This window comes from Oncorhynchus kisutch, linkage group LG20 (genome assembly GCF_002021735.2).
Source record: "Oncorhynchus kisutch isolate 150728-3 linkage group LG20, Okis_V2, whole genome shotgun sequence".
Classification (NCBI taxonomy): Eukaryota; Metazoa; Chordata; class Actinopteri; order Salmoniformes; family Salmonidae; genus Oncorhynchus; species Oncorhynchus kisutch.
Genome location: NC_034193.2, coordinates 45,171,912 through 45,244,000, shown reverse-complemented (window position 1 = coordinate 45,244,000; position 72,089 = coordinate 45,171,912). Strand labels below are relative to the sequence as shown.

General features: G+C 40.8%; 2 protein-coding genes and 3 long non-coding RNA genes across 10 annotated transcripts; 4 read left to right on the top strand and 1 right to left on the bottom strand.

Annotated features, from left to right (window-relative positions):
• The first annotated feature begins 3,641 nt into the window (after positions 1–3,641).
• On the top strand, positions 3,642–13,770 carry zgc:174863 (CD276 antigen homolog). Of its 6 annotated transcripts, none has more exons than XM_020454240.2 (8): positions 3,666–3,795; positions 5,645–5,727; positions 5,919–6,248; positions 7,133–7,453; positions 8,475–8,600; positions 9,762–9,815; positions 11,188–11,235; positions 11,433–13,770. In XM_020454240.2, exons 2-8 carry the CDS (start codon positions 5,655–5,657, stop codon positions 11,447–11,449), a joined length of 969 nt encoding a protein of 322 aa, XP_020309829.1. In that variant the 5' UTR covers positions 3,666–3,795; positions 5,645–5,654; the 3' UTR covers positions 11,450–13,770. The 6 variants fall into 6 exon arrangements, with proteins under 6 accessions (XP_020309831.1, XP_020309829.1, XP_031654683.1 ...); XM_031798822.1 differs by lacking the exon at positions 3,666–3,795 and adding an exon at positions 4,400–4,492; XM_020454241.2 differs by lacking the exon at positions 3,666–3,795 and adding an exon at positions 5,249–5,373.
• Positions 13,771–14,307: 537 nt separating this feature from the next.
• Positions 14,308–25,338, top strand: LOC109865797 (uncharacterized). The gene is made up of 5 exons (XR_002251622.2): positions 14,308–14,363; positions 19,631–19,743; positions 22,610–22,693; positions 23,348–23,493; positions 23,964–25,338. It is a non-coding gene; the product is annotated as an uncharacterized LOC109865797 (long non-coding RNA).
• A 14,777-nt stretch (positions 25,339–40,115) lies between these two features.
• On the top strand, positions 40,116–42,757 carry LOC116355520 (uncharacterized). The gene is made up of 3 exons (XR_004204552.1): positions 40,116–40,818; positions 41,344–41,507; positions 41,834–42,757. It is a non-coding gene; the product is annotated as an uncharacterized LOC116355520 (long non-coding RNA).
• Positions 42,758–47,180: 4,423 nt separating this feature from the next.
• Positions 47,181–49,725, top strand: LOC116355501 (uncharacterized). The gene is made up of 3 exons (XR_004204530.1): positions 47,181–47,498; positions 48,149–48,193; positions 48,299–49,725. It is a non-coding gene; the product is annotated as an uncharacterized LOC116355501 (long non-coding RNA).
• A 3,446-nt stretch (positions 49,726–53,171) lies between these two features.
• LOC116355505 (V-set and immunoglobulin domain-containing protein 1-like) lies at positions 53,172–55,114 on the bottom strand. The gene is made up of 2 exons (XM_031799764.1): positions 55,023–55,114; positions 53,172–54,660 (listed from the first exon to the last, which is right to left on the bottom strand). The coding sequence occupies exons 1-2, from the start codon at positions 55,084–55,086 to the stop codon at positions 54,299–54,301; spliced, it is 426 nt and encodes a 141-aa protein (XP_031655624.1). The 5' UTR covers positions 55,087–55,114; the 3' UTR covers positions 53,172–54,298.
• Positions 55,115–72,089: the final 16,975 nt, after the last annotated feature.

Below are 72,089 nucleotides of genomic sequence, written 5' to 3'. Positions count from 1 at the left end.
CTGCATTGTTGGTTAAGGGCTTGTAAGTAAGCATTTAAAGGTACGGTTGTATTCGGCACATGTGACAAATACAATTTGATTTGATTTGACTTCACTTGCTGCACTTTCAGATTCAAGAGCAGTTGCCATTTTCTCCTCTCCACTTCCAAAGCTTTAAATGTTTTTAACATTTAAAAAAAGATATAATTTCATTTTTAATTTAATTGAATTCATAATGCAAAAATCAACTTACATTGCTACATCAAACATGTCTAACAAACCAAACACAGGTATTAAGAATACTCAAACATACAAAAATATGCAATTTAAGTGCAAATATATTCACTCTGAAAAGATCTTATTATATTGATTCATGAAGATGTTATTCTTGTTGTTATTCACTAGGGTTAGTGTTTTAATAAGATATTCAGAAAAATGTGTAATTTTGGTATAGAATTTTGAATTTTTTGTTTGTGTATAAAGTATTTGGCAACAAGAATAAAAACATTAACAATCATTTCAGTGGTTTTGTTATCATTGCAATAGTAACATATATCTTTCATGTCAAAAAGATAGGCAGTGTTCATAATGGTAAATAACAAATTTATATTCAAAGAACAAGTGAGACAGATTCTCACCTTCTTTGTCACAGAAAACGCAGATATCATCAATAGCCACAAATTTGGATATCATAGAATTACATGGATATATCTTATGTAACATTTTGAAGTGCACTTCCTTAACTTTGTTTGGTATACAGTATTTGTCAGGCCTTAACCATGCATTTTTCCAGACAATGTCAGGAATAAGCATGTTCCAGAAAAACGTTCCTCTCGGTGTAAGTTGGGAGTTGTGAATGAAGAATTTGTCTTATATATTTATTACAACAAGATTTCTCAAGTAAGCCCACGCCTTCCAATCTGAGTTCTGGATAAACTTTGTGATTATTCACAAAATGAAGATGAGTTTTCATTAGTGTAGTTAGACCACTGGGAACGGCTTTGATCACAGAAATAAACTCTCTGAAAGGTATTGGAAACTATTTCAATGTTATAAATTGTTCATATGTGAGAATATTACCCTTGTTGTCGAAAATATCAAAAACAAAGTCAATATTCCTCTCATGCCAGCTGGGGTAGAACAATGACTTATTCCTTCCAGTTATGTCTGAATTATTCCACAAAAGAGTTTTATGTGGGGGAAAATTGTGCAGGAAACATATTTTCCAGGCCATTAAAGCTTGTTGGTGAAACCTAGCCAATTTAGCAGGTAATCTTTCAGGAATATAATTACATTTCAGTAAAAATTGAAGACCTCCCAATTTATTAAACAGATTATTTGGAATGAAATACCATATTGAATCAGTATTGATCAAACATTTTCTCAACCAGTTTATCTTGAAAGTGTTATTTATGTCAACAAAATCAAACACTTCTAGACCGCCTTCAGCTCTTTTGTTAGAAAGGAAATGTTTTTTTAGTTTGTGAGACTTATTTTTCCAGATGAAGTCAAGAAAGGTCACATTGATCTCTTTACAAGTAGCTGGATTTACACATAAAGATAATGAGGGGTACACAAAACGACAGTCCCTCTGCCCTGGACAGAAGTACTCTCCCAAGTATAGAAAGATCTCTTTGTAGCCAATTATTAAATATATTTTTAGTTCTCTTAATTTTAGGAGAGAAATTCAAATGTTGTCTGACTAAGTGTTTTTTTGACAGATGTATTCCTCAATATTTAACACAGTCCTTTACAGGAATGTTTTCTATTTCTTTATCATCAGAGTCAAATAAACATAAGATTTCACATTTAGAAACATTCAGTATTAATCCTGATGCAATCGAAAATGCAGTTATAGCATTAAGGGCATGTGCGACCTGGTGTTTGTCTCCTAAGAAAAGAGTAGTATCATCAGCCAGTTGACAGAGCTTCTTTGATGCGGAGCTTCTTCTCGTCCAGAAACGTGTTCCCCTAGGCCATTTTCCATATGATGTCCCTGTAATGGTGCATAGTTAAGCGCAAGATGATATTGCGTGGGGGTCCATCAGATCTTCGTTTCCCAAGTCGATGTACCACATCAATCACGTCTCTTAGCCTGTCTTTGATGCACGGAGCCACTTTTCCCAGGATATTAATGACTACTTCTCTAATAACCTCTACCTCTTTTACACCTTGGATTTTCAGATTCCTCCTGCGAGAGTTCCTTTGATGTTCAGGTACATTCTCACACAGCTCATTATTTTTGGATTGCATTTTCTTCAGCTCATTCTCTAGGAACGTTATCTTTTCCTTGTTCTCGCTCACAGTTTTGTGTAGTTGATTGACAGTTTATGACAGATTATCGATCTTCTTTGATGTTTCTTCTGTAGCCCGCTCTATGATGGACACGTTGGAGAGCGTGGCGTCTTGTTTGTTTTGTTGTGCCATTCAGCCCCATAGAGCCCAACAGTGGAGGTGTCCATAAAACCTAGCGGTCAAGAAGGGAAATGGTTCCAATCGTTTTCCACAAATCATTTTTCCCACAGTGGATTTTTAGAAACACTTAAAATAAGGGCTGTGTTTCGTGTAGTTTTACCCAGGCGTGACATTTTGATAACCATGTAAGTCTCTCTCAGACATGTGACAAGCTGTGACAGTGATATTCAATGTTGAAGAAATGTTCATTTCATCACAGAAACAGATACATGAATTACAACACATGACTGAGTGACTAAGGCAACCACTTTCATTTTTTTAAATTGTTGAATAAAATGTAGTTTAAATTACTTATCCACATACCAGTAAATCATCAACCTATAGTCCTTTACAAATAATTGTACTTTTTTTTTACAAGCATGATTTGCGTAAAAAAACGTATTTGTGTAGGCCCACTTGATCTGGACCCAAGGCTGCTCAATACCCTTCCTGGTCTCCTTCCCAATGAGGAGGATGGGTTTTATAACCAAGTTCATGCAGCTCCTGCACTTGAAACACCAATGTTAACACACTACATTTCTGACCTTTACAGAAAATTCAGAAGTCAACCAGTGTTTGGATGAATTGGCTCTAGAACAGTATTCTCCAACTGTAGGGCTACACAATCACCCATCGGTCCAATGATGATAAAGTTAATTTAATGCTGTCCATCCGCCATTTGTTCAATTAAATAATTGAAAGCCCCCCCCGTCCATGAGTTCTGCTAGTCCATGAGGTCCCCTAGTCCCGACGTGACGATGCTATCCCCTTGCCTGATAGACCTAGCATTTCGCTACACTCGCATTAACATCTGCTAACCATGTGTATGTGACAAATACATTTGATTTGACCTCCTCTCTGCTTTCTTCGTGTCAAAGTAGAAGTCCTGCATGTGCGGAGGCATATATGCACAAACAAACGATAACTTGTGGGGGACATTTATTTTCACATGAGAAAAGCAAAGGAACTGGGTCTAGGCAGGTAGCCAAGTGGTTAAGCGCGTTGGGCCAGTCACCGAAAGGTTGCTGGTTCTAAATCCAGGTGAAACATCTCTTGAGCAAGGCACTTAACCCTAAGTGGTCCTGTACATTTGACAAATTATTAAAATGTCTAAAACAGACCTTTGTTAGAATGTTTAATCATTTGTTATTTAGGATATTTTATATAAATTCACTAAGGTATAAGGACCAACCCTCTCCTGAACCGTCACTTTGCAGCTGTTGAGAGGCTTGCGTTCTTCAGTGACCATAAAACAACCAATGCGTCAAATCGAAACCGAAAGTTTACACAGCCTGTCAGTGTAATCTTTAAATCAGATTCACTCTAACCTTCCACACTGTAACAACCTGAAGCATTTGTGCGGTAAGATTTTAACGTTTTCCGTGTCTCTAGCCTAGCTTCTCTTTATATTATTTAAAGTAGATTAATTGTTGACCATATTGCTTTACAAGTGTGCGTTTACCGATTCTGCCGGCCAATTGGCTCCATGATTTGCATACTGCTATTATTGATTTTTGAGCTCAAATTGAATGCAGATGAGTTACAAAATAATTATCTAAAGAGGGTGAAATCTCACTGCAGAAACAATAAATAAAGGGGAGAGCGTGTGAATCTGGTCCATGCTCATGTTTGCTGTGTGTTTAAAAAAAAAACGTAATATTCCATATTCGGCCAGGTAACATTTATTCTGAACGCGCATTTCACGATCTGAAAAAATGATAGATTTCATTTGAGTTTTACGTTGAAGATTAGCATTTTCTTTCATGGTTCTATGTACATTTTTAAACATTTTGAGAGAAGAACCGTTTGGGAACCCAATGAGCCTTCTCTTTTAAGTGAACAGAGCCAAATGAGCCGGCACCCCGAAAAGACTCAGAATGCCCATTAGAGTACAGACGTCAATTCAACGTCAATGTTGGTTCAACATAATTTCATTTAAAGGACGTGGAAACAACGTTGTTTCAACCAGTGTGTGCCCACTGCCAGTGGGTGTCTATTTGCATCGCAAAACTATGTATATTTGCCCAGTGAAAGGTCTGAGTGCTACATTTCCAAGCAGGTAATGTTTAATTTTGTTTATCAAACATGTTGGAGCTTTCTCTACATGTATACTATATGGAAGGGTTTGTTTGGTTTTGGCTTCAAACCACAATCAAGTTAAGTGCTAAGTTCATGGGCTAAATTTTACTGGCAGAACTTCCTTCTCATTTACTTCCCCCTAAAGTGAAGTGTAATGGGATTCTACGACAACTAGTGTGCTAAATAACAAATTGAAGAGGTGGGTATTGCACATTTGTCCCTGGATTATTGCATACATTTTTGCATCTGTAGGCCTATTTCATGCATCTTTCAATTAAAGGTCCCTCCAGAAGCCCTCACTAGGGATCCCAAAAAAACACCATTATTCTCCCATTGCAGCTGTTTAGTCCTTTAGGCATTGTGTAGCTGCATTGGCTCTAGAAACGCTGAGGATTTTATGGGGGAGAATAACTCCAACAGCTTTAGTGGCCACTTGAATGAATTTAACAGTACTGTCATCTCCCACACATTGTTTCCTTAATAATAGAATGTGTTTCCTTCAGTGAGTGTTATGCTCTTTTGTCTATTTGTATAATGTTCACATTTTGTTGCATTTCTCTGTCAAAGAAATAGTTGAAACAGACATGTTGACAGTCCAGATGGGAGGTGACCAGTAGATAGCTAAATAGGGGACAGTGGACGGTGTTGCCTATGTTAGGCCTTCATTCACAATGTACTTAGTTAAGACCTATTCAGCACTTTACTTTTAGTCAAATTGGATTTGTTTCTGTTAGCCACTGTTTTATTTTCATTTTCAGAGAACAGTCCAGAGGCACTTTGTGAGTGACAGGCAGTCTATAGACTTACCTCTGATGGATTCTGGGTTCTAACTCCTGAACTTGGGATATGGTTAATTATCAGGTATCCTATTGAAATATTGAGGCTTAGGTTTAGAGGGTCTACAGCAGAAGTTAATGGTTATCTGTAGGAGGAAGGTATATGGGGGGTGCAATGAAGCTGGGAATGTACTGAGTGTAGAGAAAACAATCATATGTGGCAGACATTAATAAGGGGGGAGAGTCGTGGATTAGTGATGAAGGGGGTCGAGTTCAGTTACTCTGATAATTAAAACCTAACACCTCATACTGCTGTGACAAGTGTTGTCATTGTACATTTCTCTCTTCCCACTCAGGAATTCAAAGATGACCTTAGCTACCACCTTCCTGTTTTTTGCGATTCATTTAGCCTGTATCAGAGCTGGAAATTCCTCTGAGAGTAAGTTGTGCCATGAATGCCATAATAATGGTTATAGAATGTTATATACAAAAATGTATTTATTATTTTCAGCTGATTGTTAACAAAAAGTTTGATAAGATTGGTCACATTATGATAAAACTGACTACTATACCAGTAATTCTGTCTTGTATTATTGTCAATTTGTCTCTGTCATGATATTTTACTCACAGAATTTATCAAGCTGGAGTGTGAAGAAGAATACCATGGGGTTTATGGTCAGCAGTCATTGCTGCAGTGTAATGTCAAAGCTGTTGAGAACGTGACCATCTTGACCGTGACCTGGAAGAGGGTGGAAGCTGATCCTCTTTTGTTGGAATTCCATAAAGATACATCTAACCTAACCCCTGGATTTAAATTTGCTGAGCCATCCTGGAACAAGGATAATATGAATGTGTCCTTGTTGTTGACAAAGACCAAGATGGCCGACAAGGGGGTGTATGAATGCATGGTGACCACAGACCGTGGTGATGATACAGCTACAACCAGCCTCAGTGTCACAGGTGAGTCCTGTACTGTCTACAGTTCAACCAAGTGTGATTATAAAAAGATAAGCACCTTTCAACACAGGTTCATGAAAGGAGAAAACTGAACAGATATTCAGCCTCTCTTGGAGGTCAATATAAGAATAGAATACAACAGCTTTTTAAATGTGTCTCAGCTCATGGCCTTCATCAGGGTGTTATGATGCCGATATGCCGAAATGTGTTGAAATTAAGTTCTATTCAACTTCCGTTGTTGTCACACACACACACACACACACACACATACACACACACACACACACACACACACACACACACACACACACACACACACACACACACACACACACACACACACACACACACATACAGTTATGATACAAAGTTGATGTTTGGAAAGGATGTTTATTCTGGAATATGTTCAGGGGGAGTTCAGATCTATTTTTTGTGTGTGTGTTTGTGTGTGTGTGTGTGTTTGTGTGTGTGTGTTTGTGTGTGTGTGTGTGTGTGTATGTGTGTGTGTGTGTGATTGGACAGTACAGCAGGAGCCAGAGTTACTTTCTGTTTCAGAATGACAGTGCTCAAATGGCACAGAGTAGTACCAGTGGGAATGTCCACAACTAGCCTCCATAATGTCATTCTACCCACGACATGCAATCAGTGTTTACACAATAGGCCTAGTGTACACAGACTACATTAGAACGTGTGTTAGAGATAGAAGAAATGTCTTTTCAGTTCATTAAAAATCACTCCTCCAGTAATCTCATTCCAAGTTATAACCCTCGGATGGACGTTGAAAAGGTGCAAAGTCTCTCTTAACGATGTTTACCCATTGACATTGTATAACTACTGGTGTAGCAAATATCACCCACATGTATGATAGATTTCTCTCTCTCTTCCAGCTAAGTACATAACTCCAACCATGAGCTCCATCCCTGAGACCAACATCAAAGAGAACACAGATGTGACCATTTTCTGCAACTCTACAGGCGGGCAACAGACAGGGTTGATCTGGTGGTTTGACCAGGATGGCTATAATTGGACGCACAGGGCTGAACTGGTGGCCAAAGAGACTGACGATGGACTGTTCAGCCTCTCCAGTAAATTCACAGTGCAGAAGGCTACATCCAGTTACACAAACTACACGTGCAAAGTGCTCAATAGCAATGGTGCCGAGGAGGGGGTGGCATCATTTGTGATCCAGTTAGCTCCGCAAGTCTCAGGTACGTGCTGCCATGGCTGCTACCTATGGGCATGAATATGTTGGTGATGTCACCCTTTGTAAAAGCAGAGTCATGTCCAAAACATGCCAGTCTCTCATATTCCCTCGTCCTGACCCTGATAATTGTAAACAATTCAGCCTCAATCTAGTCTACATTTATTAGTATAGGCCTTTTTTTACGACGTCTTTATCATGTGGGAGCACAATAAAAGTCAGCCTTATAATGAGAGAACAACATGTCACTGAGGAGTGGAGTAGGTCAGGCCGTAAAATGCTCCTCAATCTGACTGAACATCTTCCTTGAAACTGGAAAAAAGAAAAGGAATGTCTTGGTTTGGGGAAGAAACATTCCATGCATGTTTCAACAGGAATCCAGAAGCTCTTCGATGTTTGCTTAACCAAGTCTACTTGTCATCTGATGAGCCTATAGGAAATTACTAGGTTAATAATGAAATAATGATAGTGGAGTTGTAACTACCTGCGCCAGTTGTAAATTAGAGCTCATAGTCTCCAATCTGTCTAAGGCTCCCTCTTGTCACGATTCAGTGCAGTCATCATAATACCTTCTTACCAGAACATTCTGTCTCTGCAGTTGTGTTTCTCATCTCTGGCAGCCATTTTGAATATTCTTTCTGCTCTGCGGTCCTCCAGCTGTTGTTTTTTAGCCTGGCTGGGGATTTTTCAAGACAAAGGATCCATCTAATGCCAAAACGAATTGTTCTTAGCAATGAGAAGTAAAGTAGCCCATTCCTGCTGTCAATGACCAAATCCGGTGTTTCTATGTCAAAAGGTTTTGTTGAATTTCAGTCTTCAAGATTTGTTTTAGACTAACAATCTCTCTGTGTGACCTTGATTTAGCCCACTGCAGTAAAAGGTTATTAAGACACATAGCTCAAGTCTGTGTGTGTGAAACACCCTGACACTGACTTTGACCCAAGCACAACTAACCTTTTTCTCTTGACTTCATATGAATTGCCTATTTATTTTGTAACTCCCAATTTATGTCCATTTTGTATGTCCAGAAATAAACGGTGACCATTTGGATTCTGATTCTACCACCCACTGGCTAGCCCCGGTTGTAGTCATAGGATCTCTGGTCATTGGACTCCTTGCTGCGCTGCTGATATTTAAGAGGCGCTCCGCCCAACGTAAGTACATGAATTGTCATACTCATACAGTAGAAACTGTTGTCTGTGTATAACTCCATTAACAAATATCATTACATGGAGCTTTGATCATGTATCTGATCATGTATATGTTTTTCATGCTAGCTTAGTGCTAGATTAACCTGTTTATTTATTTAACCTTTATTTAACCAGGTAGGCTAGTTGAGAACAAGTTCTCATTTACAACTGCGACCTGGCCAAGATAAAGCATAGCAATTAGACACATACAACAACACAGAGTTACACATGGAATAAACAAAACATAGTCAACAATACAGTGGCCCTGTACAGTGGTCCTGCCTCTGCCAAGCCTACATGCTCTGGCAGCCATCCATTTTTTTCTTTGCATTGGGTATTACACAATCTGTAATGTTATCTGGTAACTCAGCCAATCATATAGAGTAGTCAAATCAGTGGCATGTTGTGGCATGCTATTAACCATGAATAGCAGTATAGTTAATACTTAATCCAATCCATATTACTATTATAATATACACTGAGTATACCTGACATTAGGAACACCTTCCTATTATTGAGTTGCAAACCCCTTTTGCCCTCAGAACATCCTCAATTTGATGAACTCTACAAGGTGTCGATAGCGTTCCACAAGGATGCTGGCCCATGTAGACTCCAATGCTTCCCAAGGTTGTGTCAAGTTGGCTGGTTGTCCTTCGGGTGGTGGACCATTCTTGATACACACAGGAAACTGATGAGCGTAGAAAAACCCAGTAGTGTTGCATTTCTACAATTGCGCCTGGGACCTACTACCATACCCCGTTCAAAGGCACTTAAATATTTTGTCTTGCCCATTCACCCTCTGAATGGCAGACATACACAATCCATGTCTCAATTGTATCAAGGCTTAAACCCTTCTTAAAACGTGTGTCCTCCCCTTCATCTACACTGGTTGAAGTGGATTTAACAGGTGACATCAATAAGGGATCATAGCTTTCACCTGGATTCACCTGGTCAGTCTATGTCATGGAAAGAGCAGGTGTCCTTGATGTTTTGTATACTCAGTGTTTAATATTATAATAATACTATTATCTATTAATGGATTAAGCATTAACTACACTAGTAGGCTATTTATTGTTCATCAACATTACTTTTGGTTTAAAGATGATCTTTTTTGATTTCATTTAGGTTTTGTGTCATTTTTGAGAGGAGCTCGAAGGCAGTCCACCTTTCCGTTAATGAGTATGTCCTTCGATATTCAGTATTTATTGAAATATTGAATATTTTATATTTATTTGTCACTTTAGAATTATGGTTTCCCATCTTTCCTAGACAGTTCACAGAATTCCCTGTAAAAGCAATATATATACTTTCTAATGACCAGCATCATATTTGGAATGATGTTTTATATTTTTGTTTTATACTTTTATAACTGTTATAAATTAGAACTTTGTATAATACTTTTATAGCTGTTATAAATTATAACAACACTCCATAATGCATTCACATAGCCTGAGTGCCAGTCTGTTTGGGCTATCATGCCAAATCCTTGTCACTCATTGTCATGCCTAACATTTTTGTCTTGACAATGAGCTATGGAGTTGGCAAGAGTAGTATAAACAGATATTTGACCAGGCTAGCATTCACATGATTTTGGTTTGTGAAACTCGCCACTCAGCCTTGGACAGTAAAACTGGGGAACTGTGGCCACTCACCCGGAACACATGTCTGTCTGTCTGTTCTCACCCTTCCAAATCTCCTTACTAACCACATCCTCCATCAGTTCCTCTTTAGTGTTGCTTCAGAGGGAGATACTTTGTTTACACTGTGTCTGATGTCTGATATGGTGTACATATAGTATCTGTCCTATAAGTACAGGGCAGGAATGGGCCTGGTTTCTTGTCCCAGTCCGTCCCGGTATCTGTCCCTGTGTAATATCTGATATGCTGTACATACAGTATCTGTCCTATAAGTACAGGGCAGGAATGGGCCTGGTTTCTTGTCCCAGTCCGTCCCGGTATCTGTCCCTGTGTAATATCTGATATGCTGTACATACAGTATCTGTCCTATAAGTACAGGGCAGGAATGGGCCTGGTTTCTTGTCCCAGTCCGTCCCGGTATCTGTCCCTGTGTAATATCTGATATGCTGAACACACAGTATCGGTCTTAGCTTTCCTATTAAACATGACTATTATGGTGATTGAATGTAAGTCAAAGGGAAGTGTTTCATCCGTCACAAGTGGAGTATAAAATGGAGTCCGGGATGATTACTAATTGTTTACCAAACCAGTTGGCGACAATTTTGCATTGTTTCAATGGGGAAATCTTAACAATTGACTCTCGCTGTACTCATTTTGTTAGTTTAGCTGCATGGCTGTGGTGAAGGGAGATTATGTATTTGGGTCATACTATTATGTAATGATGGGTGAAATATGGGCCTATCTGCACTGTGAGGGAAGGTTTGCTATCTTGACTAACTTTTCTCTTTCCGCCCAACTCTTAATTTCATTGAACTTTGAAGGAGGCAATGTTCCTCTGGAGATTTAAATGTTAGATGACATTCCTCCACAACATGTCACAGATCATATTCTGACTTAGCCTTTTTCTTTTTTAGGTGACCACCAACCAGACACCAGGCATGATGTTGATGTTGAGGCAGAAGGTACTGTGTCCATGTGTTCAATCTACAAATAATATATCTATATTTATATTGTATGTACAATGAATATATCTGTCTAAAATATATTGTATTTTCTATTCTGCATCAAGGTTTCTTAGGGGACATGATTTTTTAAATGATTGAAAAGTCTCTCCATTATTTTTTTTTCTCTCTCTCTCTCTCTCTCTCTCTCTCTATAGGTCTAAACAGTTTCTAGTAAATGATTTGTTAACGGGCAGTCTCTGGAAGGGACTGTTTCCTTGACGATCAATAAGGGGCTTGTCACCATCACAATCTTTTGATGGACTGTTTCCTGTTAAGTGTCTGATGACAGTCACTTTGGCACTCAGGTCATTCTGATTGAGGCATCTGCTCCTTCATAATCTACTGATGACGGCAGCCTTTAAGGTTTGTTGTTGATTACAAATGATATGTAACTGCCCTATATATCAATGTTTCTATACAGGGTTGCCATGGTGTCATAATGCTCTAGATTCTACCACTGCAGAACATTGGTATACTGTAATACCAGGTAATCTAATCAATGTACACACTGTACTACAAGGTGCATGGTTTAACATTCCACGTTTCCTATACTGTAGATTTTACCATAGTGGTTGTTATTACTATACTGTAACACCAGACCATCTAATCACTATAACTTAACACACGGTTCTATACTAAGGTTGTGCGAACATTCAATTTGAACACAGCACTTTTCTGAAAACATGTAGTAAAACTGGTTTCCCTTCTGAAAGAGGGTTTCGCAAAACTGTACAACAACCACTCGTATAACCAAAAGCCAGCCTGTTGCTCCTACCACAGAGGATTTGTTTGTGGCCTTCCTCTTACTCCTTTCTTCTTGTCTTGCGCCACCTGCTGGTGGAAGATTCAGGTCTATATTTATATAGATACTAGCCTTTAAACACTGTGGTTGATGACTTTAACAGTCTATGTTTAAAAGCCTAACATGACTTCCGAACACTGAGGCTGTACCCACTTTTAAGTTAGTTTTAACAGTGGTCAAGTTGGCTACTGTGGCTATTTGATCATAATGTTGTCCTACCAGAATGGTCTACATCAAAAACAATGGAACAAATGCCTCCTATAACATTTGAACACGGAAATAGCTGTTCTATCATTCAGCCTACAGTAGCAGCCAATGTGTGGTGTTCAATGTAGGGCTGCATTCAATGAGACTTTTGAAGAAAACATGGCAGGCTTGACATGAACTTGTTTCTCCACTTGTCCTTCAGACAAGGAGGTGACTGACAATGTTGCTGTGTTGTTTGTTTATGCGTGTAGAAAGCACTTTTCCAAAAAAGATGAAGTAAACTGGTTTCGCCTCTGAAAAGACGGTTCTGGTAGATACTCTACTTTGATTCTGCTCCAATGTGTATGTGAAGAAATGCTAGGCTAAATATAAATAGTACATCACTTTTGACTAGAAGAAATTAGGGAGCCATTTTGAATTCACCCTTTGACTTGACTTTGTGTCACCTCTGGAACGTATAGTAACATTAACCTAACCTTGTTACCAACAGCCAGCCTGTTGCTTCAACAGTTTTACCGCAGCAGTTTCTTTTGATTTGTCCTTCCTTTTTTCACCTGGTGGTTGATTATGAAAAATGTGGAAAAACATTTAGAAAAGGTTTTGTGGGTCAGCAATTATCTTCTATTTACATAATGATTGTTTCAGTTCCCATGATGTTTTACTGCTATCATGTTGCTGTTGATGGCATTGCAAATTCGACTTGAGAAATCTGTTGTTGTATTGTGGGAACTTGAGGTGAACGCCGTCCACAACAAGAATACACCTCCCACAATTCCTTCCAACTCCTCGACAGTGTCCGTCCCTTCTTACTTAAGTGCACACTTGGCAGTTGTCACTGTAGATACAGATATGATGAACCTATTTCTATGCCAGTCAGCATGGAACTAGTCAGGGCTCTTCCACAGAAGGCCGGACTTTGATCTTTTTGTTGTTGTTGATTTTGGCTCCGATCTACTATGGTGGCTTGAGATGTTTGTGCGTCAAGTTATGATTATTTCCCAATTCAAACAAAAAACAAGACATGTTATTTCGTAGTGTAAGAGGTCAAGATGAGAGAGGAATCCTGTCTATATATGAAGTGATTATCAAGTGATTTGTTAATATGTTTTTTTTTTTAAAGACAACTTCCTGTTTTCAGCACATAGATATGCCTGCTTGAGGCCTGCTCTGCATCTATCCCCATATAACAGACTTTGTTATTGCTACATTTGGTATGTTTTTATATGTGACTTTGTTTGTTATGAATAAATCATTGAGATGAAAGCTTTTTTACTTTGTCCAGATATAACATGTAAATAATCTATTGTATAGTATGTCCGGGTATATTTTGAACTGTGAAATTCCTGTTCAGATCCTGCACCTTGATACTGTTCATTAAATATAGGACAGTGAGAAATTTGTTACACTGAACGTTTTGTAAATACTTTCACTTGTTGTTTTTTAAATATTACCATCTTTAAACAAATAAAAAAATCATTATTGATGGGGTGGCTAATCTGCATTCTTTTATGTTCTAAGATCTAAACTGTTTTAATACGTTTTAAGGAACCAAAAGCAGTAAACACATTGTGAGGAAAATGTATATAATTACTGCACAAAGGAAAAAAAAAAAATTATTCAGAATGATGTTTTATATACAGTACCTTGCAAAAGTTTCCCCCCTTTGGCATTTTTCCTATTTTGTTACATTACAACCTGTAATTTAAATGGATTTTATTTGGATTTCATGTCATTTACATACACAAAATAGTCCGAATTGGTGAAGTGAAATTTAAAAAATAACTTGTTATTTGGGGGGGGGGGGGGGGGGGGGGGATAACTAGTTTTTTTGGGGGGGGAAAGTGGTGCGTGCATATGTATTCCTCCCTTTGCTATGAAGCCCCGAAATATGATCTGGTGCAACCAATTACCTTCAGAAGTCACATAATTTATTAAATTAAGTCCACCTGTGTGCAATCTAAGCATCACATGATCTGTCACATGATCTCAGTATATATACACCTGTTCTGAAAGGCCCCAGAGTCTGCAACACCACTAAGCAAGCGGCATCATGAAGACCAAGGAGCTCTCCAAACAGGTCAGGGGCAAAGTTGTGTGGAAGTACAGATCAGGGTTGGGTTATAGAAAAATATCAAACTTTGAACATCCCACAGAGCACCATTAAATCAAATCAAATCAAATTTTATTTGTCACATACACATGGTTAGCAGATGTTAATGCGAGTGTAGCGAAATGCTTGTGCTTCTAGTTCCGACAATGCAGTAATAACGAACAAGTAATCTAACTAACAATTCCCAAAAAACTACTGTCTTATACACAGTGTAAGGGGATAAGGAATATGTACATAAGGATATATGAATGAGTGATGGTACAGAGCAGCATAGGCAAGATACAGTAGATGATATCGAGTACAGTATAACATATGAGATGAGTATGTAAACAAAGTGGCATAGTTAAAGTGGCTAGTGATACATGTATTACATAAGGATGCAGTCGATGATAGAGTACAGTATATACATATGCATATGAGATGACTAATGTAGGGTAAGTAACATTATATAAGGTAGCATTGTTTAAAGTGGCTAGTGATATATTTACATCATTTCCCATCAATTCCCATTATTAAAGTGGCTGGAGTTGAGTCAGTGTCATTGACAGTGTGTTGGCAGCAGCCACTCAATGTTAGTGGTGGCTGTTTAACAGTCTGATGGCCTTGAGATAGAAGCTGTTTTTCAGTCTCTCGGTCCCAGCTTTGATGCACCTGTACTGACCTCGCCTTCTGGATGACAGCGGGGTGAACAGGCAGTGGCTCGGGTGGTTGATGTCCTTGATGATCTTTATGGCCTTCCTGTAGCATCGGGTGGTGTAGGTGTCCTGGAGGGCAGGTAGTTTGCCCCCGGTGATGCGTTGTGTAGACCTCACTACCCTCTGGAGAGCCTTACGGTTGAGGGCGGAGCAGTTGCCGTACCAGGCGGTGATACAGCCCGACAGGATGCTCTCGATTGTGCATCTGTAGAAGTTTGTGAGTGCTTTTGGTGACAAGCCGAATTTCTTCAGCCTCCTGAGGTTGAAGAGGCGCTGCTGCGCCTTCTTCACGATGCTGTCTGTGTGAGTGGACCAATTCAGTTTGTCTGTGATGTGTATGCCGAGGAACTTAAAACTTGCTACCCTCTCCACTACTGTTCCATCGATGTGGATAGGGGGGTGTTCCCTCTGCTGTTTCCTGAAGTCCACAATCATCTCCTTAGTTTTGTTGAGTGTGAGGTTATTTTCCTGACACCACACTCCGAGGGCCCTCACCTCCTCCCTGTAGGCCGTCTCGTCGTTGTTGGTAATCAAGCCTACCACTGTTGTGTCGTCCGCAAACTTGATGATTGAGTTGGAGGCGTGCGTGGCCACGCAGTCGTGGGTAAACAGGGAGTACAGGAGAGGGCTCAGAACGCACCCTTGTGGGGCCCCAGTGTTGAGGATCAGAGGGGTGGAGATGTTGTTGCCTACCCTCACCACCTGGGGGCGGCCCGTCAGGAAGTCCAGTACCCAGTTGCACAGGGCGGGGTGGAGACCCAGGGTCTCGAGCTTGATGACGAGCTTGGAGGGTACTATGGTGTTGAATGCCGAGCTGTAGTCGATGAACAGCATTCTCACATAGGTATTCCTCTTGTCCAGATGGGTTAGGGCAGTGTGCAGTGTGGTTGAGATTGCATCGTCTGTGGACCTATTTGGGCGGTAAGCAAATTGGAGTGGGTCTAGGGTGTCAAGTAGGGTGGAGGTGATATGGTCCTTGACTAGTCTCTCAAAGCACTTCATGATGACTGATGTGAGTGCTACGGGGCGGTAGTCGTTTAGCTCAGTTACCTTAGCTTTCTTGGGAACAGGAACAATGGTGGCCCTCTTGAAGCATGTGGGAACAGCAGACTGGTATAGGGATTGATTGAATATGTCCGTGAACACACCGGCCAGCTGGTCTGCGCATGCTCTGAGGGCGCGGCTGGGGATGCCGTCTGGGCCTGCAGCCTTGCGAGGGTTAACACGTTTAAATGTCTTACTCACCTCGGCTGCAGTGAAGGAGAGACCGCATGTTTTCGTTGCAGGCCGTGTCAGTGGCACAGTATTGTCCTCAAAGCGGGCAAAAAAGTTATTTAGTCTGCCTGGGAGCAAGACATCCTGGTCCGTGACTGGGCTGGATTTCTTCCTGTAGTCCGTGATTGACTGTAGACCCTGCCACATGCCTCTTGTGTCTGAGCCCTTGAATTGAGATTCTACTTTGTCTCTGTACTGGCGCTTAGCTTGTTTGATAGCCTTGCGGAGGGAATAGCTGCACTGTTTGTATTCGGTCATGTTACCAGACACCTTGCCCTGATTAAAAGCAGTGGTTCGCGCTTTCAGTTTCACACGAATGCTGCCATCAATCCACGGTTTCTGGTTAGGGAATGTTTTAATCGTTGCTATGGGAACGACATCTTCAACGCACGTTCTAATGAACTCGCACACCGAATCAGCGTATTCGTCAATGTTGTTATCTGACGCAATACGAAACATGTCCCAGTCCACGTGATGGAAGCAGTCTTGGAGTGTGGAGTCAGCTTGGTCTGACCAGCGTTGGACAGACCTCAGCGTGGGAGCCTCTTGTTTTAGTTTCTGTCTGTAGGCAGGGATCAACAAAATGGAGTCGTGGTCAGCTTTTCCGAAAGGGGGGCGGGGCAGGGCCTTATATGCGTCGCGGAAGTTAGAGTAACAATGATCCAAGGTCTTTCCACCCCTGGTTGTGCAATCGATATGCTGATAAAATTTAGGGAGTCTTGTTTTCAGATTAGCCTTGTTAAAATCCCCAGCTACAATGAATGCAGCCTCCGGATAAATTGTTTCCAGTTTGCAGAGAGTTAAATAAAGTTTGTTCAGAGCCATCGATGTGTCTGCTTGGGGGGGGATATATACGGCTGTGATTATAATCGAAGAGAATTCTCTTGGCAGATAATGCGGTCTACATTTGATTGTGAGGAATTCTAAATCAGGGGAACAGAAGGATTTGAGTTCCTGTATGTTTCTTTCATCACACCATGTCACGTTGGCCATAAGGCATACGCCCCCACCCCTCTTCTTACCAGAAAGATGTTTGTTTCTGTCGGCGCGATGCGTGGAGAAACCCGTTGGCTGCACCACTTCGGATAGCGTCTCTCCGGTGAGCCACGTTTCCGTGAAGCAAAGAACATTACAGTCTCTGATGTCCCTCTGGAATGCTACCCTTGCTCGGATTTCATCAACCTTGTTGTCAAGAGACTGGACATTGGCAAGAAGAATGCTAGGGAGTGGTGCACGGTGTGCCCGTCTCCGGAGTCTGACCAGAAGACCGCCTCGTTTCCCTCTCTTTCGGAGTCGTTTTTTTGGGTCGCTGCATAGGATCCGCTCCGTTGTACTGTTTGTAAGGCAGAACACAGGATCCGCGTCGCGAAAAACATATTCTTGGTCGTACTGGTGGTGAGTTGACGCTGATCTTATATTCAGTAGTTCTTCTCGACTGTATGTAATGAAACCTAAGATGACCTGGGGTACTAATGTAAGAAATAACATGTAAAAAAACAAAAAACTGCATAGTTTCCTAGGAACGCGAAGCGAGGCGGCCATCTCTGTCGGCGCCGGAAGTAGTTTGAAAGACTATGGTACCACAACAAACCTGCCAAGAGAGGGCCGCCCACCAAAACCCACAGACCAGGCAAGTAGGGCATTCATCAGAGAGGCAACAAAGATACCAAAGATAACCCTGAAGGAGCTGCAAAGCTCCACAGCGGAGATTGGCGTATCTCTCCATAGGACCACTAAGCCATACACTCTACAGAGCTGGGCTTTAAAGAAGAGTGGCCAGAAAAAAAGCCATTGCTTAAAGAAAAAAGATAAGCAAACGTTTGGTATTTGTCGAAAGGCATGTGGGAGACTCCCCAAACATATGGAAGGAGGTACTCTGGTCAGATGAGACTGAAATTGAGGAAATGGAAATGCTATGTCTGGCACAAACCCAACACCTCTCATCACCCCGAGAACACCATACCCACAGTGAAGCATGGTGGTGGCAGCATCATGCTGTGGGGATGTTTTTTATTGGCAGCGACTGTGAAACTGGTCAGAATTGAAGGATGGAGCTAAATTACATGGAAATTCTTGATGGAAACCTGTATCAGTCTTCCAGAGATTTGAGACTGGGACGAAGTTTCACCTTCCAGCAGGACAATGACCCTCAGCATACTGCTAAAGCAACACTCGAGTGGTTTAAGGGGAAACATTTAAATGTCCTGGAATGGCCTTGCCAAAGCCCAGACCTCAATCCAATTGAGAATCCTTGGTATGACTTAAAGATTGCTGTACACCAGCAGGAACCCATCCAACTTGAAGGAGCTGGAGCAGTTTTGCCTTGACGAATGGTCAAAAATCCCAGTGGCCAGATGTGCCAAGCTAATAGAGACATACCCCAAGAGACTTGCAGCTGTAATTGCTGCAAAAGGTGGCTCTACAAAGTATTGACTTTGGGAGAGGTGAACAGTTACGCTCAAGTTTTCAGTTTAAAAAAAATGTATTTCTTGTTTGTTTCATAATAAAAAATGATTTAGCATCTTCAAAGTGGTAGGCATGTTGTGTAAATCACATGATACAAACCCCCCCCCCAAAAAATATATTTCAATTTCAGGTTATAAGGCAACAAAATAGGAAAAATGAATATTTTCGCAAGGCACTGTAAGTAGTTACAGTACCTGAAGACTGTATTTTTTTTAGCCCAGCGACTACATTAGTACACAGTAGCAAAACAATTTGCAACGGGACACGTATCGTATGTTCAGGTGGTCCCTTTCCCTCTCAGCTTTCATTTTGTCCCTTGTGAATACAACCCTGGATTGATTGAACTGAAGTTAGACATGTGACACTGAACAGAAGCAACATGTCCACTAGAGGAATTTCTCTCCTCACATTAAAATGATGACGCAAAGCGTGAGAAGAGATATGAGCTGAGTTTGATTAACATTGAGAAAAATCGACATCTGACAGATAAATAACATGAACACAACATAATGTAACTTTGATGTGCTTTAACATGCCTGTAGTTATGTGAATGCAACCAAGTTAACTTACAGATGGATCTGTTGTGTTTTTATAACAATGCAATCCATCTGAACTCTCCACTCACCATGTTTTATGTCCAACACACTAACACAATAAACCATTGGAATTGTAATAACATATATAGAGAATTTGATTCAATTAAGAATTCTATATTAGACTGCAGTAATACATGAAGGTGTGGTTGACTGTGAGGGACTGTGATGTCAGATGTATCCTATTTCCTGTCTTTCTAAGTAGATGTCAGACAGAGACAGACAGCAGTATACAGGCAGCTGTGGTGATGGTGATGTCACTGCTGAAGTGTTTGCTGCTGTTCTTCTTCTCATTCAATGAATTGACCACAGCAGCAGGTAAGGCAAGCTGTTTATTCCCAGCCAATCAAGGTTGATTCTGTGTTCAATCATGTTCAATCATTAAAGTGAAGGTTCTGAGTCCTGCAAATGTTTCATTTTGTATATCCAACATTTCTCCACATGTCAAGTTTACTATATGGATGTTTTTTTCTCTCAAACCACAACCATGTTAGCGGGGTCCTACGTCCTTTTGTCCCTTGATCATTGCCTGCATTTTTGCATCTATAGGCCTATTTCATGCATCTTTCTGTAAAATGTCCTTCCAGTCACAATTGAGGAAGAAATCCCTTATTCTCTCATTGCAGCTGTTTATTCCTTTGGGCATTGTTCAGCTGCATTGGCTCCAGAAGCAATGAGGATATTGTGGGGGAGAATAACTCCAACAGCTTAGGTGGCCACTTGAATGAATTGAACAGTACTGTCATCTCCCACACATTGTTTCCTTAATAATAAAATGTATTTCCTTCAGTGTGAAAATTGACGTTTCCCTCCCTTACTAGCTCTGACTTTGCTGATTGCTACTTCACTGAGGAAAAATGTATTCACAATGACTGTGATATGTGGTTGATCCATCTATCTAGACTACATTACCAAACGTTTGTGGACACCTGCTCGTCAAACATCTCATTCCAAAATCATGGGCATTAATATGGAGTTGGTACCCACTTTGCTGCTATAACAGCATCCACTCTTCTGGGAAGGACTTGCTTCCATTCAGCCAGAAGAGCATTAGTGAGGTCAGGCACTGATGTTGGGCTCTGTGCAGGCCAGTCAAGTTCTTCCACACCGATCTCAACAAACCATGTCTGTATGGACCTCGCTTTGTGCACGGGGGCATTGTCATGCTGAAAGTACAGAATCGTCTAGAAGGTCATTGTATGCTGTAGCATTAAGATTTCCCTTCACTGGAACTAAGAGGCCTAGTCCGAACCATGATAAACAGCCACAGATCGTTATTCCTCCTCCACCAAACTTTATAGAGTGCTCTATGCATTCAGGCCGGAAGCATTCTCCTGGCATCTGACAAACCCAGATTAGTCCGTCAGACTGCCAGATGGTGAAGCATGATTCATCACTCCAGAGAATGCGTTTCCACTGCTCCAGAGTCCAATGGTGGCAAGCTTCACACCACTCCGGCTGACACTTGGCATTGCGCATAGTGATCTTAGGCTTGTGTGCGGCTGCTCGGCCATGGAAACCCATTTCATGGGTTTCCATGGCACAAGAACAGTTCTTGTGCTGACATTGCTTCCAGAGGCAGTTTGGAACTCGGTAGTGAGTGTTGCAACCGAGGACAGACGATTTTTACGCGCTTCAGCACTCGCCAGTCGCAGTCTGTGAGCTTGCGCACTTAGATGTTTCCACTTCACAATAACAGCACATAACAGCACAATAACAGCACAGTTGACCGGGGCAGCTCTAGCAGGGCAGAAATTTGATGAACTGACTTGTTGTAAAGGTGGCATTCTATGACGGTGCCACGATGAAAGTCACTGGGTTCTTCAGTAAGGCCATTCTACTGCCAATGTTTGTCTATGGAGATTGCATAGATTTGTGTTCAATTTTATACACCTGTCATTAATGGATGTGGCTAAAATAGCCGAATCCAACTAAGTTGAAGGGGTGTTCACATACTTTGGTATATACATAGTGTATCTTAAGATGAACACTTAATTAGCTTAGAATAAGAGTGTCTGACTAAAATGTTAAATGTTATGCTCTTTTGTCTATTTGTATAATGTTCACATTTGATTGTATTTGCCTGCCAAACAAATAGTTGAAACAGGCATGTTGACAATTCAGATGGGAGGTGACAAATAGATAGTTTAATAGGGGACAGTTGCCTGATGGCCTGTGTTAGGCCCTCATTCACTATGCACTTACACTGAACAAAAACATAAACGCAACATGTAAAGTGTTGGCCCCATGTCTCATGAGCTGAAATAAAAGATCCCAGAAAAATGTTGTGAACAAATTTGTTTACATCCCTATTAGTGAGCATTTCTCCTTTGCCAAGATAATCCATCCACCTGAGAGGTGTGGCATATCAAGAAGATTATTAAACAGCATGACCATTACACAGGTGCACCTTGTGCTGGGGACAATAAAAGGCCACTCTAAAATGTGCAGTGTTGTCACACCACACAATGCCACAGATGTCTCAAGTTTTGAGGGAGAGTGCAATTGGCAGGCTGACTGCAGGAAAGTCCACCAGAGCTGTTGTTAGAGAATGTAATGTATATTTCTATACCATAAGCCACCTCCAATGTCCTTTTAGGGAATTTGGCAGTAAGTCTAACCGGCCTCACAACTGCAGACAAGTGTATTGCGTCGTTTGGGCAAGCGGTTTTCTGAGTCAAAGTTGTGAACAGAGTTTCCAATGGTGGCGGTGGGGTTATGGTATGGGCAGTCATAAGCTGTGGACAATGAACACAATTGCATTTTATCGATGGCAATTTGAATGCACAGAATTACTGGGAGGCCCTTTTATTTTGAAAGGTGTCTTTGACCAACAGATGCATCTGTATTCCCAGTCATGTGATATCCATAGATTATGGCCTAATGAATTTATTTCAATTGACTTATTTCGTCATATGAACTAACTCAATAAAAATCGTAGAAATTGTTGCACATTGCGTTTATATTTTTGTTCAGTATAATTAAGACCTATTCAAGCACTTTACTTTAGTTGACCTGGATTTGTTTCTGTTAGCCACTGTTTTATGACTTTATTCCCATGCGACAGTCCAGAGCCACTCTGTGAGTGTTAGGCGGTCTATAGACCTACCTCACGCAGTCTACAGACTTACCTCATACTGCTGTGACAAGTGTTGCCATTGTACATTTTTCTCTTCCTCCTCAGGAATCCAAAGATGACTTCAGCTACCACCTTCCTGTTTCTTTGCGATCTATTTGGCCTGTATCAGAGCTGGAAATTCCTCTGAGAGTAAGTTGTGCCATAATAATGGTTAGAAAATGTTATATACAAATACAAAAATAGATGTATTGTTTTCAGCAGATTGTTAACTTTGTGGTTTCGGGAGAACTGTATATAATTTTTGACTAATTGTTCAGTAAGATTGGTCACATTATGATAAAACTGACTCCAATAACAGTAATTATCTTCTGTATTTATGTCGTCTTTTTCACTGAAATTATATTTTACTCACATAATTTATCAAACTGGAGTGTAAAGAAGAATAACATGGGGTTTATGGTCAGCAGTCATTGCTGCAGTGTAATGTCAAAGCTGTTGAGAAAAGTTGGTAAGGATGTTCATTCTGGAATGTGTTCAGGGGGAGTTCAGATCTATTTTCGTGTGTGTGTGTGTGATTGGACAGCACAGCAGGAGCCAGAGCAATCAGTGTTTACACAATAGGCCTAGTGTACACAGACTACCTTAGAACGTGTGTTAGAGATAGAAGAAATGTCTTGTCATTTGATTAAAAATCACTCCTCCAGTTATCTCATTCCAAGTTATAAACCTCGGATGGACGTTGAAAAGGTGCAAAGTCTCTCTTAACGATGTTTACCCGCTGACGTTGTTGCGAACTACACCCACATGTATGTAATATCATTTATCTTCCTCTCTCTCTTCCAGTTATGTACAAATCACCAACCATGAGTTCCAGTCCTGAGAATGGAATGTTTCCTGTTAAGTGTCCGATGACAGTCACTTTGGCACTCAGGTCATTCTGATTGAGGCATCTGTTTCTTCATAATCTACTGATGATGGCAGCCTTTAAGGTCTGTGGTTGATTACAAATGATATGTAACTGCCCTATATATCAATGTTTCTATACAGGGTTGCCATGGTGTCATAATGCTCTAGATTCTACCACTGCAGAACATTGGTATACTGTAATACCAGGTAATCTAATCAATGTACACACTGTACTACAAGGTGCATGGTTTAACATTCCACGTTTCCTATACTGTAGATTTGACCATAGTGGTTGTTATTACTATACTGTAACACCAGACCATCTAATCACTATAACTTAACACACGGTTCTATACTAAGGTTGTGTGAACATTCAATTTGAACACAGCACTTTTCTGAAAACATGTAGTAAAACTGGTTTCCCTTCTGAAAGAGGGTTTTGCAAGACTGTACAACAACCACTCTTACAACTAAAAGCCAGCCTGTTGCTGACGTTGTTGCGAACTGCACCCACATGTATGTAATATAATTTATCTTCCTCTCTGTCTTCCAGCTATGTACAAATCACCAACCATGAGTTCTAGTCCTGAGAATTGCATCGTGACCATTTTCTGCAACTCTACAGGCAGGCACCAGAAAGGGTTGATCTGGTGGTTTGACCAGTTTGGCACAAACTGCACAGGCAGTGCTGAACTTCTGGCCAAAAAGACAGACGACAAACTGTTTAGCCTCTCCAGTAAACTGACAGTTCTGAAGGCTACATACAGGTGGTTCCACAAACTACTCATGCACAGTGCACAACACCAATGGAGTCCAGGAGGGGAAGGCATCATTTGAGATCCCGTTTGTATGTTCCACAGGTACGTTCTGCCATCGTGGTCGGTATACATGAACGATGTTTGTGATGTCATCCTTTGTAAAAGCAGGGTCAAGTCCAAAACATGCCAGTCTCTCGTATTCCCTCATCCTGACCCTGATAATTGTAAACAATTCAGCCTCAATCTAGTCTACATTTATTAGTATAGGCCTTTTTACGACGTTTTATCATGTGGGAGCACAATAAAAGTCAGCCTTATAATGAGAGAACAACATGTCACTGAGGAGTGGAGTAGGTCAGGCCGTAAAATGCTCCTCAATCTGACTGAACATCTTCCTTGAAACTGGAAAAAAGAAAAGGAATGTCTTGGTTTGGGGAAGAAACATTCCATGCATGTTTCAACAGGAATCCAGAAGCTCTTCGATGTTTGCTTAACCAAGTCTACTTGTCATCTGATGAGCCTATAGGAAATTACTAGGTTAATAATGAAATAATGATAGTGGAGTTGTAACTACCTGCGCCAGTTGCAAATTAGAGCTCATAGTCTCCAATCTGTCTAAGGCTCCCTCTTGTCACGATTCAGTGCAGTCATCATAATACCTTCTTACCAGAATATTCTGTCTCTGCAGTTGTGGTTCTTTCCTGTGGCAGCCATTTTGAATGTTTTTTTTCTGACCTGCCTGGCTGGGAATTTCCAAATAAAAATTATCCATCTGATGCGAAAACGAATTGTTCTTAGCAATAGGAAGTACATTAAGATTATATTTAGATTAGAAAAGAGCTCTAGTCTGTGTGTTTTATTTTAAGATATCAAAATAATCCGAAAAATTACTCCGCTGGAAATTAAGTTGGAACAAGTGAAATTACCTGATACTGACTTTGACCAATCATAGTTAACCATTTCCTCTGGATTTGATATTTTAGAAAAATATTGGAACTTCTATTTAGTAGAAATTACATTGAATTTTGGTTGACTGAATGCAGGTCTACTGGAATATATTTGTAAAAATAATCCATCTGATTTCATTTGTTCAGCTTCTATCTCAAGGCCATCAGACTGTTAAACAGCCACCACTAACAGTGAGTGGCTGCTGCCAACACACTGACTCAACTCCAGCCACTTTAATAATGGGAATTGATGGAAAATATATCACTAGCCACTTTAAACAATGCTACTTAATATAATGTTTACATACCCTACATTACTCATCTCATATGTATATGTATATACTGTACTCTATATCATCTACTGCATCTTTATGTAATACATGTATCACTAGCCACTTTGTTTACATCCCCTACATTACTCATCTCATATGTATATACTGTATTCGATACCATCTACTGCATCTTGCCTATGCCGACAAGTATGGTAGATAAACATCTTTACTATATGATCAGTGGCTTTCAGCCATGTGTGGTATAGGCTTATATTAACCATGAAAAACAGTGCATTTGATGCTCAATCCAAGTCAATATTAGTGGATTAAGCATGAAATACACTAGTAGGCTATTTATTGTTCATCAACATTGCATTTGGTTTACTTTTAGCATTTTTATGTATACTGTACAAAAGTATAAATGCAACAATTTCAACTATTTTACTGAGTTACAGTTCATACAGCCTTGCGAAAGTATTCGGCCCCCTTGAACTTCGCGACCTGCCACATTTCAGGCTTCAAACATAAAGATATAAACTGTATTTTTTTGTGAAGAATCAACAACAAGTGGGACACAATCATGAAGTGGAACGACATTTATTGGATATTTCAAACTTTTTAACAAATCAAAAACAGAAAAATTGGGCGTGCAAAATTATTCAGCCCCCTTAAGTTAATACTTTGTAGCGCCACCTTTTGCTGCGATTACAGCTGTAAGTCGCTTGGGGTATGTCTCTATCAGTTTTGCACATCGAGAGACTGACATTTTTTCCCATTCCTCCTTGCAAAACAGCTCGAGCTCAGTGAGGTTGGATGGAGAGAATTTGTGAACAGCAGTTTTCAGTTCTTTCCACAGATTCTCGATTGGATTCAGGTCTGGACTTTGACTTGGCCATTCTACCTGGATATGTTTATTTTTGAACCATTCCATTGTAGATTTTGCTTTATGTTTTGGATCATTGTCTTGTTGGAAGACAAATCTCCGTCCCAGTCTCAGGTCTTTTGCAGACTCCATCAGGTTTTCTTCCAGAATGGTCCTGTATTTGGCTCCATCCATCTTCCCATCAATTTTAACCATCTTCCCTGTCCCTGCTGAAGAAAAGCAGGCCCAAACCATGATGCTGCCACCACCATGTTTGACAGTGGGGATGGTGTGTTCAGGGTTGATGAGCTGTGTTGCTTTTACGCCAAACATAACGTTTTGCATTGTTGCCAAAAAGTTCAATTTTGGTTTCATCTGACCAGAGCACCTTCTTCCACATGTTTGGTGTGTCTCCCAGGTGGCTTGTGGCAAACTTTAAACGACACTTTTTATGGATATCTTTAAGAAATGGCTTTCTTCTTGCCACTCTTCCATAAAGGCCAGATTTGTGCAATATACGACTGATTGTTGTCCTATGGACAGAGTCTCCCACCTCAGCTGTAGATCTCTGCAGTTCATCCAGAGTGCTCATGGGCCTCTTGGCTGCATCTCTGATCAGTCTTCTCCTTGTATGAGCTGAAAGTTTAGAGGGACGGCCAGGTCTTGGTAGATTTGCAGTGGTCTGATACTCCTTCCATTTCAATATTATCGCTTGCACAGTGCTCCTTGGGATGTTTAAAGCTTGGGAAATCTTTTTGTATCCAAATCCGGCTTTAAACTTCTTCACAACAGTATCTCGGACCTGCCTGGTGTGTTCCTTGTTCTTCATGATGCTCTCTGCGCTTTTAACAGACCTCTGAGACTATCACAGTGCAGGTGCCTTTATACGGAGACTTGATTACACACAGGTCGATTGTATTTATCATCATTAGTCATTTAGGTCAACATTGGATCATTCAGAGATCCTCACTGAACTTCTGGAGAGAGTTTGCTGCACTGAAAGTAAAGAGGCTGAATAATTTTGCACGCCCAATTTTTAAGTTTTTGATTTGTTAAAAAAGTTTGAAATATCCAATAAATGTCGTTCAACTTCATGATTGTGTCCCACTTGTTGTTGATTCTTCACAAAAAAATACAGTTTTATATCTTTATGTTTGAAGCCTGAAATGTGACAAAAGGTCGCAAAGTTCAAGGGGGCCGAATACTTTCGCAAGGCACTGTAAGTAAATCAGTCAACTGAAATAAATAAATCCTAATCTATGGATTTCACTTGACTGGGCAGGGGTGCAGCAATGGGTGAGCCTGGGAGGGCATAGGCCCACCCACTTGGGAGCCAGGACCAGTTTATCCGAATTAGTTTTTCCCCACAAAAGGGCTTTATAACAGACAGAAATACTCTTCAGTTTCATCAGCTGTCTGGTTGGTTGGTCTCAGATGATCCTGCAGGTAAAGGAGCCGGAGGTGGAGGTCCTGGGCTGGCGTGGTTACATGTGGTCTGCGGTTGTGAGGCCGGTTGGACCTACTGCCAAAGTCTCTAAAACGACGTTGGAGGCGGGTTATGGTAGAGAAGTGAACATTAAATTATCTGGCAACAGCTCTAATGGAAATTCCTGCAGTCAACATGCCAAATGCACTCACTCAAAACTAGAGACATCTATGGCATTGTGATGTGTGACAAAACTGCACATTTTAGACTGGCCTTTTATTATCCCCAGCACAAGATGCACCTGTGTATTGATGATATTGTTTAATCAGTTTCTTGATATGCCACACCTGTCAGGTGGATGGATTATTTTTGCAAAGGAGAAATGCTCAGTAACAGGCATGCAAACACATATGTGTGCAAAATTTGAGAGAAATAAGCTTTTTGTGTATATGGAACATTTCTGGGAACTTCTTTTTCAGCTCATGAAACATGGGACCAACACTTTACATGTTGCGTTCATATTTCTGTTCAGTATAGTTTGTTTTAAGATTTATTGTAATAGTAGGTTTTGTGTAATTTTTTCACAGGGGCTCGAAGGCAGTCCTTCAATATTCAGTATTTATTAAAACATTTGATTTTAAGTTCCTCTTTAGTGTTGCTTCAGAGGGAGATACTTTGTTTACATTGGGCCCTTATGTCTGATATTCTGTACATACAGTATCTGTCCTATCAGTACAGGGCAGGTATGGGGGTCTCCAGGGGCAAAAATGGGCCTGGTTTCTTGTCCCAGTCCGTCCCGGTATCTGTCCCTGTGTAATATCTGATATGCTGTACATACAGTATCTGTCCAGAAATGGGCCTGGTTTCTTGTCCCAGTCCATCCCGGTATCTGTCCCTGTGTAATATCTGATATGCTGTACATACAGTATCTGTCCTATAAGTACAGGGCAGGAATGGGCCTGGTTTATCTCCTGTACTCATTTTGTTAGTTTAGCTACATTGCTGTGGTGAAGAGAGATTATGTATTTGGGTCATACTATTATGTAATGCTGGGTGAAATATGGGCCTATCTGCACTGTGAGGGAAGGTTTGCTATCTTGACTAACTTTTCTCTTTCCGCCCGACTCTTAATTTCACTGAACTATGAAGGAGGCAATGTTCCTCTGGAGATTTAAATGTTAGATGACATTCTTCCACACTCTGACTTATCCTTGCTGGTTATAGGTCACAGTGGCCACCCAACAGACAGGCGTCACGATGATGAGGCAGAAGGAAAAGTTATCCTCACTGTATGTTGTATCTACATCTAACATGTCTATATCTCTATTGTACATCTATAATGAATATATCTATATGAAACATATTGTATCTACATCTACTGTATTTATAATAGCTCTCTTTCAATTCAGCATCATAGCTTCATAGGGGACATGATTTTTTAAATGATTGATTGTCCTGTAGTTAACCTTGTGGTTATCTTGTAGTTTACATGCTGCTCGTGCTCCTTGTAATGATTAGTGAAAAGTCTCACCTGTTTTTACTTTCTATTATTGTGTAACATTATGCTTTTCTCTCTCTCTCTCTGTCTTTCTTTTTTCTCTGTTTTTTTCTTTCTTTCTTTCTTTCTTTCTCTCCCTCTCTTTCGCTCTCCCTCTTTCTCTCCCTCTTTCTCTCTCTCTTTCTCTCTCACTCCCCCTCTCCAGGTCTAAACAGTGACAGCATTCCAGTCTTTAGTAAATGATTCGTTCTCTTTTTCTTTCACTCTCTTTCACTCTTTCTCTTTCACTCTCACTCTCACTGTCTTTCACTCCCTCCTTCACTCCCTTCCGATCAATAAGGGGCTTGTCACCATCACTGTCTTTTGATGGACTGTTTCCTGTTAAGTGTCCGATGACAGTCACTTTGGCACTCAGGTCATTCTGATTGAGGCATCTGTTTCTTCATAATCTACTGATGATGGCAGCCTTTAAGGTCTGTGGTTGTTTACAAATGATATGTAACTGCCCTATATATCAATGTTTCTATACAGGGTTGCCATGGTGTCATAATGCTCTAGATTCAACCACTACAGAACATTGGTATACTGTAATACCAGGTAATCTAATCAATGTACACACTGTACTACAAGGTGCATGGTTTAACATTCTACGTTTCCTATACTGTAGATTTGACCATAGTGGTTGTTATTACTATACTGTAACACCAGACCATCTAATCACTATAACTTTACACACGGTTTTATACTAAGGTTGTGCGAACATTCAATTTGAACACAGCACTTTTCTGAAAACATGTAGTAAAACTGGTTTCCCTTCTGAAAGAGGTTTTCGCAAATCAAATCAAATTTATTTATATAGCCCTTCGTACATCAGCTGATATCTCAAAGTGCTGTACAGAAACCCAGCCTAAAACCCCAAACAGCAAGCAATGCAGGTGTAGAAGCAAGAATGTACAACAACCACTCGTATAACCAAAAGCCAGCCTGTTGCTCCTACCACAGAGGATTTGTTTGTGGCCTTCCTCTTACTCCTTTCTTCTTCTCTTGCGCCACCTGCTGGTGGAAGATTCTATATTTATATCTTGCCCAGGGCTCGCCTCCATGAAGGCAGTGCAATGGAACGCAACTGTAAACCTGAAAAACAAGAGTCAATTATTCATGGGAGAGAATTGGTATCAGTTTCAAGTTTACCTGGTGGTTGTTTATGATACTTTTGAAAATGCCACAACAGTTTGACTGTTTCAGTTCCCATGATGTTTTACTGCTGTCATATAGACTGAGAAATCTGTTCTGTACTGTGACAGCTTGAGGTGAATGGCATCCACAACAAAACTCCACCTCCTGTAATTCCTGCCAAATCTTGTATCAGTTCCTTCTTACTTCAGTACATGATTGGCAGTTGGCACTCTTTATACAGATAGAATGATTAATCTATTTATATGCCAGCCTGCTTGGGACTAGTCAGGGCTCTTCCAAAGAAACTTGGACTTTTGGCTACTATGGTGGTTTGAAATGTTCATGTGTAAAGTTTTGTTTATTTCGCAGTTCAACAAAATGTGTTATTTCTTCTCTGTATGAAGTGTATATCAAGTGATTTGTTGAAAAAAAAGAAGCAACTTCCTGTTTTCTGCACAGATATGCCTACTGTAACGCTCCGGGTGTCGTGGGTGTGGAGTCAGACGCAGGAAACAGAGAGTGCAATGCTGTGCTCTTTAATGCACAAACGCAACACAGGGTGCTCAACTAAACTGCCCCAAACACCGGGGACGAAAATAGTACAACCGAAATACACGACCAGGAACAAACACGTTTCTCTACTACAGAACCGAAGGTCACAATAATTAATCCCGCACAAAGAAACAGGCGGGCCGGATGTCTAATAAAGCCCAACTAATCATTCACGAACAGGTGCTAACAATAAACATACAAGGAGGGGGAGGAAAGACAATCAGTGGCAGCTAATAGGCCGGTAACGACGACCGCCGAGCGCCACCCGGCCGGGAAGGGAAGCCACCCTCGGTCGGACTCGTGACACCTACTCCACACTTTACCCCGTATAACAGACTTTTTTTGTTGCTACTTTTTGTACGTTTTTATATTTGACTTTGTTTGTGATTAATGCGATAATTGAGATGAAAGCGTTTCTCCTTTGTCCCCCCCAAAATGTGAATCATCTTTTGTATGATGTTTTTTTGTATATTTCACACTGTGAAATTCCTTTTCAAATCCCACACCTTGACACTGTTCGGGTTTTGTAAACAGGATGAAGATTTTAATTGTTGTTTTTAATTACTACAATCTATAAACAAATATAAAGCATAATTGATGGGGTGGCGAATCTGATTTTTTTAAATGTTCTAAGATCTAAACTGTTTGAATAATATTTAAGGAACCAAAAGCGGTAAACCCATTGTGAGGAAAATGTATGTAATTACTGCACAAATATATATTTTTTTATCCATCATTATGTATTATATAAGTACTTAACAGTACCTGAATACATTTTTTTTGTGCCCAGCAACAGTACAGGGTTGCATTCTTTAATGCACACCGTAGCAAAACTATTTGCAACGGAAAACAAATATCAAATCAAACTTTATTTGCCATATGCGCCGAATACAACAAGTGTAGACTTTACCGTGAAACGCTTACTTACAAGCCCTTAATTAAACAGTGCAGTTAGTCTATAACTTGGGTGACTGGAGTCTCTGACAATGTTATGTGCTTTCCTCTGACACCGCCTATTTTATAGGTCCTGGATGGCAGGAAGCTTGGCCCCAGTGATGTACTGGACTGTTCACACCACTGCCCCATGGGCTGCCAGTTGGGGAACCCTGTTCTAATGGACATGTTGTCTTCTGTTCAGTGTTGCATCTCTGATTTGGATTCAATCATACCAGGGTTGTATTCACAAGGAACGAAATGATAGCAGATTGACCAAAATGTGGAGGGACCACCTGAACTTGTCCAATAAGACAATTTTAGGAGACTGAAAAGATTTGGCATGGGTCCCCAGATCCTCAAAAGGTTCTACAGCTGCACCATCGAGAGCATCCTGACTGGTTGCATCACCGCCTGGTATGGCAACTGCTCGGCATCTGACCATAATGCGCTACAGAGGGTACGGTCAGATGCCGAGCAGTTGCCATACCAGGCGGTTAAAGCTTGGTCGCAAATGGGTCTTCCAAATGGACAATGACCCCAAGTATACTTCCAAAGTTGTGGCAAAATGGCTTAAGGACAACAAAGTCAAGGTAATGGGGTGGCCATCACAAAGCCCTGACCTCAATCCCATAGAAAATTTGTGGGCAGAACTGAAAAAGTGTGTGCGAGTGTAACACTATAGACTTTACGTCCGTCCCCTCGCCCCGACCTGGGCGCGAACCAGGGACGCTCTGCACACGTCAACAGTCACCCTCAAAGCATCGTTACCCATCGCTCCACGGCCCTTGCAGAGCAAGGGGAACCACTACTTCAAGGTCTCAGATCGAGTGACGTCACCGATTGAAACGCTACCAGCGCGCACCACCGCTAACTAGCTAGCCATTTCGCATCAGCTACACAAGCAATAAAATAAATATTTCTCTCTAGTATTATTCTGACATTTCACATTCTTAAAATAAAGTGGTGATCCTAACTGACCTATAACAGGGAATTTTTACTAGGATTAAATGTCAGAAATATTGAGATTAAATGTATTTGGTAAGGTGTATGTAAACTTCAGACTTTTTGGGGTATTAATACATTTCACATATCAGTTTGCAAACAGTGTAAAAAAAATAATTATTGAGCCGCATACAAACATGGTCTCCTTTTTTCTTGCTTGAGTAAGGCAGCTCCAAAATGCAGGTGTTTCAGCCTAACTCAGTGCTTTCTGTGGTGGAGCTGCAGCCAGCGGAAAATACAGAGTGTAGGCATTGGTAATCTTCTCTAGTTGCGCAGTGATTGGCTCAGTGTTCTGTCACTCATGGGGAAACTCATGGGGACACTATGAGCTAGGCAGTTCAAGCCCCCTTAGGTGCTGTCATAGATTTACATTAGAAGTGCCCATCCAGGAAGGCTCAAGGTCATTGGCCACAGATAAAATGATGTCAAATCACGTTATATCTACAGTAGCTTTGATTGGACTGACATAATACTTTAAGATTCTTAGCTAGCTGTTACGGTTATCTTCTGTCGAAAGAGAGGAGGACCAAAATGCAGCGTGGTTATTATTAAACATCTTTAATGAAAGATGAAAAAATACAAACAATATACAAAACAAAAAAACGTGAAAAACCGAAACAGGCCTTTCTGGTGCAACAAACACAGAGACAGGAACAATCACCCACGAAATACTCAAAGAATATGGCTGCCTAAATATGGTTCCCAATCAGAGACAACGATAACCACCTGCCTCTAGTTCTGATTGAGAACCACTCTAGGCAACCATAGACCTGGACTACTATACTAAACACAACCCCATCAATCTACAAAACCCCTAGACAAGACAAACCCATAATTCACCCATGTCACACCCTGGCCTGACCACAATAATAAAGAAAACACAGAATACTAAGGCCAGGGCGTGACACTAGCAAGCTAGACAAGCAGTCATCATCATGAATCAATTCGACAATCTACTGGGAAATCCTTTTCAGTCCTTGTCATATGAAGAGAAATTATAGATTAAAGGTATCAGTACTCATCGGCCATTCGACATAAATAATACACAGCAATTTGGAAATTGCAAACCGAGCTCCAACTTGGGAAATAAGTTCTGAATGGTCATCCAACTCGGGAACTCAAACCTCTTCCTTTTATTTAACTTGTCATGACAGTTATTAAGAACAAATTCTTATTTTCAATGATGGCCTAGGAACAGTGGGTTAACTGCCTTGTTCAGGGGCAGAACGACAGATTTCTACCTTGTCAGTTCGGATTCAATCTTGCAACCTTTCTGTCCAACGCTCTAACCACTAGGCTACCTGTCGCCCCAGTGTCTAGAACTCTGACCTGAAGATCACTGACGTCATGATTCAACCATCTTTTTTTCCACCATTCCCAGTTGTCTTGAAAGCGCCATAAATCCAGAGAATGTCAGACTTGGATGACAAAGTTTCATGACAGAATTTGCCCACAAGAAGGACCGCCGCACCACCTTCCTGTTCAAGTGAGCACAGCACAACAACAGTGAGCCCAATAATGTATTGAATGCTACTGCATAAATTATGTAATATGCCAGGGAGATAGTGTTATTTTCTTAGCTACAGTATACATAAGTGTATGTTGCAGAGGTGTGGACTTGAGTCACCAATATGATGACTTGCAACTCGACTTTGACACCAATGACTCGTGACTTAACTTGGACTTGCGCCTTTTGACTCGAAAGGACTTGATACCCTCCCCAAGCCCAAATATATAAAAATTATGCTATTTAAAAGTGTACTGTGCGTCAACTCTTAATTTAACGGATTACAGTTTGAATCTGACAGCAGCCAAATCAAATTGTACCAGCTGAGAAAAAGTTGAGCGTGGCAGTGCAGAGGAACATCGGCGAGTGAATTCAGATGGAGCCCTTGGAAAGATGATACCCCAAATTATTATTTTCGGATATGAAGACTACACTGTATCAACAAAAACGGATTGCAACTTGCAAAACATGTGGGAAGAAAATTTCAGACAGGGTCGCAACATCTTCAAATCTTGTTCGACATTTGAAGCTGCACAAAGAACGGTAAGTCGTGGCTAATATAGCCGACAGCTATATCATTCATAACTTTGCTAGTGTAGCATGTTGGCTAACGTAACGTTAAATCAATGAGCCTCCACACAGTCAGTCAGTGCGGGAACGTGATCATTGCACCCCAGATTTTAAACTTGGACAAAACAGAGATGCTTGTTCTAGGTCCCAAGAAACAAAGAGATCTTCTGTTGAATCTGACAATTAATCTTGATGGTTTTACAGTCGTCTAAAATATAACTGTGAAGGACCTCGGCGTTACTCTGGAGCCTGATCTCTCTTTTGACGAACATATCAAGACTGTTTCAAGGACAGCTTTTTCCATCTACGTAACATTGCAAAAATCAGAAACTTTCTGTCCAAAAATAATGCAGAAAAATTCATCCATGATTTTGTCACTTCTAGGTTAGACTACTGCAATGCACTACTTTCCGGCTACCTGGATAAAGCACTAAATGAACTTTAGTTAGTGCTAAACATGGCTGCTAGAATCTTGACTAGAACCCCAAAAAATTATCATATTACTCCAGTGCTAGCCTCTCCACACTGGCTTCCTGTTAAGGCAAGGGCTGATTTCAATGTTTAACTGCTAACCTACAAAGCATTACATGGGCTTGCTCTTACCTATCCTTCCGGTTTGGTCCTGCCGTACATACAGTGGGGAGAACAAGTATTTGATAACCTGCAAAATCGGCAGTGTTTCCTACTTACAAAGCATGTAGAGGTCTGCCATTTTTATCATAGGTACACTTCAACTGACGGAATCTAAAACAAAAATCCAGAAAATCACATTGTATGATTTTTAAGTAATTAATTTGCATTTTATTGCATGACATAAGTATTTGATACATCAGAAAAGCAGAACTAATATTTGGTACAGAAACCTTTGTTTGCAATTACAGAGATCATATGTTTCCTGTAGTTCTTGACCAGGTTTGCACACACTGCAGCAGGGATTTTGGCCCACTCCTCCTTACAGACCTTCTCCAGATCCTTCAGGTTTCAGGGCTGTCGCTGGGCAATATGGACTTTCATCTCCTTACAAAGATTTTCTATTGGGTTCCGGTCTGGAGACTGGCTAGGCAACTCCAGGACCTTGAGATGCTTCTTACGGAGCCACTCCTTAGTTGTCCTGGCTGTGTGTTTCGGGTCGTTGTCATACTGAAAGACCCAGCTACGACCCATCTTCAATGCTCTTACTGAGGGAAGGAGGTTGTTGGTCAAGATCTCGCGATACATGGCCCCATCCATCCTCCCCTCAATACGGTGCAGTCGTCCTGTCCCCTTTGCAGAAAAGCATCCCCGAAGAATGATGTTTCCACCTCTATGCTTCACGGTTGGGATGGTGTTCTTGGGGTTGTACTCATCCTTCTTCTTCCTCCAAACACGGCGAGTGGAGTTTAGACCAAAAAGCTCTATTTTTGTCTCATCAGACCACATGACCTTCTCCCATTCCTCCTCTGGATCATCCAGATGGTCATTGGCAAACTTCAGACCGGCCTGGACATGCGCTGGCTTGAGCAGGGGGACCTTGCGTGCGCTGCAGGATTTTAATCCATGACGGCGTAGTGTGTTACTAATGGTTTTATTTGAGACTGTGGTCCCAGCTCTCTTCAGGTCATTGACCAGGTCCTGTCCTTACACAGCTTTCTGGTTTTGGCCATTGTGGAGAGGTTGGAGTCTGTTTGATTGAGTGTGTGGACAGGTGTCTTTTATACCGGTAACGAGTTCAAACAGGTGCAGTTAATACAGGTAATGAGTGGAGAACAGGAATGCTTCTTAAAGAAAAACTAACAGGTCTGTGAGAGACAGAATTCTTACTGGTTGATAGGTGATCAAATACTTATGTCATGCAATAAAATGCTAATTAATTATTTAAAAATTATACAATATGATTTTCTGGATTTTTGTTTTAGATTCCGTCTGTCACAGTTGAAGTGTACCTTCGATAAAAATTACAGACCTCTACATGCTTTGTAAGTATGAAAACCTGTAAAATTGGCAGTGTATCAAATACTTGTTCTACCCACTGTACCTACACGTACGCTATGGTCACAAGACGCAGGCCTCCTTAGTATCCCTAGAATTTCTAAGCAAACAGCTGGAGGCAGGGCTTTCTCCTATAGAGCTCCATTTTTATGGGATGGTCTGCCTACCCATGTGAGAGCCGCAGATTCGGTCTCAACCTTTAAGTCTTTATTAAAGACTCATCTCTTCAGTAGGTCCTATGATGGAGTGTAGTCTGGCCCAGGAGTGTAAAGGTGAATGGAAAGGCACTGGAGCCATCTCTCGGAAAGGCGCCCTTGCTGTTTCTGCCTGGCCGGTTCCCCTCTCTCCACTGGGATATTCTGCCTCTAACCCTATTATCATGCCGTCCCCAGGGGGGGGTGCGTCACTTGAGTGGGTTGAGTCACTGACGTGATCTTCCTGTCTGGGTTGCCGAGGGGTCGAGGGGCTAGGGTCAATCTGTTATATTTGGAGTATTTCTCCTTTCTTATCCAGTGTCCTGTGTGAATTTAATCTCTCTCTCTCTCTCTCTCTCTCTCTCACTCTCAAAAGACCCCCAAACGTGAGAGACATTGTGGTTAAATAACTTCCAGCGCCGACAGAGATGGCCGCCTCGCTTCGCGTTCCTAGGAAACTATGGATGGACACAGGAGGGGAGGATGGACGCAATGCGGAACGAAGCAGTCTTGAAGCGTGGAATCAGATTGGTCGGACCAGCGTTGAACAGACCTGAGCCCGGGAGATTCTTGTTTTATTTTCTGTCTGTAGGCAGGGAGCAACAAAATGGAGTCGTGGTCAGCTTTTCCGAAAGGAGAGCCTTATATGCGTCGGGGAAGTTAGAATAGCAATGATCCAAGGTTTTTCCAGCCCTGGTTGCGCAATCGATGTGCTGATTCAATTTAGGGAGTCTTGTTTTCAGATTAGCCTTGTTAAAATCCCCAGCTACAATGAATGCAGCCTCAGGATATGTGGTTTCCAGTTTCCAAAGAGTCAAATAAAGTTTGTTCAGGGCCATCGATGTGTCTGCTTGGGGGTGAATATATACGGCTGTGATTATAATCGAAGAGAATTCCCTTGGTTGATTGTGAGGAATTCTAAGTCGAGTGAACAGAAGGACTTGAGTTCCTGTATGTTGTTATGATCACACCACGTCTCGTTAATCAAAAGGCATACCCCCCCTGTCGGCGCGATGCGTGAAGAAACCAGCTGGCTGCACTGACTCTGTTAGCGTCTCTCGAGTGAGCCATGTTTCCGTGAAGCAAAGAACGTTACAGTCTCTGATGTCTCTCTGGAATGCTACCCTTGCTCGGATTTCATCAACCTTGTTGTCAAGAGGCTGGACATTGGCGAGTGGTATGCTAGTGGTGTGGTGCGCGATGTGCCTGTCTCTGGAGCCTGACCAGAAGACCGCTTCGTTTGCCTCTTTTACGGCCTCATGTTTAGGGTCGCAGGCTGGGATCCATTCCGTTGTCCTGGGTGGAAGGCAGAACACAGGATCCGCTTCGGGAAAGTCATATTCCTGGTCGTACTGATGGTGAATTGACGTTGCTCTTATATTCAGTAGTTCTTCCCGACTGTATGTAATGAAACCTAAGATTACCTGGGGTAGCAATGTAAGAAATAACACAAAATACTGCATAGTTTCCTAGGAACGCGAAGCGAGGCGGCCATCTCTGTCGGCGCCGGAGGCCCACATTTTTACCTCCTGTTTCAGGAAGTGATGTCACTGAGTACTGCCCCTATATATAGGACCTTCCACCCCCACCTGGGATATGAATGTCTGATGAAAACCTACCCTCTATTAGGGTCAGCATCATCACCAGCGTCTCCACCACCCTGCTGTGTGCTGTCATCTTCTAATCTGGGGAATCCTGATTGTGCTACTACTAAAGAGACGGTGCTCTCGGAACAGATACTGGGACGCTTTTGCTCAATATGTATCAGGACTCTTAACACTACAGGCATATGGTTCATGTCTGTTCAGTAGCATTATCAGCTCTTGTTGTGTTCCATTTGGTTTTGCGTAAAAAATAAAGAAGATGAACAAAGTGGATGCCATGAGACCTGAGACCTGTCCTGTCTACAGGTCTAAACAATCCACATACACCCTACAGGTTGCTCGCCTGGCTACCCAAACTCCTTGCTCCAGCCAAACGCTACACCACGCCCACTGACGCTAGTTTCTTCTCCGCAATGAATCTGGATCTGAGTAACCCCCTCGATGAATTCTAGAATGGAAATCCATTCTAGACCATCTGACAGGTCCTACAAACCGATGGGTTGGGCCAGAGCCAGAACAGGTGAGTAAAGCACTGTTTTGAAAATTCATCATTGGCTTTGATGCTCTGATTGGTTAGAGATGATCCTATCGCTGATGAATTTGTTTGGTACAACACCTCTCATTTTGATGTCATCACAAATGACTTCAATGATGGCAATCTCAGACTGAAGTATGTAGCGAATGATACAGCAGCGGAATAATTCAGTTTGAGTCGTCAGGCAAACAGGTTACATATTTCGAAAAACCCCCAAAGGTTTATGTAGGGTCATGTTACTAAGCTAAATGTAGTATTCAGATTTCATGTTTCTATTATGTTTTGATTATTTACATAATTACAATATGTATGCCATTGAACTTATAGGATTTATAGCCATCTCTTCCTTCTGTTGTACTTTTTCAGTTAGCCTTTTATCATTTTATTTATCACAGTAGAACAACAGTCTTGTTAGTTAAAATCTAATTGATTACTTGTTAATAAACATATGAATAGACTCTTCTGGGGAATGGTATAAAACCTTTTTCTTTCTGCCTGTTTTGTTCTAGCTTGACACTAGACGGCAGTCTCTCCTCAATAACTGAGTGAACTGGCAGCCAGAGGGTTGCTGGCTTCAATATCCCATCAGCTACTTTCCACTGTTGTGCTCTTCAGCAAGGCCCGTTTACCCTAGATCTCCTGAGGCTGCCCCCAGCCTGTGATGTGTGTGTTGTTGTGTGTCAAGTTGGGTAATGTAACGGCAAAAAGATAAATAAAGTTAGCATTGAAAAGTGAAAATGATCCAGGGGTCATATGGTGATAGTACAGGAAATGGTACCCTGATGAAAGACAGAATGAGTTCAATTTGAATCATTTCCCCAGACAAAGTGCAGTACTTTAGTAGGCTACTACAATACACCCATTGACGCTATGATAAGATGACTACGCATATCTCAAAAAGAGAATTCAAGTAATAAGACAAACTTTTTTTTCTCCCAACATTGAATTTAGAGTCACCAGTTTGGGCTCTGTTAAGCCTTTTTGCACCAGGAGCAAAGTTTACACTAGATGCAGTTTGCACCTGTTTTTAAGATAGGTATTAAACATTTTGAGACTAAAATGACACAGTAGTGTATAGTGCCCTACTTGAAAACAAATGTATGTAGAAAAAATACAATTTGAGTTTTTGGTGTTTAACCCTTTCTGGGGGGGAAACGGGTTCAGCCTTTGAATTTTCACTCTGATGTTTTTTTTGTAGAAACATGTTTATCTATGTATTACACAAATTCTCCAAATCATGGTTTATCTTTTCATTCACCTCTTTTCTATAGAAGCCATTCTCTGGGTAAAGACAGGGGAGAAGTTTACCATAAAGTGCTCCACCACTCTAAAAGACCAGGAAGGAATGTACCTGTATGTTGGGCTGGACAGGGACAGAGAGGTGCTGTATTACTACCAGCGTGACTCTAAGCTGTCCCCCAGGAAAGGCTACTGGGACAGAGTGAAGACTGAGGGACCTGTGGACCAACTGACCATCACCGTCAGTAACCTGACCATAGAGGACACAGGAGTCTACTGGTGTGTTTAGACAAATGTCAACAAATCCACGTTCAAAAATTTGATCATCCAAGGCAAAGGCTCCACTCTGGTGGTGGTGAATGGTAGGTGTGTGTTTACACTCTAGGGCAGGGGTCTTACCTCTCTCTCTCAACTCTTACCCTACGAGGTCCAGAGCCGTCTGGTTTTCTGTTCTAGCTGATAATGAATTGCACACACCTGATGTCCCAGGTCTATATCAGTCCCTGATTAGAGGGGAACAATGAAAATAAGGAGTTGCTTCGGGGTCCAGAGTTGAGTTTGAGGGCTCTAGGCGATGTGATATGTTTCTCTTCTCATGAATGAACAATCAATTTCACATGTAGAAAAAATGTGTGTAATCTAGAACCCAGACTAGTGTTTCTCAATCTGTGGTTCATAGACAGGCTGGTGTTCCAGACTCATTTAGTCAGCTCTTGAGGGTTAGTTTCATTATAAACAACCATAGCCTGCTGGTCCCGATACAAACAAATTGAGAAACATTGTTCTTCAGTGGCTTTTCTTTTGTACAACTCTGTCTCTGATAGTTATTTTGTGTGAATACCGCAGCATACTGATTAGATTTTCCCATTTGGTGATGTCTTCCATAGACAATGTCCTACAGCTGCCATGTCCTACAGCTACTGCAGTAACGCTGACCCCCTTTCACCCTGCCAATGAGAAGCCGTGCCCATCTGGCGTGGTAAACATCATCATCATTAGCATCTTGACCATCCTGCTGTGTGTCATCTTCCTCATCTGGGTTGCTCCACTGGTGAGTGTGCTGAAGGTTGCCTTGGTGATGGGTCAATCACGTGTATCTGTCAAAACGTTGTCCTTTATCAAAAAGTTGTCCTCGTCCTGCTAAACATGTTCAGAGCATAACACTAGTGTGCAGATTTATATTTTGTTCTAAACTCTGTCAAAACACAATGTCCTTTCAATGCCAGTCATTGTAGTGACTGAAATGGACAAAGGGCAATTCAGGTGCTTCATTTTTTTTAAATCAATGTCCATGAATAATTAAAAAGTGGTTGAATAAGACAATTTGATTGCTTGTAGTGCATAATATATGACTGAAGCAACATTCCTGTTTCACAGGTGAAGAGGTGCTGTAAACAGGGAGGATCCACACCCCAGGTCATTCCTGAGAGTGTCTATGAAGACATGGCCAGGTATCACACTTGTCCACCTGACACACAGGTAGAATCGTACCTCTATTCTGTGTCTTCCAAAGGAGGAAGTAGGACCACTGAGTAGCTTCTTCAAATGTTTTTTCTGAGTATTGCTTCTTTACTTTCTCAGAATTGAAACATTGGACATTTTCCACATGTGACGCACACACACAAATAAAAGTAAAGACTCAACGCTCGCTCGCTCACCATTTATTTATTTATTTTTCTCAATAAATAAGACAACTATAGTGCTTTTCACTTTGGCACTAAATGTCCAATTTTGGGCCGCCAGTTGAATATCCCTGTTTTAGTCCATAAGGTGTACAGTTGATAGCGATGGAGGCCTACCTATACCTTTTTTTCAATACATCAGGTCATAAGTTTTACATTGGTTTTTAGTTTGAAACAGTGCTGTGGTGAGTAATGTTTTTAGGTCACTGTCACTGGACCACTCAGGAAGCTGTTCCAGTGCATGGGGTCTGCCATACAGTCAGAAGAGCTAACGTTAAAATGAGAACAGTTTGTTAAGACCTTTATTATATTTGATCACAGGTACAAATATTTTAGCTGCCTAAATTTGATCAGGTACATCGGGATATAAGCCTACGAGTCAGTTTCAACTTCCTAAAAATTATTTACACTTTGAATACCAGTTCACGTGTAAAATATGATTTGGGGTGAGAAACATATTCACACTGTTTATTGCCTTTTAATCAAAATATTGGTACATAATTAATAGTCATGTGATATTCAACTTGTGTATTCCTGTTTATGTTATATTTGTATACAGTTGAAGTCAGAAGTTTACATACACTTAGTTGACTGTGCCTTTAAACAGCTTGGAAAATTCCAGAAAATATCATGGCTATAGAAGCTTCTGATAGGCTAATTGACATCATTTGAGTCAATTGGAGGTGTACCTGTCGATGTATTTCAAGGCCTACCTTCAAACTCAGCGCCTCTTTGCTTGGCATCATGGGAAAATCAAAAGAAATCAGCCAAGACCTCAGAAAACAAATTGTAGACATCCACAAGTCTGGTTCATCCTTGGGAGCAATTTCCAAGTCCAACGAAGGGTATATAACAAAGTATTGAGATAAACTTTTGTTATTGACCAAATACTTATTTTCCACCATAATTTGCAAATAAATTCATAAAAAATCCTACAATGTGATTTTCTGGATTTTTTTCTCATTTTGTCTGTCATAGTTGAAGTGTACCTATGATGAAAATTACAGGCCTCTCTCATCTTTTTAAGTGGGAGAACTTGCACAATTGGTGGCTGACTAAATACTTTTTTGCCCCACTGTATATACACCATAGGACCACGCAGCCGTCATACCGCTCAGGAAGGAGACGTGTTCTGTCTCCTAGAGATTAATGTACTTTGGTGCGAAAAGTGCAAATCAATCCCAGAACAACAGCAAAGGACCTTGTGAAGATGCCGGAGGCAACAGGTACACAAGTATCTATATCCACAGTAAAACGAATCCTATATCGACATAACCTGAAAGGCCACTCAGCAAGGAAGAAGCCACTGCTCCAAAAACGCCATAAAAAAGCCAGACTACGGTTTGCAACTGCACATGGGGACAAAGATCATACTTTTTTGAGAAATGTTATCTGGTCTGATGAAACAAAAATAGATCCGTTTGGCCATAATGACCATTGTTATGTTTGGAGGAAAAAAGGGGAAGCTTGCAAGCCGAAGCACACCATCACAACCGGGAAGCACGGGTGTGGCAGCATCATGTTGTGGGGGTGATTTGTTGCAGGAGGGACTGATGCCACTGGGAATGTAATGAAAGAAATAAAAGCTGAAATAAATAATTCTCTCTACTATTATTCTGACATTTCACATTCTTAAAATAAAGTGGTGATCCTAACCGACCTAAGACAGGGACATTTTTATGAGGATTAAATGTCAGGAATTGTGAAAAACTGAGTTTAAATGAATTTGGCTAACATGTATCTAAACTTACGACATCAACTGTATGTGGTACGCATTGGGGATGTTCAGCTATATTTCTTACAGTATATTGTATGTTTGGAAAGGTTTCTATCTAAACCACGTGAAGACAAGTTCAAACAGGAAACCAGACTATTTGTATCAGCTAATCTTGAACCAATTAGATTCACTCTACCGTAATATGGCAGTCTGTTTAGTCAACCAGGTAATGCACACTCATTCCATGATGGCTGCTGCGTGCAAGCTATGCACTGGTGTTCTTGGTGACATGCTATTCTGTAACATGCGGTACTCGACCTGCATGTATGCTTTCTGACCACCCACCCCAGACTCCACCTGTTTGGGCACTGCTTTTGTTCCAGTCAGGGGGATTGGTATAGCATACCTTTTTCACTCTTTATTATTGTTATTATTATGTTATCATTGTGCATGCTCTGGCAGTGAGCTTCCCCAGAAGGAGCAGAGCCTAATGCCAAGAGTAACATATTGAATGCATTTTAATATTTTCAACTAAATGTCCAATTTATATGTCAATATCCATGAGCAGCATCATTAAGTTTTTTTTTCAACATACTGTATTCTACAATCATATCCAAAATCATAACCATAAGTCAAGTACTCATTGAATGTCACACTGACACATATCCTGTAAGCCAGACCTCCGTGTGCTGCTGGTGACAGGTGGCTTCTGATGTGGTGGCAGCAGACAGATGAGAAACTATACCCAACACCTCAGGGGAACATGAATGCTTCTCTTTTACACGCCACTCATTTTCAGAAACCCACCACAGTGAGTGAATAACTCAACACCAACCACACAGAGCAAACCCTGCATGGCATACGGATGCGGAGCGCAGGCTGTATCCCCACTCTCACACACTCTACTAGTTATTTATTTTGGAGAGTGTCTGTGTCTTAGAAGTCAAACTTTTTCTGAACATATAAATCTTATTCTTAAATCAGAATACTTAAGGCTGAGGCGGTTTTGTGTATTCTACAATGGGTTGGTCAAAACAAGCATTGTGATTGGTTGAGACGCACTCTAAGCCATACAAAGAACCAGTTTAGCCCGGGTAGACCTATGACCCAAAAATGGGCATCTTGTTTTCTGTTCCATCTGAGAAATCACTGTCCATTCAGCCCAGCCAGCCAATTCACTAGCTGGATCGCCACTGTAAAAAGCATCTAGAAATTATTTCCCCTTGCTTATAGCCCAACGTTTGGTTTGCAACAACCGGGGTTTGTACAAACATTAAGGTCGGTCTCTCGAAATTTGCTAAATTGTTTAAATACTGAAATTGGATCCCCACCATTTTTATTTTATTTATTAGGATCCCCATTAGCCGACACCAATGGCGCCAGCTACTTTTACTGGGTCCGACATTACAGACAAAATACTTTTTGATTTACATACATTTAAAAACATTAACATGTAGTGTGTGTGTGTTCATCTATCATCTACACATACATGTCAGTACATAAACACAACAAGTAGGTCACATGAGGGAGAGGCATTGTGCTGTGAGGTGTTGCTTTATTTGTTTTCTTAAACCAGGTTTGCTGTTCACTTGCGCTATATAAGATGGAAGGAAGTTCCATGCACTCATGGTTCTGTATAATACTGTACGCTTCCTTGTTCTGGACCTGGGGACTGTGAAAAGACCCCTGGTGGCATGTCTGTTGGGGTAAGTGTCTTGTGTGTGAGCTGAAATAAAAGATCACAGAAATGTTCCATATGCCCCAAAAATGTGTTGCACAAATTTGTTTATATTGCTGTTAGTGAGCATTTCTCCTTTACCAAGATAATCCATACACATGACAGTAGTGGCTTATAAAGAAGCTAATTAAACAGCATGATCATTACACGGGTGCACCTTGTGCTGGGAACAATAAAAGGCCACTCTAAAATGTGCAGTTTTGTCACACCACACAATGCCAAGTTGTCTCAAGTTTTGAGGGATTGTGCAATTGGAATGCTGACTGCAGGAATGTCCACCAGAGCTGTTGCCAGATCATTTTATATACATTTCTCTAGCATAAGCCACCTCCAACATCGTTTTAGAGAATTTGGCAGTACTTTCAACCGGCTTCACAACCACAGACCACCTGTATGGCGTTGTGTGGGCGAGCGGTTTGCTGATGTCAACGTTGTAAACAGAATCTCCCATGGTGGCTGTGGGGTCATGATATGGGCAGGCATAAGCTAAGTACAACACACACAAGTGCATTTTATCAATCGCAATTTGAATACACAGAGATACCGTTAGGAGATCTTGAGGCCCATTGTCATTTCATTAATCCGTCACCATCACCCCACGTTTCAGCATGATAGTGCACAGTCCCATGTTTTAAGGATCTGTACACAATTCCTGGATGCTGAAAATGTCACAGTTCTTCCATGGCCTGCATACTCAGACATGTCACCCACTAAGCATGTTTGGGATGCTCTGGATCGACAGATATGACAGCATGATCCAATTCACAACAATATCCAGCAACTTCGCACAGCCATTAAAGAGGAGCGGGAATAACATTCCACTAGCCACAAACCTCTACATTTTTATTTTATGTTATCTGTGACCAACAGATGCATATCTGTATTCACATTCCTGCGAAATCCATAGATTAGTGCCCAATTCATTTATTTCAATTGACTGAATTCCTTATATGAACTGTAACTCAGTAAAATCATTGAAATTGTTGCATGTTGCATTTATTTCTGATCACCTATTCCAAAACTGTCTGCAACTATATGTTAAGGGTTTCAGTGACATCATTAGCTGTGGTTGCTGATGCGTATATGGTTGAATCATCAGCTGACATGGACACACATGCTTTGTTTAATGCCAGTGGCAGGTCATTTGTAAAAAATAGAAAAGAGAGGGCCTAATAACTACCCTGCGGTACACCACACTTTGACATTAGAGAAGCGTCCATGAAAGAAAACCTATTAGATCGATAGCTCAGAATCCACAATATGGTTGAAAAGCCATAACGCAAGTTTTCCCTATACAGCATGTTATGGTCAATACTATCAAAGGCTGCGCGGAAATCTAACAGCACAGTTCCCACAATCATCTTAATATCAATTAATTTCAACCAATCATCAGTCATTTGTATCAGCGCAGTACATGTTGAGTGCCCTTACCTATAATCGTGCTGGGAGTCTGGAATCACTGGTAGGTTGGCCACGCGGAGCTTCACCTCTGTCCATCAGGGCATCAAGGACAGTGGCCTTGGACTCAAACAAAGAGCTGTCGAACCCAAGGAGGTTGAAGCTCTTCACCCTCTCTTTAATCTTTGTTTCGTTTCGTTCTGATCGTGACGTCATGTAAAATTTCTCACAGCACGCGCGTCTCTTTGCGTGGATGGCTGAGCTTCTGCAGATGTCTCTCTCTCACACCTTCCCTTGACCGCTAAAATCTTTTCTGTGGGTTCGTGCATTTGCTACGTCTGCCAATCCGGATTCACGCTTCAAAGTGCTGAGGGTTTATGTGAGGAGTTTTGTATGCGATTGCAAGGTCTTGGCACTACTTTTTCGATTGATAGGGCATGTATTTGTTCAAGACAGTTATCTCTAAACAGTACCTGGAAACATTTGCAGGAAGAAACTATCTACTAGGTAAGTGCTAACTTTGTGACTGACATTACTTCTGCTTTGCTAGCTAACTAATTCAATCCGTATCGTGGCAATTCAGCGTTACAGCATCAAGCAGCTGAAATGTCAGCAAACTATGTGCATTTTCATTTGTTTTACCTTAGTTTCTATTGCCAATTATTTGGATGTATCCATTGTAATAATATGCATGGCAGGTGGAGGTGACAAACAACAAAACCGCAACATGTTGCATCGGTCGGTTAGGCACACAGCGAGGCTTATATTAACCGCCGCTGTAACAAACCAAATGCTAGGCTAGGGCCCTATGACGCTTCCTATCAAAGTTAGACAGTTATTGTCTGTCCTGGGCATCGATCTCATTGGCCCTCATTGAGAAGAGAACAGCGTCTGGTAAACAGTACGCCCTAACCAATACTGACCTCTTCAGCAAATGGGTAATTGCTGAACCCTTGGGGGGGTAAATCAGGAACAAAGATCGCTTCAAAAGTCATCAACAAACTTTTTTGATTTTGGACTTGTCAACCACATCATCACTGACCAGGGAGGGGAGTTTGCAAACGATAAATGTGGTCTTAATGTCACTGATGTCAAACATGGGTCATGAAAAAGTCTTTCACACTTTCGAATCATAACCAAGTGCCATGTTTGCCCAGCTAGAAGCAGAAACGGAGATGGCAGCAGAAATTGAGACCAAGGATGTGAGTATACAAATGTAGTAGAAGTGTGGTAATTAATGTAATGTCTAACGCACACATCTCCCCTCGTACACCATGTATTAACAGTGCAACAATGTCTCTCAATAGGTGAAAACACTTCCCTTGTGTGCATTCATATCCTGGTTGGGCAGTTAGACAAAAAGCAGACATATCCATGAACGTGTCCGGTCTTGTTAACTGAAGGCATGAAATGCGGATTGACTAAACGTTGTTACTTTATCAGCTTTTCAAGTGACTGCCCTCTCCTGATTCATATTTAGTGCTTGATTTTGCGAAGGTATTTACATTCTTATAAACTCTAAACCCAAAAAGGATGTCCAGACAAACAGCAAGGTCCTTCTTCCTCGGTGTGTGAGAGCTGATCCTGAGAAAGGTGACCCTTACATCCTTTGTGTGAGTGTCCACTTAATGATATATGCGACACGGTTGAAGACCTAAGACTCATCTCCACGTCATTCAAAATGGCTGGTGCATGAGGTCTCATGAGATACGCATGTATTTAATATATTCGACAAGGCTTCGATGGTGCGTCCATGTCGATCAGAGTGTACGCCTCAAAGGGCTTCCGCCAAGGCATCGGGACTGGACTTGCTGAGATTAACCCTTAACCCTCTTCATACTTGAATTCCAAAACACATGGGAACTTGTGGTTGGGGTATATTAACCCTTTACACTCGTGGGAATTGGCCTATATGGAATGGGCTGAATTGAAATGTTTCTAACAGAAAGAAATATGAAACGCATATGCATAAACATGGTAGCAATTGAAAGGAAACTGTTTGTAGATTATGGGAAAATTGTTAGACCAAAGGTGAGGACACAACTATAGCAAAAGCAGAAATATGAATTAAATCTGAAAATACTCTGAATACCATCAGTAATATAAGAATATTCCTGGAAAATATGGTGTAGGTGCAACACAAACAAAAACAATTACAAGGGTTTGAGTGAGAGGACTAACTGGTGTCTCCAAGTGGCCGCACACCTCTCTAAAGTGTGCACAGTTCCTAAGTAATTTCTACGCATTTTTATGACTCAAAGAAGAGTCTTCAACTATAAGGTGTTTTGTCGAGCTCTCCTAGTTGTGCTGCTGAGGAACAAGAGCAAACACACTTGTAGTTGTTTTGTTTGCAACACTTTGCATCTTCGCGTCACACAATTACTGTTATTGTTTACGCCATTGAGAAACGGTCCATTATAAATCACAGTCTGTGTCAGGTGGGCATCATTTGAAAGCATGTTCTATTGCCAACAAACTAGCGAAGTTATAAAATATGATATTAGGGTTAATACCTTAACTTGATTTCCTGAGTTATAGTTTGATGTTACTCTGCTGCCTTAAAATGTTACGTTATATCAACCCAGCTAGGCAATCAAATATGTTTCAGTGTAATAGCTTATGTCTTACATGTACAGAACCAGTCAATGTCACATGTACAGAACCAGTCAATGTCACATGTACAGTACCAGTCAATGTCACATGTACAGTACCAGTCAATGTCACATGTACAGAACCAGTCAATGTCACATGTACAGTACCAGTCAATGTCACATGTACAGAACCAGTCAATGTCACATGTACAGAACCAGTCAATGTCACATGTACAGAACCAGTCAATGTCACATGTACAGAACCAGTCAATGTCACATGTACAGAACCAGTCAATGTCACATGTACAGAACCAGTCAATGTCACATGTACAGAACCAGTCAATGTCACATGTACAGTACCAGTCAATGTCACATGTACAGTACCAGTCAATGTCACATGTACAGAACCAGTCAATGTCACATGTACAGAACCAGTCAATGTCACATGTACAGAACCAGTCAATGTCACATGTACAGAACCAGTCAATGTCACATGTACAGTACCAGTCAATGTCACATGTACAGTACCAGCAATGTCACATGTACAGTACCAGTCAATGTCACATGTACAGAACCAGTCAATGTCACATGTACAGAACCAGTCAATGTCACATGTACAGTACCAGTCAATGTCACATGTACAGTACCAGTCAATGTCACATGTACAGTACCAGTCAATGTCACATGTACAGAACCAGTCAATGTCACATGTACAGTACCAGTCAATGTCACATGTACAGTACCAGCAATGTCACATGTACAGTACCAGTCAATGTCACATGTACAGAACCAGTCAATGTCACATGTACAGAACCAGTCAATGTCACATGTACAGTACCAGTCAATGTCACATGTACAGTACCAGTCAATGTCACATGTACAGTACCAGTCAATGTCACATGTACAGAACCAGTCAATGTCACATGTACAGAACCAGTCAATGTCACATGTACAGTACCAGTCAATGTCACATGTACAGAACCAGTCAATGTCACATGTACAGAACCAGTCAATGTCACATGTACAGAACCAGTCAATGTCACATGTACAGTACCAGTCAATGTCACATGTACAGAACCAGTCAATGTCACATGTACAGTACCAGTCAATGCAATTCAGAGATTATAGTAAATACAATAAATATTTATCTTTATTTATTTCCCCTTTTGTACTTTAACTATTTTCACATTGCTACAACACTATATATAGACATAATGACATTTTAAATGTCTATTATTTTGGACAATAGACAAACAGAATAACCCAGGGTATGGGGCCATGTCATCTTGTAACTGTACATCAAAGTGATCTTAAACAGTGACACTGTAAGGGATCTCGTCCTCCTCTTCTGAGGAGGAGTAGCGAGAAGGATCGGAGGACCAATTTGCAGCGTGGTAAGTGTCCATAATGTTTATTTGAATACATAAACTGAACACTACGAAATACAAAACAATAAACGTGAAATGAACGAAACAGTCGCGTGTGGTACGAACGCTAACACAGAACACCCACAACCCAAAAGTGAAACCCAGGCTACCTAAGTATGATTCTCAATCAGGGACAACAATTGACAGCTGCCTCTGATTGAGAACCATACTAGGCCGAACTCAAAAACCAACATAGAAAAACAAACAGACTGCCCACCCCAACTCACGCCCTGACCATACTAAAACAAAGGAACTAAGGTCAGAAAGTGACAGACGTGAGTTTTATGATATGGAAATGTGGAATGCATATTTGGACTCACAGGTGTTTTGCTTGCTTGTATGACATCAACGTGATATTTATTATAATCCTCAACGTCTCATCTTTAAAAATACATAGTGCTCTTAAATTTACAGCATTTCTCACTCCGACAAAACATTTGCAGAAGTTCCGGGTATGAGTGTAAAGGGCTACGTAACAAAATCCTGTATCTTATTGCAGCAATGCCTTCAGGAACATCTGGGATCGGAGTGAAAGGACCGTCGTGGGTACCCATCACCATGGCACCAGGCTCAGATGGATTCTGACAACTGGAGTATGTCTGCGGCGTAAGTCGCCGCCTTACTTACCTTGCGCTTGTTTGATGAATTAAGGTCACTAATTAGTAAAGAACTCCCCATACCTGGTTGTCTATGTCTTAATTGAAAGGAAAAAACAAAAACCAGCAGACACTCGGCCAGGGGTGTGATATTCAGGGAGGGCCTAGTGTGAGGGGAGAATCCATCAAACAATCATGTCGGCCTATCAAAACCACGGAACAACAATACATTTGATACACTTTACTGATGTGTCAAGTCTTGTGTATCATAACATTAAACTTTTTTTTATATAGCCATTCACATTCAAAGCTTCACTCACTCCTCCATGAAGTGCCTCTTTGCCATCAGCCAATCGGTGACATGTCTCATGGTGAGGTAGGACGGCACCTCCTGTTCGTCCTTAAGGATCATGAATTGTGTCACTATCTTTCTCTTCATGGAATATCATTGTCAGTTTTGCATGACAAAAAACACATTCAGTTATTTAAATGATAGGAATTACATACCTTACTGACAACAAAGGTAGCAAATTATGGACTTCCAACGTGACAATTGTACTGAAATCTTCACTGAGACGAGACCAAGTTACTGCAACTGTTGATTACTGTAATTATTAAGTGCAAGACTATGTTGTTATAAATTTTGTCATCATAATGATGCACATGTACAGACGCACAGTTAGATCAGAAGTAAGTTCAGTTCACTTGCGGAACGGTTTCTACTGAACAACATGTTTCCCAAAACGTTCTTATATGTTCTTGAACAGACTTTAAGGTACTGTACGTTTGCGCCCAATTGGTGGGTGTGGCTTGAAGAAATTAGTGACGTATTTTAAGGCAGTGGCCATGCTGACAACGTTCCCCACCCTACAACCCAACCCCTCCCCGTTTTTCAACTGGTTATTCAGTACAGCATCGTTTCCATTTCATTTTACGTTCCAGAACATAAAAACTTACTGAATGCAGCCCAGATATTGTTGGGGTTGTATGGGCCTAACTTTCCCCGTAACAAAAAAAATCACCAAATAGACAAATAAAAATTAAGTTATCAGTTAATTTACTGAATTTCTACACAATTAAAAATAAACTATAAAATGCAATTTGGAAAACAGCTTACATGACTTCATACTGTATTCTAATAGTTATGTGCTCATCTTAACTACTGCTGTACAGCAGAGGAGGCTGGTGGGAAGAGCTATAGGACAGGCTCATTGTAATGGCTGGAATGGAATCAATGGAATGGTACCAAACACATTGAAATGTGTTTGACTCCATTCAATTCCAGCCTATACAATGAGCCTGTCCTCCTATAGCTCCTCCCACCAGCCTCCTCTGCTGTACACACCTTTTATATTCATATACTGTCTATACACACCATCATATACATATGTGTATTGTTATCTAATACTGCACTGTTGGAGCATTTCGCTGCACCTGCAATAAGATGTGTGAGCGCAATCAGTACAATTTTACTTGAATTGACTATTCTACAAACAGGTCATTCAACAATTAGCTGCCTGCTACTACAAGCTCAGCACTGGGATTAAAACGCTAGTTTAGTTTCATGTCAAGTTAAACAGTAGTTACCTTCGTTCCAGCCATTACTACCCCTCGACAACCTCCTGTGGTCTCCACAGAGAGGAACAGGCGAAGCGAGAGGTTCCCCTCTTGCCAAAATCTTGCCAAAATAAGCCCAATGCGTTTCTATGGGGTTATTTTGTCGCCTGCCTTCCTGCCAACTACTCCCATTGTTAGGGTGGAGACATGAGCTTCTAGTCATTAAATACAGATCTCTGCTCTCCCTAAATTCAGCCAGCCATACAAACAGCCTTACCTCCGTCTCCCAGGTATTCCACATGGTCATAAAGTCAGCCTTTAATTCTGCTAACTGCATTTTCCTTTTAATCTGGATGTGGATGATTTTAGTAGCCTATTTTAAATAGTTTGTATTGAGCTATTGACGCCTCTGAATTGAATTGAACCCCTCTCGGCCAGGGTGTGACACAACCACTACTGTTTTACATTTTATTGGTCACATACACATGTTTAGCAGACGTTATTACATGTGTCGTGAAATGCTTGTGTTCCTAGCTCCAACAGGGCAGTAAAATCTAATGAGAAATAACAATTCACACCAATCTAAAAGTAAAAGAATGGAATTAAGAAATGTTTAAATATTAAGACGAGCAATGTGGGATGTATAAACATTATGGACAGTATGTGGATAGAATAGTATATCTGAAGAATCTGTGGATAGAATAGTATATGTACAACAATAGTTGAATAAGATGGACTATAATACAGTATATACATATGAAATGGGTAAAATAGTATGTAAATATTAAAGTGACCTGTGTTCCATTATTAAAGTGGCCTGTGTTCCATTATTAAAGTGACCTGTGTTCCATTATTAAAGTGACCAGTAGGGTTGCAAAGGGTTGGAAACTTTCCGGAAAATTTTCCATGGGAAGTTAAGCCCGGGAATTTGGGATATTTAGCTTAAATTCATCAAAACAAGTTAGGTTATAACAGTGAACTTTTTTTGTGGAATATACATAAGGCAATCCTAGGTCTTGTGGAATATTTTGCTTAAACTATCCCCAATTCAATGGAATTGCAACCCACTGCATGCACAGTGCATTCTTCCATCACATGTACAGTTGATTCTCAAGATCTTGCACACGAATGAGATGCTATTGTGCCCACACTACTACACTGTCTGAGCCATTCACCACCACCAGAGTGGAGCCTTTGCCTTGGATGATCAAATTATTGAACGTGGATTTGTTGACATTTGTGTAAACACACCAGTAGACTCCTGTGTCCTCTATGGTCAGGTTACTGACGGTGATGGTCAGTTGGTCCACAGGTCCCTCAGTCTTCACTCTGTCCCAGTAGCCTTTCCTGGGGGACAGCTTGGAGTCACGCTGGTGGTAATACAACACCTCCCTGTCCCTGTCCAGCCCAACATACAGGTACATTCCTTCCTGGTCTTTTAGAGTGGTGGAGCACTTTATGGTAAACTTCCCCCCTGTCTTCACCCAGAGAATGGCTTCTATAGAAAAGAGGTGAATGAAAAGATAAACCATGATTTGGAGAATTTGTGTAATACATAGATAAACATGTTTCTACAAAAAAAACATCAGAGTGAAAATTCAAAGGCTGAACCCGTTTCCCCCCCAGAAAGGGTTAAACACCAAAAACTCAAATTGTATTTTTTCTACATACATTTGTTTTCAGGTAGGGCACTATACACTACTGTGTCATTTTAGTCTCAAAATGTTTAATACCTATCTTAAAAACAGGTGCAAACTGCATCTAGTGTAAACTTTGCTCCTGGTGCAAAAAGGCTTAACAGAGCCCAAACTGGTGACTCTAAATTCAATGTTGGGAGAAAAAAGAAGTTTGTCTTATTACCTGTTGCTGTGGTTGATGTGCTGAGAGAGAAACCGATCGACAGCAGACACCAGTGCAGGAACATCTCTATCACTTAAGCCCTGGTTACTTCTGTCTCTCTGTCGGTCTGACTTTTAAAGACAGAGGAAGTGGCGTCAATGTCATCAAAGCCCCTTCTAAACCACCACTCCCTCCTCAACCATCAGTATTGAACATTGTACACCATCTAAACAACAACCCTTAATTGAATTCTATTTTTGAGATATGCGTAGTCATCTTATCATAGCGTCAATGGGTGTATTGTAGTAGCCTACTAAAGTACTGCACTTTGTCTGGGGAAATTATTCAAATTGAACTCATTCTGTCTTTCATCAGGGTACCATTTCCTGTACTATCACCATATGACCCCTGGATCATTTTCACTTTTCAATGCTAACTTTATTGATCTTTTCGCCGTTACATTACCCAACTTGACACACAACAACACACACATCACAGGCTGGGGGCAGCCTCAGGAGATCTAGGGTAAACGGGCCTTGCTGAAGAGCACAACAGTGGAAAGTAGCTGATGGGATATTGAAGCCAGCAACCCTCTGGCTGCCAGTTCACTCAGTTATTGAGGAGAGACTGCCGTCTAGTGTCAAGCTAGAACAAAACAGGCAGAAAGAAAAAGGTTTTATACCATTCCCCAGAAGAGTCTATTCATATGTTTATTAACAAGTAATCAATTAGATTTTACTAACAAGACTGTTGTTCTACTGTGATAAATAAAATGATAAAAGGCTAACTGAAAAAGTACAACAGAAGGAAGAGACGGCTATAAATCCTATAAGTTCAATGGCATACATATTGTAATTATGTAAATAATCAAAACATAATAGAAACATGAAATCTGAATACTACATTTAGCTTAGTAACATGACCCTACATAAACCTTTGGAGGTTTTTCTCCCTCAAAATATGTAACCTGTTTGCCTGACGACTCAAACTGAATTATTCCGCTGCTGTATCATTCGCTACGTACTTCAGTCTGAGATTGCCATCATTGAAGTCATTTGTGATGACATCAAAATGAGAGGTGTTGTACCAAACAAATTCATCAGCGATAGGATCATCTCTAACCAATCAGAGCATCAAAGCCAATGATGAATTTTCAAAACGGTGCTTTACTCACCTGTTCTGGCTCTGGCCCAACCCATCGGTTTGTAGGACCTGTCAGATGGTCTAGAATGGATTTCCATTCTAGAATTCATCGGGGGGTTACTCAGATCCAGATTCATTGCGGAGAAGAAACTAGCGTCAGTGGGCGTGGTGTAGCGTTTGGCTGGAGCAAGGAGTTTGGGTAGCCAGGCGAGCAACCTGTAGGGTGTATGTGGATTGTTTAGACCTGCATACAGAACAGGTCTCTTAGATTATAATCACAGCCGTATATATTCACCCCCAAGCAGACACATCGATGGCCCTGAACAAACTTTATTTGACTCTTTGCAAACTGGAAACCACATATCCTGAGGCTGCATTCATTGTAGCTGGGGATTTTAACAAGGCTAATCTGAAAACAAGACTCCCTAAATTGAATCAGCACATCGATTGCGCAACCAGGGCTGGAAAAACCTTGGATCATTGCTATTCTAACTTCCCCGACGCATATAAGGCTCTCCTTTCGGAAAAGCTGACCACGACTCCATTTTGTTGCTCCCTGCCTACAGACAGAAAATAAAACAAGAATCTCCCGGGCTCAGGTCTGTTCAACGCTGGTCCGACCAATCTGATTCCACGCTTCAAGACTGCTTCGTTCCGCATTGCGAGAGAGAAAGAGAGAGAGAGGGAGAGAGAGAGAGAGAGAATGCTTAAATTCACACAGGACACTGGATAAGAAAGGAGAAATACTCCAGATATAACAGACTGACCCTAGCCCCTCGACACATAAACTACTGCAGCATGAATCCTGAAGGCTGAGACAGGAGGGGTCGGAAGACACTGTGGCCCCATCCGACGATACCCCTGGACAGGGCCAAACAGGCAGGATATAAACCCACCCCCTTTGCCAAAGCACAGCCCCCACATCACTAGAGGGATATCTTCAACCGCCAACTTACCATCCTGAGACAAGGCCGAGTATAGCCCACAAAGATCTCCACCACGGCACAACGCAAGAGGGTTGGAAGATCACGTCAGTGACTCAACCCACTCAAGTGACGCACCCCTCCTGGGGACGGCATGAAAGGGCACCAGTAAGCCAGTGACTCAGCCCCTGTAATAGGGTTAGAGGCAGAAAATCCCAGTGGAGAGAGGGGAACCGGCCAGGCAGAAACAGCAAGGGTGCCTTTCTGAGAGACGGCTCCAGTGCCTTTCCATTCACCTTTACACTCCTGGGCCAGACTACACTCCATCATAGGACCTACTGAAGAGATGAGTCTTTAATAAAGACTTAAAGGTTGAGACCGAGTCTGCGGCTCTCACATGGGTAGGCAGACCATCCCATAAAAATTGAGCTCTATAGGAGAAAGCCCTGCCTCCAGCTGTTTGCTTAAAAATTCTAGGGATACTACGGAGGCCTGTGTCTTGTGACCGTAGCGTACGTGTAGGTACAGTGGGGAGAACAAGTATTTGATACACTGCCAATTTTGCAGGTTTTCCTACTTACAAAGCATGTAGAGGTCTGTAATTTTTTATCACAGGTACACTTCAACTGTGAGAGACGGAATCTAAAACAAAAATCCAGAAAATCACGCTAAACTTTTTCTCAGCTGGTACAATTTGTGTGGCTGCTGTCAGATTCAAACTGTAATCTGTTAAATGAAGAGTTGACGCGCAGCACAGTTTTTTTAATAGCATAATTTTTTATATTTGTGCTTGGGGAGGGTATCAAGTCATTTCGAGTCAAGTTAAGTCACGAGTCATTGGTGTTGAAGTCAAAGTCGAGTTGCAAGTCATCATATTTGTGACTCAAGTCCACACCTCTGCAACATACACTTAGTGGTGTACCGCAGGGTAGTTATTTAGGCCCTTTACTCTTTTATATTTTTTTACAAATGACCTGCCACTGGCATTAAACAAAGCATGTGTGTCCATGTAAGCAGATAACATAAAATAAAAACGTAGAGGTTTGTGGCTAGTGGAATGTTATTCCCGCTCCTCTTTAATGGCTGTGCGAAGTTGCTGGATATTGTTGTGAATTGGATCATGCTGTCATATCTGTCGATCCAGAGCATCCCAAACATGCTCAGTGGGTGACATGTCTGAGTATGCAGGCCATGGAAAAACTGTGACATTTTCAGCATCCAGGAATTGTGTACAGATCCTTAAAACATGGGACTGTGCACTATCATGCTGAAACACGGGGTGATGGTGACGGATTAATGAAATGACAATGGGCCTCAAGATCTCCTAACGGTATCTCTGTGTATTCAAATTGCGATTGATAAAATGCACTTGTGTGTGTTGTCCTTAGCTTATGCCTGCCCATATCATGACCCCACCGCCACCATGGGAGACTCTGTTCACAACGTTGACATCAGCAAACCGCTCGCCCACACAACGCCATACAGGTGGTCTGTGGTTGTGAAGCCGGTTGAACGTACTGCCAAATTCTCTAAAACGATGTTGGAGGTGGCTTATGCTAGAGAAATGTATATAAAATTATCTGGCAACAGCTCTGGTGGACATTCCTGCAGTCAGCATTCCAATTGCACAATCCCTCAAAACTTGAGACAACTTGGCATTGTGTGGTGTGACAAAACTGCACATTTTAGAGTTTCCTTTTATTGTTCCCAGCACAAGGTGCACCTGTGTAATGATCATGCTGTTTAATTAGCTTCTTGATATGCCACTACTGTCATGTGGATGGATTATCTTGGTAAAGGAGAAATGCTCACTTAACAGCAATATAAACAGATTTGTGCAAAACATTTTTGGGGCATATGGAACATTTCTGTGATCTTTTATTTCAGCTCATGAGACATGGGACCAACACTTTACATGTTGCATTTATATCTTTATTCAGTGTAGATTCATAGGTTGAAAAGATGGGGAGAGGTCTGTCTGTAATAAATAGATGCTCTGCTTTTTTGACACCACACTCCACAGAACAAGTATTGCAGGCTCTAGTTTTATTTTATCTTGATTATTGTCCAGTTATATGGTCAAGTGCTGGAAAGAAAGACAGAGTTAAGATGCAGCTGGCCCAGAACAAAGAGTTTGGCTCTTTACTGTAATTAGAGAGCTAATATTAGTACTGTGCATGCCAGTCTCGCTTGGCTAAGAGTTGAGGAAACACTGACTGCGTCACTGCTTATTTTTTTAGAAGAAACAACATGTTGGAAATTTGTCAATGCTCACAGACGCTCGTTATGATTTGAAGAAATCATTGGGGATCATATGGGCCTATTTTTTTTACATTCTACGTTAATTATCACTAACCTGACCAAATACCAGACGCAAAAGGACCAACCATGCAATAGAAATGCAATATACTAATTGGTGTAAACCAGAAATGAGGCTGTTGAGGGTATTATGTAGAGGTATAGGAGGGATTATTTCTCTGTGTTCAGTTCACAATTTGATTTTTGCCTGGTTTAGAGGTCAAGGCTGCTTCAGAGCTACATCTCTACTACTAGACTTCTCTTCTCTACTTCTCTACACAGTACTAAGCAGAAACTGCTGTAAGGCAGTATGAAAATTGTTACATGGAAGGTTTTGTAAATTAAATGAAAGTATTCAATTGTTGTTTTTAATTATTACAATCTTTAAACAAATGAAAATCATAATTGACGGAGAGAATAATCTGTATTCTTTCATGTTCTAAGATTGAAACTGTTTTAATAAGTTTAGCTCAAGGAACCAAAAGCAGGAAACCCATAGTAAGAAACATTTATATAATTACTGAACAACGTATGTATTTCCCCCCCATCATTACATATTATTTAAATGGTTAAAGTACTTGAAGACTGTCCTTTTTTTTAGCCCAGTGACAGTACAGTAGCAAAACAATTTGCAGTGGAAAACGAAAACAAATGTTTCTTATTGGACATGTTCTGGTGGTCCCTCCATGTTTCTTACAACCCTGGATTGATTGAACTGAAGTTAGACATGTGACACTGAACAGAAGGCAACATGTCCACTCAGGGGCACCGTCAGGGATTTTGGGCCCAAGAAAAGATATCACATTAGGCCCCACCATCACATGTCACACCAACCCTGCGCAATTGCTGTAACCACACACATCCAGAACCCAGTCGACTCAAAGTTTTAAATAACTCGTTTGCAGGCTTGCAACTCTCTTGTAGTCCAATATTTACTGTGTGATATTTATTGACAGTGACCTGTGAAAATACAACACTGTGCAGACATGCATGCAGCATTCTGCAGACAGTGGAATTCACTATTTGATACAAGACTGATACCCTCTATAAGAAATATGCTAAAGGCCATCTTTTACAGTCTAAATGTAATTTATTTTAATGGTCAAATTCTTGAACAGAAAATTATCTTAAAATTAATGAATAACTTAAAAATAAATATAACTTAAATATACTTCAATTAAAATAAATTAACATTATCATGTATAGAATGATATAACAAACCAAATAATAAAATCAGCAGCAGATGTTTGAACTAAGTATACATAGCAACTAGAAAATAAGCAGCTGTAAAAGTGGAAATGGAAAAGAAAATATAAATGGAAATGAAAAGGCCTGGTGGCGCAAGAGGAAAGGTTAAGTGGTCACCAAATCAATAGGCTTCTTCCACTTGGGGGGCTTGATTGTGCACAACACATTTTATGGCAATCCAGACGTTACTTTGAGACATATCGTGTTCTCAGCCTGTGGGAATCATGTACGTAGTGATCCAATATCCACAAACAGAGGCTCTCTGGATGCTTACTTTTAGCAAAAAAACAAGAAAAGAAAAAGAAACTGTTAGTTTTATTAGTACATTGTAAATCAAATATACAGACGATTTATTATTTTCACCATCGGGAATAGTAAAGGTCGAACCCGATTTGTTAAAACCAATAAATGACAAACAGGGCATACTTCAACTCTTTTATATCCTTACTGACTAGTTCAAGGCAGGCCTCGAGGTGAGTGACGAAAAAGCTGCGACATTGGAGAAAGACACAAGCTAAAAGTGACCGTCAAAAAGATTGAAACCTAAGTTAATGAACTTAAAAAGGAGAACACCGTTCTGAGAGAAGCCTTACTTGACATACAGACTAGATCCATGAGAGATGGTCTGTTACTTACAGGTATCCAAGAGAAAGGACACGTACCTGGATGTGTAGTTAGAGAGTTCCTCTTTACAGCGCTTCAGATTCCACGCGAAGCTATGGATAAAATTCCAACTCGAACGTGTACACCGCTTTGGACAGAGAAGGCGCAGGTATGAACGCCCAATCTTTGCCAAATTTGCGTTCTTTAAAGAAAAAATAAAGGTTAAAAGCCTGGGGAAAATACTTGCTGGCATGAATGACCAGGTTCCAAAGGAAATTGCAGAACGGCGCAAAGTTCTGTATCCAATCTTCAAGGAAAATTGATTGAAAGGGAAACGCGTAGCTCTCGTCGTCGATAAACTGTAAATTGATAACCAATTGTTCAGAGACACAAAGACTACTCCATGGCTATCCTAAAAATTACAAAGTTCTCATAGAGGAGGCAAATAATAGATACACACAATTCTAGCCATGTTATTGATTGTAATAATACAACAAAAAATATAACTTTTCTATCTACAAATATAACGAATTGGAACACAAAAGCACTAATTCAACACGGTGGAGATAAACACAGCAGACAGAAGTATGGATGTATTGAGATGGATGGTGTGGTGTGTGTTTTTTGGTGTTTGGGAAAGTGTGGCGTTAAGTGAGTGAGAAAGGAAATGGTTGCATATCCCAGAACCAATGTATGTCTGTGAGCAGGGGGACTGTGAGAGAGCTTTCAACTTTGTGCAGATGAGGAATAAACATTTTATAATGAATTATACATCTTATTTATTTGTCCTATCATGGTGGAACAGCATTTTAAAAATAAATGATACATCTAAATGACTTATTTATGGTCCCATATTGATGGAACAGTCCACAACCCTATATTCTAGACACCCACCTGAATGACCCAGATACTAAGGAGAAGTCCCTATCTGTTTTATGGGCCTGCTGTAAGTGGCCTGTATGCAGCCAAAATGCGGTCAGAGACCTTCTAGAGCAGCACCGCCCCCTCAAGATTCTGAGTCAGCCTCACAGGGTTGGTCCTGCAAAGCCAGAGCTCCCCGATGGAAGAGAATATACAAGGAAATTCTCAAAGCTGCTAATGAGAACCTTGACGACCTTGTACCTAGCCGGTGGGGTGCCCCCACCCAGGCAGTGGCAGTGTTGGCAACACTAGCTGCGGTAACCCATGGGGAGGGGGGTCCCACTGACATTCAGAGAGGGGGCATATTATTGTGGCCGTGGTGGCACAAAATCAAAGGTCTGACTGCACAGAGATGCTTGGGAACATGGTCACAATGGGGGACTATGTGTGGATGTTTCAGGGGAAGGGGGTATACCTCCATCACCTAGGACGTGACAATTATTAATCAAATCTGCCCATTTTTTGCTTAGTTTTGCAGGCCTTCTCATACAGCTGCAACTGTATATGCATTTGTAAATCAAGACCTTTCTTGAGTTGGGCTCCGGGATGGTGCAACTGTTGAGAATCTGAGTCTATGGTTGTTGTGGGGGAAGGGGATTGAGTGTGTATGAGTGTGTGTGTGTATCCCACAACTGTTGCAAGGGAGTGAAAGGTGTTGGGGACAATATAGGATGAAATCACAATAATTGCTTGCCATAATGTACTTTTGGTAATTGCGAGACTGGTGAGAGGTAAAAATCCTTTGCATAAGCTGCCTACATTACTACAAATATTAATAGCTAATTATGGAAAATAAGATGAACAGGATTTTAAAAATATTTAAAAAATATTTGTAGTTTACAACCCAAAAGGCTATAAGCCCCCTTGGGTTCTCAAGGAGTACTGTGGATTTAGATAAGGCCCAGACAATAGGATCTAACCTGCCTATTTCAAGTTAAATATGAAACTTAAGCTATAAATATAAAATATTAAGGGAGTGATTAATCTCATTCATATCAAATTCTTCTCTTCCCTGTGTTATGAGAAAACGTTTTGAGCTAAAGTTTTTGTCAGTGCCCTACAAAAAATATGACACATTGCATTTGGGGGAAAATCCATTTCAGCTGGACAAAGGCTAACATTTTTTAGGTCTGAATTAGTTTCATTATTACCACAACTATACTGAACGAAAATATCAATGCAACATGTAAAGTGTTGGTCCCATGTTTCATGAGCTAAAATAACATTTTAAAAAGCTTATTTATATAAAATGCTGTGTACAAATTTGTTTACATCCCTGGTAGTGAACATTTCTCCTTTGCAAAGATAATCCATCCACCTGACCGGTGGATTGAATTGAATGTTCATTTCTCTACCATAAGCCACCTCCAAAGTCATTTTAGACAATTTGGCAGTACATACAACCGGCCTCACAACCGCAGACCACATGTAACAACGCCAGCCTAGGACCTCCACATCCGGTTTCTTCACCTGTGGGATCGGGCCTGGTTCTCAATTTGGTGGGCCTATGCTCTCCCAGGCCCACCCATTGCTGCGCCCCTGCCCAGTCATCTGAAATCTATAGATTAGGGCATAATATAATTATTTAAATTGACTGATTTCCTTAAATTAACTGTAAACCGTGAAATTGTTGCATGTTGCTTTTATTTTTGTTCAGTAATAGAAATATCTGAGCTATTAATACTTCTAGGTCTAAATAGGGTGTTTGTGACATTTTACACCACAATAAAATGCAATGGATGTGTTCTAATTTACAAATAGAACCTCCTCAATCTTTCATGTGATGGTCAGCAGAGCGACATTTTGGGGACGCCAATGGCCTCAAACAAATGTATTCCGTAGGTCAACAACCTGTGACGTCGTCATCTCTGCGACCTCTCTTCACATGGATTGATTGGATGCTTACACACGGATGATGTCATGCATGGAAAGCGGAACACTAAAATAACAGCATGGTCATAAGTGGGACGTGCGTAAAAGGCACATCAACATCCATTCATGCGTGATTCCGTATGCACGCTCGTGTGGTCCTTGTAAATTGGAGCTTCCCACGAAGTGCATATCAGGCTTCGAGAAACATATCTGTCGACAAGAAATAATACAGGCTAGGCTGTAATAAATTAGAGTAAGCTAATTGGTGGTTTGAATTGTGATACGGCAAACCGTTACGGGGCAGACTCCAACAGTGAGAACAGTGAAAGGACAAGCGGGATCTAGTAAAAGAATGCTTGGAGGAATACTCCACTTATTCTTTGGGCCCAAACGACCAGAACATGAAGTAAAGCGATGCGAATTCGGGTTGTTGGGGAATTTGTTATTTCACTGGTGTGGAGTTCACTCTTGTGCGCCCACCAATCAATTCCAAGTAGCTTTATTTCAAAAACATCTTGGAGGCTTGTTGTAGCGGATGTGATATTTTTGAGTGCATATCTGTCTGTGTGAATTTTCAGCACTTAGTTTGATTCCTTTGTATTTTAATTTGAACCTCTTTTATATACATTTCTGAATATATTTTCATTTAATGATCTATAGGCTAGTGTTTTTCCCTACATGTCTGCATGTGTACCAACCATATGCCTGGATTTCCCTGTATTTTCATTACTTGCATGACTTGTCATTAGACAAATCAAAGAGCCTACACTTAAACACAGGGAGCAGTACAGGTCAGTCGCCTCTACTCCATTTCTCTCCTTTTTATTATCAGACTCTTTACTTTGATTTCTTTTATCTTTCTCTCTCTATTTTAAAATGTTTCTTCTCTCCCTCTGATCAATGTGTGTATGCAGACTGAGTGTACTCTACCTAGAGGAGAGCCCCCTGGACTTCTCTAGCCATTAAGGCCTCTGTCTCATTATGCATCATCCCTTTGTCCTTCTCCTTCCTGCTCTATTAATACACATGGTGGTGTGTGTGTGTGTGTCACAGACCCCATCTGTGCTTCCCACTCATTCCCAACGTTCAGGACCACAGGACGGGCTCCTGGCATCAAGTGGATCAGAGAATCGGAAAAGAACACATGACAGTTTTGTCGGTGATGTGTACACCGAGGAACTTAAAGCTTTCCATGTTCTACACTGCGGCCCCGAAGCTGGTTGAGAGAATGCCAAGAGTGTCATCAAGCCAAAGGGTGGCTACTTCGAAGAATCTTTAGTACTTTTTTGGTTACAACATGATTCCATATGTGTTATTTCATAGTTTTGATGTCTTCACTATTATTCTACAATGTAGAAATTAGTAAAAAAATAATAATAATAACCCTGGAATGAGTAGGTGTGTCAACTTTTGACTGGTACAGTATGTGATGGGATGTATAGACTTTGTGGACAGTATGTGGATAGAATAGTATATCTGAAGAATACGTGGATATAATAGTATATCTGAAGAATACGTGGATAGAATAGTATATGTACAACAATAGTTGAATAGGATGGACTTGACTAGAATACAGTATATACATATGAAATGGGTAAAACAGTATGTAAACATTATTCAAATGACCAGTGTTCCATTGTTAAAGTGACCAGTGAAATACACTAATTTCAGAGATGAGTGATTCGGGACCAGCGGGATTCAAAAAACTCAAACGGGGCTGCTATTGAAATCACAGCTGTGGGAAGTAGAGGTGCTGGATGTGCTGCAGCCCTGATAAATTGCAATAAATAAATAAAATACTCCTCAGAAAAACAATGATGATAAAGAAAGCACATGATACACAAGGAGGCTACTTTGCTAATGAAAGCATTTGGCTTTGAGCAGGAATTTAAAAAAAGTTGTTATAAATAATGTCATAATGTTGGTCATGTGACACGTCAATGCTCACAGACGCTCGTTATGATTTGAGGGGATCATACGGGCCTATTGTTTACATTCTACGTGAATTATCACTAAACTGACCAAATACCAGACGCAAAAGGACCAGCCATGCAATCGAAATGCAATATACTAATTGGTGTAAACCAGAAATGAGGCTGTTGAGTGTATTACATACAGTTACAGGAGGGATTCTTTTTCTGTGTGTTCAGTTCACTATTTGATTTTTGCTTGGTTTAGAGGTAAAGGCTGCTTCAGAGCTACATCTCTACTACTAGACTTCTCTTCTCTACTTCTCTATACAGTACTAAGCAGAAACTGCTGTAAGGCAGTGTGAAAATTGTTACATGGAAGGTTTAGTAAATGGCACGAAAGGAAGGTTTTCAATTGTTGTTTTTAATTGTTACAATTTTTAAACAAATGAAAATCATAATTGACGGAGAGAATAATCTGTATTCTTTCATGTTCTAAGATTGAAACTGTTTTAATAAGTTTAGCTCAAGGAACCAAAAGCAGGAAACCCATAGTAAGAAACATTTATACAATTACTGTACAAATAATGTCTTGTTTCCCCCCATCATTACATATTATATAAGTGGTTAAAGTACCTAAAGACTGTCCTTTTTTAGCCCAGTGACAGTACAGGGTTGTATTCATTTCTTATTGGACATGTTCTGGTGGTCCCTCCACATTTCTTACAACCCTGGATTGATTGAACTGAAGTTAGACATGTGACACTGAACAGAAGGCAACATGTCCACTAGAGGGAATTCTCTCCTCACATTAAAATGATGACGCAAAGCGTGAGAAGAGATATGAGCTGAGTTTGATTAACATTGAGAAAAATCGACATCTGACAGATAAATAACATGAACACAACATAATGTAACTTTGATGTGCTTTAACATGCCTGTAGTTATGTGAATGCAACCAAGTTAACTTACAGATGGATCTGTTGTGTTTTTATAACAATGCAATCCATCTGAACTCTCCACTCACCATGTTTTATGTCCAACACACTAACACAATAAACCATTGGAATTGTAATAACATATATAGAGAATTTGATTCAATTAAGAATTCTATATTAGATTGTGTATCGTGTTCAGTAACACAGTGGGTCTTAACCAGGGATACTATGACCCATGGAGGTACTTGGCCTATCCACAGTGGGAACGTAAGAAGACTGATTAGACCATAGGCTTACTGGTAAAATGCACGAGGGGGTCCTTCGGGGGTACGCCGGGCAGGGCCACATTCAGTTGGTGGTACAGTAACCGCAAAAGGTTGGGAACCACTGCAGTAATACATGAAGGTGTGGTTGACTGTGAGGGACTGTGATGTCAGATGTATCCTATTTCCTGTCTTTCTAAGTAGATGTCAGACAGAGACAGACAGCAGTATACAGGCAGCTGTGGTGATGGTGATGTCACTGCTGAAGTGTTTGCTGCTGTTCTTCTTCTCATTCAATGAATTGACCACAGCAGCAGGTAAGGCAAGCTGTTTATTCCCAGCCAATCAAGGTTGATTCTGTGTTCAATCATCAGTATGGTACATATGTATCTTTGAATCTAACAACCATGGTTTCTCTTTCTTCCCTCTCTTTTCTATAGAAGCCATTCTCTGGGTGAAGACAGGGGAGAAGGTTAAAAGCCTGGGGAAAATACTTGCTGGCATGAATGACCAGGTTCCAAAGGAAATTGCAGAACGGCGCAAAGTTCTGTATCCAATCTTCAAGGAAAATTGATTGAAAGGGAAACGCGTAGCTCTCGTCGTCGATAAACTGTAAATTGATAACCAATTGTTCAGAGACACAAAGACTACTCCATGGCTATCCTAAAAATTACAAAGTTCTCATAGAGGAGGCAAATAATAGATACACACAATTCTAGCCATGTTATTGATTGTAATAATACAACAAAAAATATAACTTTTCTATCTACAAATATAACGAATTGGAACACAAAAGCACTAATTCAACACGGTGGAGATAAACACAGCAGACAGAAGTATGGATGTATTGAGATGGATGGTGTGGTGTGTGTTTTTTGGTGTTTGGGAAAGTGTGGCGTTAAGTGAGTGAGAAAGGAAATGGTTGCATATCCCAGAACCAATGTATGTCTGTGAGCAGGGGGACTGTGAGAGAGCTTTCAACTTTGTGCAGATGAGGAATAAACATTTTATAATGAATTATACATCTTATTTATTTGTCCTATCATGGTGGAACAGCATTTTAAAAATAAATGATACATCTAAATGACTTATTTATGGTCCCATATTGATGGAACAGTCCACAACCCTATATTCTAGACACCCACCTGAATGACCCAGATACTAAGGAGAAGTCCCTATCTGTTTTATGGGCCTGCTGTAAGTGGCCTGTATGCAGCCAAAATGCGGTCAGAGACCTTCTAGAGCAGCACCGCCCCCTCAAGATTCTGAGTCAGCCTCACAGGGTTGGTCCTGCAAAGCCAGAGCTCCCCGATGGAAGAGAATATACAAGGAAATTCTCAAAGCTGCTAATGAGAACCTTGACGACCTTGTACCTAGCCGGTGGGGTGCCCCCACCCAGGCAGTGGCAGTGTTGGCAACACTAGCTGCGGTAACCCATGGGGAGGGGGGTCCCACTGACATTCAGAGAGGGGGCATATTATTGTGGCCGTGGTGGCACAAAATCAAAGGTCTGACTGCACAGAGATGCTTGGGAACATGGTCACAATGGGGGACTATGTGTGGATGTTTCAGGGGAAGGGGGTATACCTCCATCACCTAGGACGTGACAATTATTAATCAAATCTGCCCATTTTTTGCTTAGTTTTGCAGGCCTTCTCATACAGCTGCAACTGTATATGCATTTGTAAATCAAGACCTTTCTTGAGTTGGGCTCCGGGATGGTGCAACTGTTGAGAATCTGAGTCTATGGTTGTTGTGGGGGAAGGGGATTGAGTGTGTATGAGTGTGTGTGTGTATCCCACAACTGTTGCAAGGGAGTGAAAGGTGTTGGGGACAATATAGGATGAAATCACAATAATTGCTTGCCATAATGTACTTTTGGTAATTGCGAGACTGGTGAGAGGTAAAAATCCTTTGCATAAGCTGCCTACATTACTACAAATATTAATAGCTAATTATGGAAAATAAGATGAACAGGATTTTAAAAATATTTAAAAATAAATATTTAAAAATAAAAGGCTATAAGCCCCCTTGGGTTCTCAAGGAGTACTGTGGATTTAGATAAGGCCCAGACAATAGGATCTAACCTGCCTATTTCAAGTTAAATATGAAACTTAAGCTATAAATATAAAATATTAAGGGAGTGATTAATCTCATTCTTATCAAATTCTTCTCTTCCCTGTGTTATGAGAAAACGTTTTGAGCTAAAGTTTTTGTCAGTGCCCTACAAAAAATATGACACATTGCATTTGGGGGAAAATCCATTTCAGCTGGACAAAGGCTAACATTTTTTAGGTCTGAATTAGTTTCATTATTACCACAACTATACTGAACGAAAATATCAATGCAACATGTAAAGTGTTGGTCCCATGTTTCATGAGCTAAAATAACATTTTAAAAAGCTTATTTATATAAAATGCTGTGTACAAATTTGTTTACATCCCTGGTAGTGAACATTTCTCCTTTGCAAAGATAATCCATCCACCTGACCGGTGGATTGAATTGAATGTTCATTTCTCTACCATAAGCCACCTCCAAAGTCATTTTAGACAATTTGGCAGTACATACAACCGGCCTCACAACCGCAGACCACATGTAACAACGCCAGCCTAGGACCTCCACATCCGGTTTCTTCACCTGTGGGATCGGGCCTGGTTCTCAATTTGGTGGGCCTATGCTCTCCCAGGCCCACCCATTGCTGCGCCCCTGCCCAGTCATCTGAAATCTATAGATTAGGGCATAATATAATTATTTAAATTGACTGATTTCCTTAAATTAACTGTAAACCGTGAAATTGTTGCATGTTGCTTTTATTTTTGTTCAGTAATAGAAATATCTGAGCTATTAATACTTCTAGGTCTAAATAGGGTGTTTGTGACATTTTACACCACAATAAAATGCAATGGATGTGTTCTAATTTACAAATAGAACCTCCTCAATCTTTCATGTGATGGTCAGCAGAGCGACATTTTGGGGACGCCAATGGCCTCAAACAAATGTATTCCGTAGGTCAACAACCTGTGACGTCGTCATCTCTGCGACCTCTCTTCACATGGATTGATTGGATGCTTACACACGGATGATGTCATGCATGGAAAGCGGAACACTAAAATAACAGCATGGTCATAAGTGGGACGTGCGTAAAAGGCACATCAACATCCATTCATGCGTGATTCCGTATGCACGCTCGTGTGGTCCTTGTAAATTGGAGCTTCCCACGAAGTGCATATCAGGCTTCGAGAAACATATCTGTCGACAAGAAATAATACAGGCTAGGCTGTAATAAATTAGAGTAAGCTAATTGGTGGTTTGAATTGTGATACGGCAAACCGTTACGGGGCAGACTCCAACAGTGAGAACAGTGAAAGGACAAGCGGGATCTAGTAAAAGAATGCTTGGAGGAATACTCCACTTATTCTTTGGGCCCAAACGACCAGAACATGAAGTAAAGCGATGCGAATTCGGGTTGTTGGGGAATTTGTTATTTCACTGGTGTGGAGTTCACTCTTGTGCGCCCACCAATCAATTCCAAGTAGCTTTATTTCAAAAACATCTTGGAGGCTTGTTGTAGCGGATGTGATATTTTTGAGTGCATATCTGTCTGTGTGAATTTTCAGCACTTAGTTTGATTCCTTTGTATTTTAATTTGAACCTCTTTTATATACATTTCTGAATATATTTTCATTTAATGATCTATAGGCTAGTGTTTTTCCCTACATGTCTGCATGTGTACCAACCATATGCCTGGATTTCCCTGTATTTTCATTACTTGCATGACTTGTCATTAGACAAATCAAAGAGCCTACACTTAAACACAGGGAGCAGTACAGGTCAGTCGCCTCTACTCCATTTCTCTCCTTTTTATTATCAGACTCTTTACTTTGATTTCTTTTATCTTTCTCTCTCTATTTTAAAATGTTTCTTCTCTCCCTCTGATCAATGTGTGTATGCAGACTGAGTGTACTCTACCTAGAGGAGAGCCCCCTGGACTTCTCTAGCCATTAAGGCCTCTGTCTCATTATGCATCATCCCTTTGTCCTTCTCCTTCCTGCTCTATTAATACACATGGTGGTGTGTGTGTGTGTGTCACAGACCCCATCTGTGCTTCCCACTCATTCCCAACGTTCAGGACCACAGGACGGGCTCCTGGCATCAAGTGGATCAGAGAATCGGAAAAGAACACATGACAGTTTTGTCGGTGATGTGTACACCGAGGAACTTAAAGCTTTCCATGTTCTACACTGCGGCCCCGAAGCTGGTTGAGAGAATGCCAAGAGTGTCATCAAGCCAAAGGGTGGCTACTTCGAAGAATCTTTAGTACTTTTTTGGTTACAACATGATTCCATATGTGTTATTTCATAGTTTTGATGTCTTCACTATTATTCTACAATGTAGAAATTAGTAAAAAAATAATAATAATAACCCTGGAATGAGTAGGTGTGTCAACTTTTGACTGGTACAGTATGTGATGGGATGTATAGACTTTGTGGACAGTATGTGGATAGAATAGTATATCTGAAGAATACGTGGATATAATAGTATATCTGAAGAATACGTGGATAGAATAGTATATGTACAACAATAGTTGAATAGGATGGACTTGACTAGAATACAGTATATACATATGAAATGGGTAAAACAGTATGTAAACATTATTCAAATGACCAGTGTTCCATTGTTAAAGTGACCAGTGAAATACACTAATTTCAGAGATGAGTGATTCGGGACCAGCGGGATTCAAAAAACTCAAACGGGGCTGCTATTGAAATCACAGCTGTGGGAAGTAGAGGTGCTGGATGTGCTGCAGCCCTGATAAATTGCAATAAATAAATAAAATACTCCTCAGAAAAACAATGATGATAAAGAAAGCACATGATACACAAGGAGGCTACTTTGCTAATGAAAGCATTTGGCTTTGAGCAGGAATTTAAAAAAAGTTGTTATAAATAATGTCATAATGTTGGTCATG

Excerpts from the sequence above, each read along its gene's own strand:
- zgc:174863 (XM_031798822.1), top strand. The coding sequence starts at position 4,446 with ATGTATATTTGCCCAGTGAAAGGTCTGAGTGCTACATTTCCAAGCAG. Across the intron at positions 7,454-8,474 it reads GTTAGCTCCGCAAGTCTCAG|AAATAAACGGTGACCATTTG; the intron begins GTACGTGCTGCC and ends TTGTATGTCCAG. Across the intron at positions 9,816-11,187 it reads GTCCACCTTTCCGTTAATGA|GTGACCACCAACCAGACACC; the intron begins GTATGTCCTTCG and ends TTTCTTTTTTAG.
- LOC116355505 (XM_031799764.1), bottom strand. The coding sequence starts at position 55,086 with ATGTTCCTGCACTGGTGTCTGCTGTCGATCGGTTTCTCTCTCAGCACA. Across the intron at positions 54,661-55,022 it reads CACATCAACCACAGCAACAG|AAGCCATTCTCTGGGTGAAG; the intron begins GTAATAAGACAA and ends TCTTTTCTATAG.